Below are 71782 nucleotides of genomic sequence, written 5' to 3'. Positions count from 1 at the left end.
TATTCCCCAGAATCACAGACCTGTTTATATTTGGCTGCTATCCTCTCTAAACTTAACTCCTCCTTCCTGTGCAGTGTCCAGTATCTGATCATGTGGAACAGCGTAGATAATATTTCCTGAAAGAATTCATGATTTTGACCATATACAGTATTTTAAATGAGCAATCAATGAAATACCACATCTTGATATTCTTCACTCAAGTTCATAATTTTAATGGTCCAATGTCATTGTTATCAATGTCTATTTCCCTCCTGACTTACAGTATCAGATTATTTGTGTCTTGATAGTCATTTCTATGTGACCCAGGGTTAGGCCTAGTACTAATGTCAGCATAACCACAAATGTTCATATAGTTACACTTAAAAAACAACTATATCAGAATGTTTAATTTTAATTTAAGATTAATTATCAAAACGAATGAGTGATTGTTATAGTTTTCATCTCCTACATTAGTACTTTACTCATTTCTCTTACAAATCTTTAATCTTAAACAAAAACCTCCAGAATTGTTCAAACGTCACATATTTATCCTTTAACCTTATTTTATTATGAAAAGAGATGAGGTTGCATACTATGCGTAGTATGATCTTTAAATGATGTACTTGAAATGAGCCTGTAATGTTTTTAATCCAACAATCGTATTACTCTGAGTATGACGGCTGATGGAGAATAGCCACGTGCCGACCCAAACCCAACTCTGTCCAAATATGTAGAAGTGAGTGTGGGGAGGTCAGCAGGGCTGCAGGAATGCAGAGGCCGAGCCCAGACTCGTGGTTGGAATGGGAAACAGGCAATTTAGAAAAGCCTTGAAACCATTATAACAGTTGCAGAAATATCAACACCAATCATGCTAGTGTAATTGAGAACAGCATTGGGGCAGATGTGGATCATGTGGCCAGTGTTGTTTCTCTGTGTCGGACAATCATTTGCTGTACTCTTCTGTATCGTACAATTTGCCATTTGTTGATATATTTTTTTAAACACATTTGTTCGATGCATTCCAGTCCATGTTGTTTATTATTCACAGTTCTGATTATTCATGAGTTACTGAAGATTACCCTGATCAAAATGTCGGCTTATTAACTCTTGGTTTATGTACTGTATCATTGTGATTCCAGAGCAGAATCCCATGACATCCAACCCTTGTGTAGGCATGCAGATGACTCATCTCCTGCTCTATCATTTGGCTTAATAGCATCAACATGTAAGGGCCTGTGACAGTTCTGTCCCCTGGGAGTTCTCCCAGCACTGTGTGACTGGCACAGGTGTGGACTGGCACTGGTTCTGCTTGGCATTACAGTACTTCCATTATTCAGGCCACACATTCTTCCCTTCCATGCAGTTCAAATTCATTGGTGTATTTCAAGTGGTTGGATAATTTTGGAGTTTTAATGACTTGTGAGTAAATGTGTGATAATGATAAAAAATATATTACTCCACTCAGAAGACTGGGCTCCCATTACTGTATGTACGGTGTTTGATCACAATCATTTGTGTACATAGGTAAACCTTTACCCCACTTCCATTAAATTTGGCAACCTTCCATTTAGCAGTTATAGTATATCTTCTGCTCAGAGAGATGTTCTGATATGAGCATACACCTGCTAGATATATGACTTCCTGCAGTACTTCCTGTATCATTATGGCTGGTGGTGCACTGGGGAGACACAGGCTCTTCACTGATTTCATTTCATCTCTAGATTGAATTTTAACTTCACCATCAATCTTTTCATCCAGATGCCCACCTTCAAATGATACCTTATCAACAGACATGCTAATCAGGAGATATACAGTGTGTGTGTGTGTGTGTGTGTGTGTGTGTGTGTGTGTGTGTGTGTGTGTGTGTGTGTGTGTGTGTGTGTGTGTGTCATATCCCACTTTCATATAGTTTATTCATCTTAACCCACATCTTGCAATAGGGGGGTGATTAAACTTCCACTGGTGTAAGTCTAGAATTGTGTGCAGGTATGCTAATTGCCATCAGTTTTTCATATAGTATTGTGGGCTATAGAACAGTCCGTTTAGCCTAGATACACAAGTAGTCAAGATGAAAAGTGAATTTCTTGCTGTATAGAAAGGCTGCTGTCCTCTAATGCTCCAGCATTAGCACAGTGCTCTCTAGCAATGCATTTTGATGTGTTACTTATTGACAGCGGTGTAGCCTTTGGCCATACACAGCCCTGACACTAGCTTCCTCAATAAAGGATAGTAGCGATGGAATGGGGATCTACGCATGCAGCTAACTCTCTCCCCCCTCCTTGGATCCCTCTCGCTGTCTTCCGGCAGGGAGAGGGTGGGTGACTTCCCCAGTGGTGGCAGCGTTGAGAGGTTTCTGCTCCCTGCACACGCTAATTGTGCCTGTCTCCTCAGTGGCTGAGCAACTGACAAGAGGGGAAGGATCTGATTTTTCCAGAAGTACTTAACCTTTTACCATGGCATCAGAAATGTGTCTTTCTGGTTCTGCTTGGCATTACAGTACTTCCATTATTCAGGCCACACATTCTTCCCTTGCATGCAGTTCAAATTCATTGGTGTATTTCAAGTGGTTGCATAATTTTGGAGTTTTAATGACTTGTGAGTAAATGTGTGATAATGAGAGCTAGAGGTTTTGGAAGATTATGGGTGTTTGCTTTGCAGTTACTATAAGTGGAAAGCGAACCTGACAACAAAAGACTCATTGTTTTCATAAAAGACACATCGGAAGCTTTTGGCATTCAGGACTTTAGTTCAGTTGTAAACTCCTCTCCAGACAGATCATGCCAAAGATGATAACAAACATATTTCTCCACTCAGAAGACTGGGCTCCCATTACTGTATGCATGGTGTTTGATCACAATCATTTGTGTACATAGGTAAATCTTTACCCCACTTCCATTAAATTTGGCAACCTTCCATTTAGCAGTTATAGTATATGTTCTGCTCAGAGAGATGTTCTGATATGAGCATACACCTGCTAGATATATGACTTCCTGCACTACTTCCTATATCATTATGGCTGGTGGTGCACTGGGGAGACACAGGCTCTTCACTGATTTCATTTCATCTCTAGATTGAATTTTAACTTCACCATCAATCTTTTCATCCAGATGGCCACCTTCAAATGATACAGTGTGTATGATGGGAATCCATGGAGAAGTGCGGGCTATGGCTAATGTCTTGTAAATGATGGCTTTGTGTGATATTTCACGAATGAAAGGCTCAGCCGCCCACACTGAGACAGGCATCCCTGGTCTCTGTGGAAACCAAGCAGAGACTCGCCATGAATAGGCCTTATTTGGGAGTGCAGATGGACTAATTAACGCTTGTAGTGGTCAGGTCAGCCTGTTTATCCTACCAAAGTCAAAACAGTTTATGCAACATCTCAGAAAAAGTTAATTTGTTTTTACTTTTGCTTAGAAATATGGTATGGAAAGAAAGGCCTTTTGATGTTAGATTAATTCTATTTTCAACCGACAATAAAATTAATTGGGATTCAAATGTGTCATATTTTCTTGTAGTACATAAAAGGATTTATCCGTTTGTGAGATGGCTAATATGGCTACTACAGCCAACATCATCTGTTGATACATGCTACCAGACTACGACTGATAAGGTGTTGGATAACGTACAGTGGATGTATTGGTCTGTTCGGGTCAGACAAAATCAAGGGATGATGCAAGATGGAGAAAGTGGATCCTATACGAATATGAGCAGATACAAGAGCAATATCTTAAATGTGTTCTCTGATAGCTAGGGGGTGTGCTTGAGGGATTCTTGTGTCTGGCTGTGAAATCATGAACGTTTATGTAGACACTGTTATGGTTGTAGAGGCATGGGGATGAATATTGGAAGTGGTATTTGCCAAGACTGGGGCTGGTGTAAAGTTGTTAGATTGGAGAGAATCATGTATCAGAAATTAGAGTGAAACTGATAGCCTAAAACGGTAGAAGTTTGTTAAGAAAGGCCCACGGTTTTCAAAATGTATTGAATTAGCTCCAAAAAGAAGAGATATATTATTGAAAATATGTGAATGTAAAAATGTACTTGTGGACATCATGAGTCCCATGTGCTATTACTGTATATTTCTCTCATCTCTTGTCAGAGGAGATGAAACACATCTTTGTGTTTCCTGAAAATATTCAGATTATTCTGAAAGCAGGCAGCATTTAATTTGATAACAATTCAGCAGTTACACATTTTGATCATCATCTACATTACTGTGGTAGGGATATGTAATTGCTAAAGAAGAAAACAAACCTGTTCACTAACAGCTCAAAATGTCATGGTGGGAGAGTGAAAGCAATTACTACCTGTTGTTATTTATAGTGCCAGGAGAGCAGAGCGCCCTCTCAGTCTATTACAGCGGTAATCGAGTGTTGGCTGGGCTTTAGCCATGGATAGGGCCCAACAGATAGATAGTAGTCACTTCCCCCGCGTAATATATTCACTGCCACCAAGAGATTTAAATCAGGTTGTTTTCCATAAGCAGACAGAGCACCTGTATGATAAATATGGTGTGCATGCACTGATATAGATTTTGCTGCATCCAATGTTGTTATAGCCAAGTTTTCTTGCTCTAGCCTGAAGTGGATGTCAGTGTCAGACCACAGAAGGCAAACTTGTATCCAGTGAAATGTCTGCTGCGTCTTCTGATCATATTTTGATTCACTAATACTTTATGTCCATGTCATCCTTGGCTATAATGCGATGACAAACGTAAATATGCTATGTTTTCTAAAAGCGGCAAATATGTGCATATCCTTGTAAACAAGTGTAAAATAGGTACGTAAAGGCCAGTACTCAACCTCAACACCCGATTTTGAAAAGTGCTTTGTTTGAAACATGCCGATCAATGCCGATTTATGATGGCCATTTAGCACTAGTTTAAAGCCATTTCAAATCTACATACTGGACCTTTAAAAGAGCAGGGTGTTAGTTTGTTGGAAATCTGCCATCTCTGGCCACCACAGCGAATTTCAGTTCAAATTTCCAAGCAACAACATCCTCCTTCATATATTACACCCCCGAAATGGACATGAAATGTTGACATTAGCTGTTGTGTTTCTGCATACACACACGATTCTAAGAGGCAGCCACCAGAGACAGAAAGGCGAAAATTGGTGACTCCATTCCCCTAGAACACCCCTGGCAGTAACAACATGTTTAACCTTTAAGGACTCTAAAATCTTTAAAATAACCCAATATGTTTTAAAAATCATAATGAACAACTTGCGCAAGGAGTCCTCTTCTAGTCTCTACAGGCCTGAACCAGGTGGTGGGGGAGATTGTACCCAGGGGGTACTCCTGGCCTTATGGCCACACTCACCCACCAACTCTAACTTGCCCTCCATCTCACTAAGCGACATGGCCATTAATATGGCAATGTCAGTTTTGGAGAAGACTCGAGGGACCTGGTCCCTAAGGTCCTCTTCTCATGGCCCTGGTGAAGTGCATCCTCAGAGAGATAAAGGGGATGTACCCCCCTGGACTGCAGAGGAGTGCCCTGAATAAGAAGATTCACAATTTCATCTATGCAATCACATTTATCGTGGCAAATGAGGTGTTAAAGGTCTTTGAGGCCTTCACTGGCCAAGCTTAAAGAGAACCTCGCTTTGGGACAGTTTAATCAAAAGTGGTTTTAGCATTTTTGTTTGCTGATTCCTGTTGCCAATTTAACTTAATGCTCATGTTGACTAATGGTTTCCCCAGACAATTTACCGTTAAATTACAGTTAAATTAGCATTATGTTTGTTTCTGATGCACATTTGCTAGGAGACTGTTGGTTGAGACTGTTAATTGTATGTGTGATATATTCCATTCCTTCCTCTGAGCTTCCAGCTACACAGACATTTATACACTGTTAGCTGTGATGTTGCCACAAAGACCATGCTCTTTGAACACATTTGAAAGAGTATCTATTTATTTCATATACAGAAACAAAAACAAAATCAAATTGACACATTGCCCTCATTCTTTCAAAACCATTGCTCTTGACTAAAGTTGCTTTAACTTTGACAGAATGCATAAATACTGGATCTGCATACGGATCTCTTTGCTGCATTTCTGAGGCTTCTCTTGTGAGTGGTAACATCTGTTGAGCTGTAAAGTTTTAAAGGTTGCTGGTAAACTGCCTAAACATTGCAGATTCACTGCTTTTACAGTCTTATTACATTATTACTACATACATTCACTGAGATTACACCAAAGAATCTCTTTCTAGAAGGGCTATAATTACAACATTCCTGCTGTTTTCTGATTTTGGATGTTTTAATATCTGACCACTTTTTCTATACCTCACAGCAGTTATCTCCTGACAATAAACCCTCCCCCCCTCATATGAGAAGCTGTCAGGTCAGAGAGTACTCCATTCAAACTATCCTTCTCCATTAAGATATTACCTGGATTAATGACATCCATCCTGTTATCTTCCCTAAGCTATCAAGAGAACTAGGAGAGTGACCTCTGATACACACTTTAACGGATTAAAGCTAGACTCACAGGGTGTTGAGACGTATATGCATTATATGTTTTACATTTAAGTCATTTAGCAGGCGCTTTTATCTAAAGCGAGTTACAATAAGTACATTTGTCTAAGTAAGTGAATCAACTATACATCAGTCATCGTAAGTAAAACCTTCTATAAGAACAAGTGTCATTGGCAGTCACAGTGCTAGAGAAAAGAAGAAAGGTTAGTTGGTGTTTTTTTCTATTTTATTTCTGCAATAGGGTTTTAAGGGGTGGAGAGGTCTGAGGAGGAGGAGCCCAGGTGTAGCCTAACAGCTACAGTTACTATAGTTCTATGGTACGGACAGCTACTATAACTGTATGTTGCATGGTGGAGGAAAGATAGAGACTGATATGTGATCATCTGGCACTTGTATAATAGAAAACACACGTGCATGCACACACTCATACAAACACACACACACACACACACACACACACACACACACACACACACACACACACACACACACACACACACACACACACACACACACACACACACACACACACGGGCCCTCTGGGCAGTAGATGTCAGGCTGTGTCAAGCTAGGATGTGAAGGTGACATTGAAACCATTATCCACAGTCTCCATACTACATTGACAATATGTCATGAAGTTTAGCAGGGTGAGGTAATCAAATATCATCTATCATCTATAAAAAATATGTATGTAATCCAAACGTCTTCTAAAACACTGTATTTTACAGCTGTTCTAAAGATTTCCAATGTTGAATGTTTGGACAAAGAAAATAGATTTTCTATGTTATTTCAAATGAAGTGTAAAGTTGTCTGTTTTTCTCTCTCTGTTAGGCCTACAGTGGTTGAGTCCTGCCAATGGGTGCTGTGGATTTATTCATATGTTTGTTTATGCAAGGATAGATGTGTATTCTCACTATGCTATAATTGCTGATTCTAACAGTGATATGAGAGTCATGATATAATGAGTGCAGGTCATTTTGCAAAGTTCCTAATGGAATAATTTAACTTTCCATCAGCCCAGAAAATGGCTGGAATTAAACAAAAAAAAAAGAAAAAAAAAAATCTCTTTTGAAAACACAAGCCTGCCTATTGTGTGCCTATATACGATAGTAAGCGTTCCCAAATTGCGTGTTAGCCAAAACCAGCAAAAAAGAAGAGTTAAGCAATCAAAGGCAGCAGAAACACACATCATTATCATATTTGAAAATGTGCATTGATTTCACCATAATGTATAACTGCCATGATTTTCTCTGTGAATGTTATATTTTTAAATGATATATTGTATATATATGGTTATTACTGCTTTTATGATATGGTTATATATATATATAATATATATATAACAATATAACCAGTAATAACCATATATATACAATATATCATTTAAAAAAAAAATATATATATATATCAGCCCATATAACCATATCATAAAAGCAGTAATCAAAGTCTAGGAGGAAGGGTAGGCCAGCCGATAAAGCTGTGGTGCGTGGGAGGAAAAGGCACAGTCCCCTGGGGAGCCTGGTTCTGGGTGCATGAAGCAGTTTGGCATGGCTTGACCATAGGGTGCGTGGAGGTTCATAGGGGGAGAGTAGGTCTGACAAGTAGGCAGGTCCAATGCCATTTAGGGCTTTGTAGAACAGGAAGAGAATTTTCAAGTCAATTCGGTGAGGGACAGGTAGCCAATGTAGGTCACCAAGGATGGGGGTGATGGGGGGCAGACTTTTTGGTTTGTGTCAGAATCCTTGCAGCACTGTTTTGAATGAGCTGCAATTGATTAATTGAATTTGCAGCTAGTCCCCCAAGTACTACATTCCCATCATCTATTCTGGAGAAAACTAAAGCATGGCTAAGCATTTCCGCATCAGAATTGTTGAGAGGGTCTTAATTACACATCAAGGGCTCCAATTTGCTTCCACTAAATTTGCAACACTAAGTTGTAATGGGCATGGCCGCTAAGTTGGCAATGTGCTTCTAATGCTTTGGTTCCAATATTTTAAAATGATCAGCTATTTGTATTTCGTCCTACTGGTGATGATGTGCTGTCACACACATTTAGGCATTAACAACCTAAGAAAAGAAGGGCGCAGTTACCATGGTTAAATTTAACTGCTTTAACTCAAACTTTAACTGCTTTAACATGCGTGATTGATTTGACAGAGAAATCATGATTCAGGTTCAGCATAAACCAGCAAACTGTTTTTGTAGAATGCAAGGCTCAACTAAAGTGGAAATGCTAGGTGACAGAGCAATAGCCCCTGTTAGTCTGGCCTGATTGTCTCATTATAACACCATAGAATACCAACCAGAACATCAAAGAGAACCCAGATGGGACTCATTAAAATTGGATCAGGTGCGATGGCGCTAATATCACTTTAGGCTAGGCTGTGGCACTAGTACTGCCATTATCTGCTTATTATACACTCTCTCTTACCTGGAACGCTGCTTCAGCTAAGACCCAGATCCAGACTGTTGGGACCTCAAACATGCAGAATCACAACATGTTTTGGTACAAAACATCAAGTGAATCCATTCAGCCTTAAATGATGCCATGAAAGACAAGCCTCATATCCTGCATCCCTACAATAACAAACAACTCAAACTCCTCATTCTTTTCATCCTTTTCAGTGCAAACGGAAACTCTGTAGCAGGGCTTCAGATTGATGGGTTTGCTTGTGACCAACCACCAGACCTAGGTTGTTCTCTTTCACTTTAGACTTGTCTAGCACAGTAATACCAATGGAATAGTGAAAAAAGTGAAAACCATGCCCATCTGGCACTCCAGACAGGCTCAATCAAACGCTGACAGTACTGTACTGGAAAGAAAACAAGTACTATTTGAACAAACCCAGGTCTGTTTCCTTGTGACCGTGTATAAGGAGTGATTTACAGTTTGTGAAGTTTACAGGGGTGTAGAGGGTTCACTGTGTCCCCAAACTGAAACACCATCAATGGAAATTACCCCACAAACCCCCACATAATAACATGTATTATTACCTCTTGCACCCCAAGATAAAAAGTCAAACTTTTAGTTTTATGTTCATATCTGTATTGGAGTTCCAAAAATATAAGTACAAAGGGGAACAGACCTGGAATGAGCCATCACACGTTCCCAGTCTCAGATTACCGACAATTCAACAGGATGTCTGTTTATGTCTCCTTTAATTGGGAGAGCTTTTTTCTCAGACTAAAAAGTGTAGGTGTCACTGCCAAGGTTGGAGAAACCTTCCCTTGATCTTCCGTTTGCCGACTATTTCAGCACTTTTTAAGGAGGGCATCAAGTGACAGATGAATAGCCCTTGAGTGGAGAGCTCCTCACACATTGTACATCACCAGCCGAGCATGTCTGCTCTCCACAATGGATGACAGAGGAAATGACCTCTCAGACAGAGCAGAGCATCTCTGAAGGGTACAGGTCCGGATGAGATGCTTAATTACCAGTGAAAAAAAGAAGGGCTGTAGGAGTGGACAGCAGCTCTACACTGTACTGTACCTCTCATCTGAAAGAAGAAAGAAAGACCATATTTGCCATGCAATCAATTCTCATCAATTGTTGGAATGTGGTACTTTTTAACCCCCTCTAGGCACAGGGTCACCAATATTCGGCGCCACTGGAGTAGTTAGGGGTTAAATACCTTGCTCAAGGGCAGAGTGGCAGTCATAGGCACCTACCGATTGCTGGCCGACCTCTCTAACCTCTAGGCTATCTGCCGCCCCCGTGATAGTCTAAAGTTAACATTCATGCATTTATTTATTCCATTTTGTTTATCTTAATGTTTGTATTTTCTTTTTTTACATATCTTTATTTGTAATTCTTATTTTCGCATGCAGTAATAGTACAAAGTCTTTCCAGCACCTAACCTCAAATCCTGTTGAAATGGTCAAATAAAACCAATACAACTTTTTTCATACTGTACATCTCATCTACATGTAGGTTTAGTCATTATTGATCTTGGTTGATCTTGTGTTCAACTCGATCAATACCTGCTGATTTTCCAGCATGAGGTTAATCATATTATTGAGCACTTTTATAAATTCCTTCAATTATCAATGAGCTGCTCGGTGGAATCTATAAATGATTTATAAACAGCACACACATGGAACGAACTGAACTGCAGACTATACTTTACAAAATTATTGTAACAGCAATGAGCAAACAGATCAGTATCTCTAGCCTTAGTGCTTAGATATTTGACTAAATTTCTGCAGTACAATATTAACCATTAACTGTCAATAATACTTTTGTCCATAGACAATGATCTAAGATGCTTTTGGAAAACACAAGTTAATTGAGTTATTAAGTTATTATAAAAAAAGTTATTTTACCAGACCATACACAGTCATACATTTATACATAATTTTCTGTCTATGTAATATCATCATCCCATTTGGAGGCATTTGATCCATCCCCATTCTGTTCATGTGTTAATTGTGTAGGTAGGAAAGTTTCTTTAAAGAAAGTATCTTTAATTCCATAATCACATATCATTTTCATAGTAATATGCTCTCTTGGGGCTTCTGTAATAGACTTGATTGAGGATGCTGTGGAACTTCAACAATGATGTTCATAATATCAGATATCACACAGTAACAGATGGTTCCTGAACTAAAAGGATCAGACCACAATGGTTATGGGGGATGCCTGGTAAACTGCATATCATTGGTGCAGTTATCTTTTAGCAATTAGCAAGCTAATCTATTTGAATGTATTGTTGCTATTCAAATCAGGCCCAAGATGAATAGCATCTTGAATAATGGAAATGACACAATGGCATAGTTGTGCTTTTCTTTTCCTATACCTACCATTTGGTATGTGTGTGTGTGTGTGTGTGTGTGTGTGTGTGTGTGTGTGTGTGTGTGTGTGTGTGTGTGTGTGTGTGTGTGTGTGTGTGTGTGTGTGTGTGTGTGTTGAGAGGGTTAATGCAGTCAGTCCCCTTGACATATGTAACCGAGTTGAGATGGTAAACTAACTCCTCAAGTTCAAATACCCTAATATAATAGCTACTTTTCAATAGCGTAGCTGGTTTACATCGGGTATTTGAGGAGACAGTCACGTGTGTTGGCAAGAGGTCGTAAGTTTCAGGCTCAGTTGGAGCAAACCGAATTGCAGGGCTGCTGTTTGCAACAACTTGATGTCTGTTTCACATATTTCAACAAACACAAAACAAATGATGTTGCCCTTGTATGGTCAAAAGTACTCTGAAATAATTCTTCTCCTCCACAGAACAACTCAGTCAATCCCAGTGTTTATTAAATATGTTTGTGGAGCCATGGTTCTAGCCAATGTATCAGAACTACAGTATAACACAGACACCTAAATAAGTAAATAAGTTGCACCAAAATACTGTAGAGCCAGTCTTTCCTGTGCCTGAGGCAATTCATCTTTCAACATCATCCAGATGCTGATCTTCTCTCTACTTCACTGTCAACTAGAGGCTAACATACTGAATTGTGTGTGAATGAGAAGGCTGAATCCAATATGTCATGTCTACAGCGGGGAAATCTTAATTCATTTTCTTTTCCAGTGTAATGCATTTTTTCCTCAAATACTTTATATCCATCCTGCATCATGGCATGCTATACAGGTAATTTTTCATTACTGTGATAACAGATAAACAGATAAAGTGATAACAGATATTCATAATAGATTAATAAGGAATGTGGAGGCTACACTTGAAATATGCCAATCATCATCAGAGCTGCTTGACTGAAACACAACATGCCGACCTGACGGATACCCAAGTCGGACTTGGCCAATTGTGTGCAATAAAAAAAGACGATTAATTTTAATCAGATGGCCTTGGCACTTTTTTCCTTTCACATCCCAAAGGGAACAGAGAGAGGATCTCATTATAGGCTAATTTGTTAATTCTATTCTTTGGCCCAAGCTTTATATCTCCTCCCACACTCGGAATAATCATCTGTCACCCAAAAACATGCTCTGTTAATTAGATTATTCAGGATGGGTTGATTTGCAATCTTGTTCCCCATAGTTCATTTCCATGGGAACAGATATTCAGAAATGGCATGCTCATGTTAAATGAAAAATAAGTCTTAATTGCTTGGTGAACGCTGTCAATCTCTTACCCAGTCAGCAGACAATTATGGGCCAGACCTGGTTCAAATGTGTGGGGCCAGTCCTGGCTGAGAGTTGGCAATTTGCTGTGGGCCAGCTCTGGTTTGAGGAATGTGGCCCTGACACATTCCTGTAGCTATTGGGCCATCTGTGATCTGAGTGTGGTTGGGACTTGTGCCACATCCACATGCTGGCCAAAGTCTGGCATTTTCATGGCCAGAGGTTGGCCCAACTCTGGCCTGGGGAATAAAGTTGTACTTGTCCGTGTCAACACCTGCTCCCAAGTCCTTGGCCTCTGAGATGTTGCCAGGTAGACCAACAGAACCACTTTATAGTTCTAAAACGGAACCTATTTGTGCCACAACCAGTCTCCAGTGTGAACCTTTGGTAGGGTGTAAATGACAGGTCTGATAGAATAGCAACAGTTCAAGAATTCAATTCAAAACAATTGCGAGCACACAAGCTAGCTATCGACCTTCTTGTGTTAGTCTGCTATCTCAGAGAGTAGTAGGTGTGTACAAGGTGAAGACAGTCAAACTTGGCTTACCAAGTTTGTCAATATTCTTCTATGAAAGTCGAGCTGAACCACAGAAGTAGAGAACCTAACTATTCTACTGAGAATCCTAAGATTCTCCTGGAGCGTTAAGTTGTAGCTATGTCATAGTGAGGGGTTGAATCAAGTCGACTGAAAGAACACAATTTATGAAGTGGTTTGTTTGTTTGTATCCATTGGCCTGGATATCTTTTGTTAACCTTTGACATTATGTGAATACAGTGGATGTCTCCTGTCCCCGTCAGGTATCAAGGTCCTGTGTGCTCCTGCCTCCAACTGAGTTTCCAAAAAATACTTCTAAAAGACACACACACACACACACACACACACACACACACACACACACACACACACACACACACACACACACACACCTTTCACTTCAAATGTCTGGGTAAACTGGAAAGCATGAACTTAAATGACATTGCAGATTTCACATGCAATTTGATGACAAACGATTAATTATCTCTCTCTTTCCAATCCCATATAAGCTTATCCATCTGCAGAAATTAGATGAAATTTTGTTTGATTAATGACTCTCATGTCAAGGTTTGTTATGGTAGAGTTGTAGGATAAATAATCAGACCTAAGATGTTGTTTGGTGTCCAATATGAACAGTAACTTCTGAGGTCCATGTGGAGTTTATTCTGGGGGCATAATGGTGTTTGCTCAGCTAGGATGCAGTTCAACAAATTTCATGCAGCAAATGGTTTGTGAAAAGTAAACACTAGACGCAGGACTGACTTGGGAGAGCTATGGCATTCAGGACTACTGTGTCTCAGGATATCAGTAGGATTAGGAACCAGTGTGCTGTGTATACTGTATGTAACCGGTGTATATGTCAATGAATGTAGAGCTCCACACCATGCTGGAAATGAATTCCACCAACCTAACCTTGGTCAATAAAAGGATCTTGTATTAAACATATAGTAGTAACATAAACCATCCTTGCTCACCATCATTGGCTCTCGATCCGGAGAGACATCAGATTTGAAATGTATTGAAATTATTGGATATCTACAGAGCGCAATGCTTTTATTTATAACTTTGGAAAGGTGTTTGTAACTGATTTTATTCACACATTGTGATGTTTGATTGCTGATGTTTGCTGAAGTTTGATTGATAAATCTTTATCCATATCTACAAATCATTTTGCATTTATTGAAATGAGGGAGTTCAAGGGGTGTTTGTGTGCGGATAGTAAATTATTTGTGCTTTGTGTTTTGTTTTTTTTACAGATATTGGAATACATTTGTGAGTTGTACTCTATATTTACGATAATAAAGGCACTCATCTATCTCCATACATGTGGCACAGCTATGGGGTGAGAGCATGCCTCTATATGGGTTTTTTCAAATGTCGCTGCTAGCTTTGCTACATTTTAGTCTTTGCTTCAAGTCAGGAGATCAGTTGTATCTTAGAGATATTGTCACATGTGTCTGACTAGTGTAACACAATAATGATTTAAGAATGTCAGAGCTTGTAACTCAAAGTTTTATTTACAAGGTTCTCAGTTCAAACCTCTGCCATGTTTTCAAAAGTTGTGCATCTGTTAAACTCCCACTCCCCAAACTGCGCATTGACTTTATAGCAAAGTTGACTCAGTGCCAAGAAATCTATCAGTATCCAATAACAAATTCCCAATGGCAACTACAGATTTGGCCATTGCGCCCAATGCCACCATTCTGTGAAGACCAATTATTTTCGCTGCCCTCTAACAGGACAAGAATACCATATTAAGGATGTTATCACATGCAATTCCACCAATGTGCTGTAATCTATATAATACCATGTCCATGTGGTCTCGCCTATATTGGCAAAACAACCGAGGATTCAACCGAGGACTCAAACAACAGGTATAAAAGCAGTATTATGAAAAAAAATCGCAACTACCACATAGTGCATTTTAATGACAAAGACCATTTCCGCTTCAACATTTTGCAGCATTGAGAAAATAAAACTTTCACCACAGGGTGTTAACATTGATGCACTCTTCAAGAAGAAGAGACACATTCAAAATGTTGGCACCACATGGTCTGAATGATGAACTGTTGCTCAACGTCATGTTATGAGTCTATATGAGAAATGTATTGCTTTACCATTGTTTTATTTATGAGAAATGTATTTATTTGCTGATGGTCTGTTGACTGAAACGTTGGTGTCTTTCCACATAAATGTGAAGTAGCAAGAAAGACAGTGTGTTTGAGCTTTTTCTTTATATAATTTGGGTAACACTTAACATGTAATTGCTCTTACATCTTTGTACCATAGTAACGTATGATTTGGTCATATAGGGGTGGTTTCCTGGACATAGATTACGCCTAATCCTAGACTAAATTGCACTTTGAAACTGGGCTAACTGAAATTTCTCAGACATGGTTTACCACTCGAAACCCTGGGCTGTCATTACTAACCGAAGTACCCAAAGTGAGGTCCGGAGATGTCCATTTGTTGACTTTAGTGTAACAGTGTAATCATTGAATTAGATCAATACCATGCAAAAAATAATGCACTGGTTGTGTTTAGTCAGGAATTATTAGAATACCATTTTTTTTATTTTAAAGAGCTACTTATTGAATATAACATATTAACAGCCGTATTTCAACCCGCGGTCAAATGTGGAGAGCATTACAGATTGAGAGTCGCTTCACTCTCTATGGCCTGCACTCCCTGTGCTGATATTTTGACAAAAAGAGGTGGAAAGCTCCCGGTTCCGTTTTTCAACTTGTGCAATCAACTTGTTTCCCAGATAAATTGATGTGAAGAAGTTGTCCATTGCTGTTGTCATAAACTCGCTAGACACACACACACACACACACACACACACACACACACACACACACACACACACACACACACACACACACACACACACACAGCAGGCCAAATTGTTTGCCTCATAAATTATCCACATCATTACGCACTGCCCACTGCCCACTTTTGGTATTGTTATCAACATCACTGACCATATGAATAGACCCACATACTGTAGCCTACATACACACACAGGAGGAGATATCATAGGATGCTAATTGAAAACAAGGTCAAAATAGACTCAGAGAAAAACTATATATGACATACGGGTGTGATGAAGGATACATGTGTCTTCTGAGGCTGGGTGCGTGCTGGCTTCTATTCACTGTAATCGCATATTGATTATGCAAATAACTGTGATTGTCTTTCTGTCTATGTGTGCGACCCATTACAGTTGAAATGGGAATGCTATTCATAACTGTAAGGTCACCATGATGAGGGTAAAGCTATGGTAAGGCTACCGTAAATAGACCTGCCGCTCTTGGTAGCAAGGGTTAATCGCACCTCAAGACGTCACTTGGAGATGTTTGCTATCAAAAAAGTGGTGTGGTAGTCATGAAAATGCTTCCGGATTTTTTTCTGTGTGATTTTAAAATTGTGACAACGTTATTATGTTAAAAACAGACATTTAGGAAAAGTCAGGGAAGGAGGTAGACATGGGTTTCACAACGGCAGAGTTATTTCATTTAAAAGTGCATTGCATGTGTGCTGTCTCGGGGGGTAGGGGTGCAGAAATTACTACATTCCAAACAGTTGATTGATGATTGATTGGCAAATAAAACATATATTTTTCATAAAGACGGCCTCAATTCTTCATTTACATTTTGGTGTGGTTGCGACCGCCGAATTCCTTAATTGCAATGAGAATTCGCAACTCAAGAAATCGCTTTAGGACTAGCAAAATTAGCCTTATCCATTTTCACCAACTGCCATCTTGTCGATAATGATAGATGATACACCGGTGAATGTCTATGGAAACTAAAAAGAGACACTACATTAGTCTGTTTAACATTGTGGCCATTGACGGATTCAACCATAGAAGTGCTCTTTTAACTAGATTGTCATAATAAAAAGGGTCTAAAATGACCACCATAGGAAATGAATGGGTAAGACTACACTCACTGGCCACTTTATTAGGTACACCTTGCTAGTACCGGGTTGGACCCCCTTTTGCCTTCAGAACTGCCTTAATTCTTTGTGGCATAGATTCAACAAGGTGCTGGAAACCTTTCTCAGAGATTTTGTCCATATTGACATGATAGCATCATTGCTGCAGATTTGTCGGCTGCACATCCATGATGCGAATCTCCTGTTCCACCACATCCCAAAGGTGCTCTATTGGATTGAGATGTGGTAACTGTGGAGGCCATTGGAGTACAGTGAACGCATTGTCATGTCCAAGAAACCAGTTTGAGATGATGTGAGCTTTGTGACATGGCGCGTTATCCTGCTGGAAGTAGCTATCAGAAGATGGGTACATTGTGGTCATAAAGGGATGGACATGGTCAGCAACAATACTCAGGTAGGCTGTGGCGTTTAAACAATGCTCAATTGGTACTAAGGGGCCCAAAGTCTGCCAAGAAAATATCCCTCACATAATTAGATATTTGCGTTAACAAGCAGTTGAACAGGTGTACCTAATAAAGTGGCCGGTGAGTGTATATTATGTTCATCCAGCAGATGGAAAACATCTCCATACACACACCCACTCACCCACACATCCACAACCACAAACCCCTCACCCCTCACACCTTCTAGACAAAACAATTTGGTGTTAGTTACGGGATCTCTTTCTCGTGCTTATGTGCCCATCCCCCACGTGAACCACACCTTCCAGACTAAACAATGTATCATATCATCTCACAGACCCCTTTTTTTTTACAATGAATGTTCATTTGGAAATAAATTTCCAGTGTCTGTTCTTTGTATATTCACTGCAGTTACTCAAGTTAACCACTAGCTGAAGACATTGTTTCACAGCTTAAAAAGGTGTTGACATAATGATTTATGGTTTTTGTGTTAATATAAGAGCAGTTAAAACAGACCCCTGTAATAAGGGGGGGAGCAACGAACACAGGAGAAAGGTTAATAAAATCACACCAATATAATGTTCAGAGAGGATACCATGGCAAAGGTTTCAGAATGAATGGAGCCCGATGATCATACTGTCAATACTAAATACGGCTACTAAATATCCAAGTAAGGGAAATGTGTACCTAAACATTGTCGGGTTAAATCAACTACAGCCAGGGCCGGTTTTAGCCTGCTATATTAGGGTAGGCTGGTAGAAATAATAGGTGGGCAACTTGGCCGGTAGTTAGCCCAGAGAAGTGGACAAGTAGCCTGAAGGTATATGTACAGTATATCAGTCATATATCATTTTTTTTTTTTTTTAAATTTCTAATAACATCAGTCTCCTGTTTCCCTTCGCAAAAATTCTAACAAACTCATCCATGTCTAAGTTATTTGTTATTGATTTTTCATGGGCCAAGATCATCAAATTCCTCTTTCTTTCATGTCACATGGTGCGACGATAGGGGGTTAGGACTTGTGACAGTGTGGAGAAGGAACTCTCACATGATGCTGAAGGCACACCAATTACCAGGGCTGTTACATACAACTTATGCAACACAGGAAAAGCTTCCTTATACTCCTGCAGGTGTTTACACACAGTGGACAGGTCTGTTTCATTTGGACATTTCTTGACCAACATTGGTTTTGCAACAAGAATTTCATTTTTCGGATTCATTCAGGGCCAGCAAGCACATGCAGAGGGTGCAACAAGGTGGAATCTAGAAATGCACTAGATTTGGGTACAAGACTGGATATGGCTGTCATTAGATTTACATTCTTCTTGGAAAATCTGTTTTCCATTTTTGAAATGGCCCTGTCAAGGATGTTGAGCAGGGATCTTTTCAGAGTCTGACAGGGGGTGATGGTGGGATCATCATAATCTGTATGACCCACAGCTGAGAGCACAACACTTTCACCAAAGTGTTTACTCAATGTTCTCCTTCTCTTTGGAGGATGTGAATCATCCCCAGCAGGTGCCCGAGAAAGCTCTGTCCAGCAATCATCTTTACAGATGTCTTTTAAGGACTCCAGTGATGCACCAACAACCTCACAAGCAGTGCACATATCCACAGATTGAGACTGTAGAATTGGTTCGCTGGTTCCAAGACACCAAGCACCTGCACTAGAAATTTGCCAATCTCAAAGAAATTAAGCTATGGTACATTTCTATAGAAATTAAAGATTCCTAATTCCACAGAGGAAAGGTTGAGGTAGAGAGGGAATAACACCAAGAAGGCCAGAGGTTGATTTGTGAGGGGACTGGAGTGAAGAGGTTCTTAGAGGTTACATGGGGGGAGCGAAGCTTGGAGAAAGCAGATGACCAGGGCATGAGAAAACAAGATATAGTAAATAAAGAGAGCAGGGGGATGTAAATAATAGTTGATTGTGAACATTCCAAGTGGACAGGACAAAGAAGCTAAGAGCAGATTATGGAAACCAGAAACACTTCTTTCGTGAGAAAACAGGATAAGGGAGAGAGGGATTTATTAAAACTCTAATAAACACTGCAGCTGGGTTTACAGTACCAGGCACTAGAATCACAGTGATAAATATATGAGCTCATCACCAATGTCAAGTAATGCGAGAACTATCTTTAGGAATGGGAGGGGAAACCAGGCCGTGACAAGGTATAGGAGCCGAATTATATTGGTGGATGCAGCCAGGAAGTATGAATGATTTCCATATGAGGGAGGAAACCTAAATTTGAAAGTATAAAATGGTGGACTGAAATATCAACGGAAACTCCTTTGCAAACTGGTTTCGGCTTTTATTACTTGTGAATAAAAGTCTCTGAAATAAAAAAAATGTCAAAGACTAGAGCTGATGGTTTATTCAAAGTATTTTAACTTGGAATTCCACCACATAATCTCTTAATTTGAATTAACAGGCCTGATGCCTCAGTGCACAAATCAACTGTGGCATCATCATCCTCTGAGATCTCTGACAGTATAGTGAGAAGACGTTCTTCATTTTCAACAATGTACCTTGTCACATTATTATGGCTTGTCCAGCGAATTTCAAGAAGTCTTTTGAGAGCATCAAACTTTTCTGACACATAGTAGTGACGGAAGAAGTTATACAGGGAACTAGAGAGGTCGAAAAGACTTTTGGCACATGGCTCACCCTGCATGGCATGCACAACCACTAAGTGTAACTGGTGGTTATAACAATGAATATATGGAATATATCTACCAAGCTTCTTTTGAAGCAATGCTTGCACACCACCTCGAACTCCTCTCATCACTGATGCACCATCATAACACTGGCTAACTATGTTGTCAGCACTGTAGCCAGCATCAGAAAGATGTCTCAATATTTCAGTGGACTCAGCATCAAGTTGATGCAAGTCAAGCAACCCAATCAGATGCTCCTCTGGCATGGAATTACATACAAACCGAATCATTATTGACAAATTATCAACATTACACCTGTCCCTAGTCCCATCACTTTTCATGCAAAACCCTGCAGAGTCAGCATGTGCGTACCTTTTCCTGACCTCTCCATGTTTACCAGTATTTCAATTATCTCATTTTGAATATCCTTAGATATTTGCATTTTTAGGTATACCCTAAGCAATAACAGCTAGCTTGTCGTCCTTCTCTAAGGTATATTGAAACAATTTCAAAAAAAGATCTGCAGCAATGTCATCAGCATGTGGTCAGCAGTGGTCACGCTTTAAGGTTTCTGTTGTTCCACAGAGCCCTAACTCGTTCACACAATGAACCATAATATTGGTTCTTTTCAAGCTGTGTTTTACCTACCACCATACATTCAATGGTTTCCCCTGTTGCCTCTCTGCATTTGTGCTCAGACTAGGTGGCTTCAGCATGTACATGACTGTGGCTGGATGCATGCTTCTGTAACCCCCTGTCATGCTCGAGTGCCGCTTTCCAGTTGTTAAAACCACACAAGGTAAAAACAACATCCCTCTCATTAGCAGTGACATATTTCCGACAGGGGAAACAGAAGCATGCATCCTGCAGAACAGAGTACTCCAGCCATGGTCATGTGCGGTACCAGGCAGAATTGAATGATCGTAATATAGCACCGAATGCACGCTTTGGGTAGCTAGCTAATATTGGCTGGGATGGTGCATCGCCATTCAAGTCGCTAACCGCGTGAGGTGGGGCTAAGGCGGCCGAGAGAGGGAACTGCTTTGGAGCAGTGCTTGTGGAGGGTACAGGGGCAGTGCTTGTGGAGGGTACAGGGGCAGTGCTTGTGGAGGGTACAGGGGCAGTGCTTGTGGTGGGTACAGGGGCAGTGCTTGTGGAGGGTACAGGAGCAGTAGCCGGAGCCTCTGATGTGCTAGCAGCAGCATCGCTCGAGGCAGAAGCAGCACTAGGCTTGCTTATAGGCTTAAAAAAACTATACATTGCACAGCAAGTGTTGGAAGTCGCTTTGGATAAAGTAAATGAATGGAATGAAATGAAATGGAATGTAGGTCAAACTATGAGCTTTCGCTAGCAGCATAGCATTCACAAACTGAGAGAATGGGTAAAGTTTCTAGAAAAGTCATATCTTTAAAAAGGTAGTAGTGTGGTATCTGTTAGTGTGTGGAACAATAGTAATCACTGATTGGTGCGGAACTATTCTCTGCTGCTGGGGGCGGGACTGGGTAGGGGTCTGGCAGACACAGATCATTCTCCTCAGTCTGTCCTTCTCCCTTCATCGAATAAATTTGAGTTGATGCAAATGGCCTGCTGATGGAAATTCGCTAGTTGCTTAATCTGGTGCAAAGCATCTCCTCTCTTTGAGATTACTGTTTTTGTACATGATCCCTGACAAAAATAAGCGTAATAAACAAAAACGTAACTAAAGTTAAACTAACATTTAGAACACTAATTTGTTCCTATCCGTACACGAGTTAGAGCAAGTTATGCAGTTGAGTGTGCGATTTCACAAGCAGTTGGACCGTGTGTGCTTTTATTTGCTTTGCCGTGCCCTGTGTGTGAGTTCATAGTTGTCATAGCAACACCCCTCCCCCTCGGCATGCTCCGCTGATGGGTCTGCTTCCGAGCTCTGTGTGTTTGTGCCTGAACACGAGGAGAAGAGGGGGTGGGCAGTGGGCGACTTTGGAGGTGGGCTGTAGGCTGCCCACCCAACCAGAAGTTAGAAACGGTACTGGTATTTTCTGTGCTTTGTCTTAACTTTTGATTGGGTGGGCAAAACGCACGTTTGGCACGTACAGCCATGGTAAGTGGAAAAATGGGAAAACAAAACAAGACATAGGGGGGGAGACCACTGCTGCATCCTGGCAGTGGTATACATTAATAGATTGCATCCTTGGCCATCATGCATCAATCAGACTAGGATGCATGGTTGGGGCAGCTTATCAGGGTGCAGTGGTGGTCTCCCTTCCCTCTAACCCTGAGCCAGAGACCAGCCTCTGCACTGATCTAAACTCGTCCCCAAGCTATTGCGCAAAGGCTCATTATTTGATTTCAATGAATCACACGGCTCTGAGGTGTCACTACGAATACGAACGTGTGGTGTGCAAACACTGGGGGGAAGTGCTGTGGGAGATGATTACCCAATAGCCTGGGTACCAGGTTACCTTGAAACTAACAAAGGACTTTGTTGTTTGAAAGTGCAGCCATTATTTCGTTTGGAAATGTCCAAGAAATACATAAATACATACATACAGTTGCTGAGCAAGTCACATTTCACATGAAACGAAACAAGTGCTTGACCCGCAGCTGTGCAAACTTAACAGTGCATAAACATTATTCTAGAAGTGACTTCAAACAGCAGTAACTAACGATGTAATGAGTTTTCATGGTTTTGTGAAATAAGTAGCAGTCCCAAGTCGCATGTTTTATTCTGTTCTTCTGCCCTGGATAGTTGCCTATATCCAGTCCCAATCCCACTATAACCTAACATCCTGACTCCTGTCTCAATGACATTTCCTCACTTTATTCTGTAACGCATAGGGGGCGTTATTCTTGTGCCTATTCATTCATGTCATTTCTCCTCGATTTCTCCTGCTGCTATTTCGCACTCTGTCCTGTGTAGCTATGAAAAGCTGCTTATTTTACAGATGAGAGCTAACGTTTAAATGTTGTCATAGTGTGTCTCATATTCATGATAAATGTATGAATTGAACTGTTGGCACACAATCTGCACATGTTACAAGGAGAGAAGCATACTATAGGTGGGAGATGACAGGAGGCAGACAGTTGAGTAACCTTTACCTTATACGGAATGGAGTTTGCTCAGCTGAAATAATGGGGGAGTGCAAACAATGCATATAAAATAGGACTGGGCAATATTTGGGGGCATTGGACAATATTTTTCTCAGGGTGTGTGGCATGAATCAGCAACAGGTTTTCAAAGGCCTTGGCAGTTAGCCCAGATGTGACATATTGAAAATTAGAGGTGTATATTTGGAGCGCAAGATTCAGCCTTGCGCAGTAGGTTCACATAGGCAACATTATGCCCCACTCTCTCTCTTCTCCTATGCAGCAGACCTGGGTTCAAGTAAAAATAGAAAAATACATTTCAGATACTTAGCTGTGCTTGATTAAGTTTGCCTGGCACAGTAGAATCAATGGAACGGTCTGAAAAGTGCAAACCCCGCCCCATTTGGCACTCCAAGCAGGCTCAAGCAAACACTGATTATTATAAATGCTTTTCAACCAAGGTCTGCTATAAAGTGCAGTGCCCTGCGTAAGTAATGGGAAGTTCAAAGGATTGTTGACCAAATACTAAACGTGTGCTTAATTTGGATATGTATGAAGATTTGAATCTTTCCCATTACTTTTGGTGCCCTGAAATAGGAGGACTATGTATAAAGTGTAATTTGTGATAGGTGAAACCAATGCTTCACTGTCCCATTACTTACAACACTCCTATTTACTGCTCTGCCTATATTGGTGCAATTTTTTTTATCAAAACAGTCTTTGCACATGGTTTTATTGATGTGCAGTGCTCTTTTGCGGAAGCAAATTGGGGTCTTCAGTTTGTGATTAGAGTGAACTTGTTGATTAAGCTAGGTTTAGTAGTTAGCTCAGCTCAGCTGAATTGAGCCCCAACCACCTATGAAGTCAAAAACAAATATTTTCAGGTATGCATTCTTTCCCCACTGTAATTGCTGTATGAAATGATAAGATTCAGATGACTTGATCACATAAGAAGTTATAAAAATGAAATAGTTTGGCTGTGAATGAAAACACACATTTATTGTCATACACAGTCCAATTGCTTAAATTGTTTGATACATCCACATGATATATTTAAACATGCAACAGAATGTAAAGAAAGTGAGACAAAGAAAACATTTGGACAACAGCTTCCATAAAGCAAGGTTCAAACTAAAGGCAGTAATAGCCATTCCAGTGGATTTTGTCACAGTGGCACAATTCCTTAGGGAAAACTCTGTCCTGTGTAGCTATGAAAAGCTGCTTATTTTACAGATGAGATCTAATGTTTAAATGTTTTCGTAGTTTGTCTCATATTCATGTTAAATGTATGAATTTAACTGTTAGCACACAATCTGCACATGTTACAAGGAGAGAAGCATACTGTAGGTGGGAGATGACAGGAGGCAGACAGGCCCCCAGAGCTCGTAGGCCCCCTGCGTTGTGGGGGCGTGTCGTATGGATTCTCTGGAACCATGGTTGAATCGATCATAACATCTCACAGGACATACCTGGTGGGAAAAGGTGTGACTTTTGTTCTCTGGAATCAGTTGAGTAAACTGTTGAGTTCTCAGAAATCTTTGGAACATTGCCTGGAATCTCAACCAATAGACCTGTCAGGGAGCTACAGTATAAAATCAGTGCTCTGCTCTACACTCCTCACCAGCGCACCCAGCACCCAGCACTCAGCACCCAGCACCCAGCACCCAGCCAGCCTACACTGCACCACAGAGGAACAACACCAATCCAGGTAAAGACACAGTACAGTACCTGTGCAATAAAAAACCACCAACATTTTCATATGTTCTGTTTTTATAAGAGTGTCTACCTTTTAGAGTGTTGTAGTACTTGGTTTTCTATTTGCATTTGTAGCATTTCTCTCTCCCAACCTTGTTAACTCCATCTCTCTCATTGCAGCAGACATGGGAGCAGCTGATTCACACAATTGGTCAACCACTGACAGTCATGATAGTATTGGCGTTGGTTCAGGTAGCATGGTCGGGGGCAACATTTCTATAACCAAAGGTGAGTAGAACGCTCCTACTCCAGAACGTGTTTAGCAGGAGAGAGACAGATATAGATATAGATATAGATATAGATATAGATATAGATATAGATATAGATATAGATATCAGATATAGATACACAGTGCATAACTAACTGTATATCAACCAAATGCAAACCTAGATAGGCTATTATTCTGAAAACAATTTACTATGAGGTCTTTTAGCTCTCTGAAGGTCTTAGGATTAGTAAGTATTAGGCTTTTGAAAAAAGCAAACAACATGCTTAGTGCTGAGTGTTGCCTATGTTGTCTGAAGTACAGTAGCCCAACAAAGCTATTGTAGCAGGACTCAAAACTGAGTGTGCTGGAAAACCCTGCCAGTGGTAGGTCAGATTTAGAGTTATGGTGCTCAGTGGAATTTCCTGTTTTTTTTTTGCTTTTGACAACTCTAAAGATCTGAATTTATATGTATATATATATATATATATATATATATATATATATATATATATATATATATATATATATATATATATATTTACAGACTAAGCCTTAATGTCAATAGCTTTCTGTGCTGTTACCCTGTCTGAGCCTGCCCCCATCTGAGATATTACCCATGTCTGTAATTGTATATTACTGCTTACCTGTAGGCCTACCCTTGTTGAATATGTACTGATGTGTCCCCTGTTTTCAATGCAGTGTTTTTAAACCTAAAGCGAATTTGTCTTCCGTCAAACAATAAACCCCCCCCCCCTGTAAAAAAAATTAAAAAGTCACTCCACTACAACAGCGTCTGCCTCATGCATGTTGTCAGTTCAATACTTTCTTTAGAGAAGATCATATTGACCAGTTTTCTCTCAGCACTGTGCAATGACTCTCATTTCCTCTTGTGTGCTTTCTTTCTTTCTTTCAGCTGCACCGGTGCGCTGTGCTGCACCTGCACCTGCACCCAATGTCCATGTGGCCAACGCCACATGCAGCATAGTGCATCTCTTCTACAAGGGAGAGAAGATGGCTGTCTGTCACCTCATCCAGGGGACAGCCCTCAAACATGGCGAGGCAGCAGGCTCCATCCTCATCCAGCCCGGCGACTACATCGAATGCCCCATCTTTGAGGACCTGTACGTCACAGGTTTCAATGTGAGTGCCCACCAACCGTTCTGCTGCCCTGACCAGTGCCCTCTGTTCGACAACTTCCTGGCAGAGAATGCTCAGGGTGTGCACAAGTCTTGCATCATCACCGCCTGCGGGGGGGTGAAGTTCGCCAAGACCGGAGAGATCTGGGTGGATGAGGCAGGGGAAGACTACGCCCCCCAACAGTGATGCCACCAGAGGACCCTCCTATAGGCTAACACACCTCTTATGTCACAGACTAAACCTGATCCTTTAAATCACAGTTCAATAAAAAGTGCTCCTCTTGCCGTCTGTAGTATGAAAGATGTTTCTCAGGGTGTATGGCATAAATCAGCAATGTAATCAAACTGCTTATTTCTTGAATAATAAATATATATATATATATATATACATGTTTTGTGTGTGTATGTGTGTGTGTGTGTGTGTGTGTGTGTGTGTTTGAGCAAACTGATTTCACACAAAATGTTTCAATTTGTTCTAAATCTAAGCAACCTGCCCTACAGTGAGTAGGCTGGCCTACAGACATCAGTTTTTCAAAGGCCTTGAGCAGTTAGCCCAGATGTGACATACTGAAAATTAGAAATGTATATTTGGAGTGCAAGATTCAGCCTTGCGCAGAAGGTTCACATAGGCTACATTATGCCCCACTCTCTCTCTTCTCCTATGCAGCAGACCTGGGTTCAAGTAAAATTAGAAAAATACATTTCAGATACTTAGCTGTGCTTGATTAAGTTTGCCTGGCACAGTAGAATTAATGGAACAGTCTTAAAAGTGCAAACCCCGCCCCATTTGGCACTCCAGGAAGGCTCAAGCAAACGCTGAAAGTATTTGAGATTATTTAAAATACTTTTCAACCGAGGTCTTCAATGAAGTGCAGTGCCCTGCGTAAATAATGGGAAGTTCAAAAGATTGTTGACCAAATACTAAACATGAGTGCTTAATTTGGACATTATATGAATCTTTCCCATTACTTTTGGTGCCCTGAAATAGGAGGACTATGTATAAAAAGTGTAAATTCTGATTGGTGAAACCTATACTTAACTGTCTTACTTACACAGGCCATTGTAGCTTCATTGTAACACACGTGGGGCTCTATTTTCAGCTGGCACTGATAAAAAACGTACCGTCCAACAAAACACAAAGATTTTAATGTTTTTTTTGTCAAGCTCAGTTGAATTGAGTCCTGACTACCTATGAAGCCAGAGACAAACACCTTCGTAGCAGAATGCGTTCATTCCTGTGCTTTTTCCAACGTATGGAATGATATGGTTTAAAGGACTGCTTGGTAAAATTGCCAGGCTACAGAATTTCATAATGCAAGGATATACACTAGGTCAACTTCCATATATTTTGTAGAGGATACACTGGTGGTATGCAGGATTATCCCTGACAACTGCTGTGGCCTTTATGATCAAATAAGTGTATGTTTTCGCTTAGTGGTAATGATTGAACAATGGATAATTGCCAACCGTCTGAACACTCCCATTTACTGCTCCGCCTATATTGGTGCAAAGTTTGTGTTGATTATGGCAGACGCACTTTGCGGTGGCACCAAATTATCAAAATGGTATTTGCACATGGTTTTTGTGAAAGCAAATTGGGGTCTTCAGTTTGTGATTAGAGTGAACTTGTTGATTAAGCCAGGTTTAGTTAGCTCAGCTCAGTTGAATTGAGCCCCAACCACCTATGAAGTCAAAGACAAATATTTTCAAGTATGCATTCTTTCCCCACTGTAATTACTGTATGAAATGATAAGGACTTGATCACATAAGAAGTTATAAACATGGAAATAGTTTGGCTGTGAATGAAAACACACATTTATTGTCATACACAGTCCAATTGCTTAAATCGTTTGATACATCCACATGATATATTTAAACATGCAACAGAATGTAAAGAAAGTCAGACAAAGAAAACATTTGGACAACAGCTTCCCTAAAGCAAGGTTCAAACTAAAGGCAGTCATAGCCATTCCGGTGGATTTTGTCATAGTGGCACAATTCCTTAGAGAAAACTCTGTCCTGTGTAGCTATGAAAAGCTGGTTATTTTACAGATGAGAGCTAATGTTTAAATGTTTTCGTAGTGTGTCTCATATTCACGTTAAATGTATAAATTGAACTGTTGGCACACAATCTGCACATGTTACAAGGAGAGAAGCATACTGTAGGTGGGAGATGACAGGAGGCAGACAGGCCCCCAGAGCTCGTAGGCCCCCTGCGTTGTGGGGGCGTGTCGTATGGATTCTCTGGAACCATGGTTGAATCGATCATAACATCTCACAGGACATACCTGGTGGGAAAAGGTGTGACTTTTGTTCTCTGGAATCAGTTGAGTAAACTGTTGAGTTCTCAGAAATCTTTGGAACATTGCCTGGAATCTCAACCAATAGACCTGTCAGGGAGCTACAGTATAAAATCAGTGCTCTGCTCTACACTCCTCACCAGCGCACCCAGCACCCAGCACTCAGCACCCAGCACCCAGCACCCAGCCAGCCTACACTGCACCACAGAGGAACAACACCAATCCAGGTAAAGACACAGTACAGTACCTGTGCAATAAAAAACCACCAACATTTTCATATGTTCTGTTTTTATAAGAGTGTCTACCTTTTAGTGTGTTGTAGTACTTGGTTTTCTATTTGCATTTGTAGCATTTCTCTCTCCCAACCTTGTTAACTCCATCTCTCTCATTGCAGCAGACATGGGAGCAGCTGATTCACACAATTGGTCAACCACTGACAGTCATGATAGTATTGGCGTTGGTTCAGGTAGCATGGTCGGGGGCAACATTTCTATAACCAAAGGTGAGTAGAACGCTCCTACTCCAGAACGTGTTTAGCAGGAGAGAGACAGATATAGATATAGATATAGATATAGATATAGATATAGATATAGATATCAGATATAGATACACAGTGCATAACTAACTGTATATCAACCAAATGCAAACCTAGATAGGCTATTATTCTGAAAACAATTTACTATGAGGTCTTTTAGCTCTCTGAAGGTCTTAGGATTAGTAAGTATTAGGCTTTTGAAAAAAGCAAACAACATGCTTAGTGCTGAGTGTTGCCTATGTTGTCTGAAGTACAGTAGCCCAACAAAGCTATTGTAGCAGGACTCAAAACTGAGTGTGCTGGAAAACCCTGCCAGTGGTAGGTCAGATTTAGAGTTATGGTGCTCAGTGGAATTTCCTGTTTTTTTTTTGCTTTTGACAACTCTAAAGATCTGAATTTATATGTATATATATATATATATATATATATATATATATATATATATATTTACAGACTAAGCCTTAATGTCAATAGCTTTCTGTGCTGTTACCCTGTCTGAGCCTGCCCCCATCTGAGATATTACCCATGTCTGTAATTGTATATTACTGCTTACCTGTAGGCCTACCCTTGTTGAATATGTACTGATGTGTCCCCTGTTTTCAATGCAGTGTTTTTAAACCTAAAGCGAATTTGTCTTCCGTCAAACAATAAACCCCCCCCCCCTGTAAAAAAAATTAAAAAGTCACTCCACTACAACAGCGTCTGCCTCATGCATGTTGTCAGTTCAATACTTTCTTTAGAGAAGATCATATTGACCAGTTTTCTCTCAGCACTGTGCAATGACTCTCATTTCCTCTTGTGTGCTTTCTTTCTTTCTTTCAGCTGCACCGGTGCGCTGTGCTGCACCTGCACCTGCACCCAATGTCCATGTGGCCAACGCCACATGCAGCATAGTGCATCTCTTCTACAAGGGAGAGAAGATGGCTGTCTGTCACCTCATCCAGGGGACAGCCCTCAAACATGGCGAGGCAGCAGGCTCCATCCTCATCCAGCCCGGCGACTACATCGAATGCCCCATCTTTGAGGACCTGTACGTCACAGGTTTCAATGTGAGTGCCCACCAACCGTTCTGCTGCCCTGACCAGTGCCCTCTGTTCGACAACTTCCTGGCAGAGAATGCTCAGGGTGTGCACAAGTCTTGCATCATCACCGCCTGCGGGGGGGTGAAGTTCGCCAAGACCGGAGAGATCTGGGTGGATGAGGCAGGGGAAGACTACGCCCCCCAACAGTGATGCCACCAGAGGACCCTCCTATAGGCTAACACACCTCTTATGTCACAGACTAAACCTGATCCTTTAAATCACAGTTCAATAAAAAGTGCTCCTCTTGCCGTCTGTAGTATGAAAGATGTTTCTCAGGGTGTATGGCATAAATCAGCAATGTAATCAAACTGCTTATTTCTTGAATAATAAATATATATATATATATATATACATGTTTTGTGTGTGTATGTGTGTGTGTGTGTGTGTGTGTGTGTGTGTTTGAGCAAACTGATTTCACACAAAATGTTTCAATTTGTTCTAAATCTAAGCAACCTGCCCTACAGTGAGTAGGCTGGCCTACAGACATCAGTTTTTCAAAGGCCTTGAGCAGTTAGCCCAGATGTGACATACTGAAAATTAGAAATGTATATTTGGAGTGCAAGATTCAGCCTTGCGCAGAAGGTTCACATAGGCTACATTATGCCCCACTCTCTCTCTTCTCCTATGCAGCAGACCTGGGTTCAAGTAAAATTAGAAAAATACATTTCAGATACTTAGCTGTGCTTGATTAAGTTTGCCTGGCACAGTAGAATTAATGGAACAGTCTTAAAAGTGCAAACCCCGCCCCATTTGGCACTCCAGGAAGGCTCAAGCAAACGCTGAAAGTATTTGAGATTATTTAAAATACTTTTCAACCGAGGTCTTCAATGAAGTGCAGTGCCCTGCGTAAATAATGGGAAGTTCAAAAGATTGTTGACCAAATACTAAACATGAGTGCTTAATTTGGACATTATATGAATCTTTCCCATTACTTTTGGTGCCCTGAAATAGGAGGACTATGTATAAAAAGTGTAAATTCTGATTGGTGAAACCTATACTTCACTGTCTTACTTACACAGGCCATTGTAGCTTCATTGTAACACACGTGGGGCTCTATTTTCAGCTGGCACTGATAAAAAACGTACCGTCCAACAAAACACAAAGATTTTAATGTTTTTTTTGTCAAGCTCAGTTGAATTGAGTCCTGACTACCTATGAAGCCAGAGACAAACACCTTCGTAGCAGAATGCGTTCATTCCTGTGCTTTTTCCAACGTATGGAATGATATGGTTTAAAGGACTGCTTGGTAAAATTGCCAGGCTACAGAATTTCATAATGCAAGGATATACACTAGGCCAACTTCCATATATTTTGTAGAGGATACACTGGTGGTATGCAGGATTATCCCTGACAACTGCTGTGGCCTTTATGATCAAATAAGTGTATGTTTTCGCTTAGTGGTAATGATTGAACAATGGATAATTGCCAACCGTCTGAACACTCCCATTTACTGCTCCGCCTATATTGGTGCAAAGTTTGTGTTGATTATGGCAGACGCACTTTGCGGTGGCACCAAATTATCAAAATGGTATTTGCACATGGTTTTTGTGAAAGCAAATTGGGGTCTTCAGTTTGTGATTAGAGTGAACTTGTTGATTAAGCCAGGTTTAGTTAGCTCAGCTCAGTTGAATTGAGCCCCAACCACCTATGAAGTCAAAGACAAATATTTTCAAGTATGCATTCTTTCCCCACTGTAATTACTGTATGAAATGATAAGGACTTGATCACATAAGAAGTTATAAACATGGAAATAGTTTGGCTGTGAATGAAAACACACATTTATTGTCATACACAGTCCAATTGCTTAAATCGTTTGATACATCCACATGATATATTTAAACATGCAACAGAATGTAAAGAAAGTCAGACAAAGAAAACATTTGGACAACAGCTTCCCTAAAGCAAGGTTCAAACTAAAGGCAGTCATAGCCATTCCGGTGGATTTTGTCATAGTGGCACAATTCCTTAGAGAAAACTCTGTCCTGTGTAGCTATGAAAAGCTGGTTATTTTACAGATGAGAGCTAATGTTTAAATGTTTTCGTAGTGTGTCTCATATTCACGTTAAATGTATAAATTGAACTGTTGGCACACAATCTGCACATGTTACAAGGAGAGAAGCATACTGTAGGTGGGAGATGACAGGAGGCAGACAGGCCCCCAGAGCTCGTAGGCCCCCTGCGTTGTGGGGGCGTGTCGTATGGATTCTCTGGAACCATGGTTGAATCGATCATAACATCTCACAGGACATACCTGGTGGGAAAAGGTGTGACTTTTGTTCTCTGGAATCAGTTGAGTAAACTGTTGAGTTCTCAGAAATCTTTGGAACATTGCCTGGAATCTCAACCAATAGACCTGTCAGGGAGCTACAGTATAAAATCAGTGCTCTGCTCTACACTCCTCACCAGCGCACCCAGCACCCAGCACCCAGCACCCAGCACCCAGCACCCAGCACCCAGCACCCAGCACCCAGCACCCAGCACCCAGCACCCAGCACCCAGCCAGCCTACACTGCACCACAGAGGAACAACACCAATCCAGGTAAAGACACAGTACAGTACCTGTGCAATAAAAAACCACCAACATTTTCATATGTTCTGTTTTTATAAGTGTGTCTACCTTTTAGAGTGTTGTAGTACTTGGTTTTCTATTTGCATTTGTAGCATTTCTCTCTCCCAACCTTGTTAACTCCATCTCTCTCATTGCAGCAGACATGGGAGCAAGTGATTCACACAATATTTCAACCACTGACAGTCATGATAGTATTGGCGTTGGTCCATGTAGCATGATCGGGGGCAACATTTCTATAAACAAAGGTGAGTAGAACGCTCCTACTCCAGAACGTGTTCAGCAGGAGAGGGACTTGTATCAGATATAGATATAGATTCAGATATCAGATATAGATACACAGTGCATAACTAACTGTATATCAACCAAATGCAAACCTAGATAGGCTATTATTCTGAAAACAATTCACTATAAGGTCTTTTAGCTGTCTGAAGGTCTTAGGATTAGTAAGTATTAGACGAAAAAAGCAAACAACATGCCCAGTGCTGAGTGTTGCCTATGTTGTCTGAAGTACAGTAGCCCAACAAAGTTATTGTAGCAGGACTCAAAACAGAGTGTGCTGGAAAACCCTGCCAGTGGTAGGTCAGATTTAAAGTTATGGTGCTCAGTGGAATTTCCTGTTTTTTTTTAGCTTTAGACAACTCTAAAGATCTGACTTTATATGTATATATATATATATATATATATATATATATATTTACAGACTATAGCAATAGCTTTCTGTGCTGTTACCCTGTCTGAGCCTGCCCCCATCTGAGATATTACCCTTGTCTGTAATTGTATATTACTGCTTACCTGTAGGCCTACCCTTGTTGAATATGTACTGATGTGTCCCCTGTTTTCAATGCAGTGTTTTTGAACCTAAAGCGAATTTGTCTTCCGTCAAACAATAAGAACCACCCCCCCCCCCCCCCCCCGTAAAAAAGTCACTCCACTACAACAGCGTCTGCCTCATTCATGTTGTCAGTTCAATACTTTCTTTAGAGAAGATCATATTGACCAGGTTTCTCTCAGCACTGTGCAATGACTCTCATTTCCTCTTGTGTGCTTTCTTTCTTTCTTTCTTTCTTTCAGCTTTACAGGTGTGCAGCTCTGCACCTGCACCTGCACCCAATGTCCATGTGGCCAACGCCACATGCAGCATAGTGCATCTCTTCTACAAGGGAGAGAAGATGGCTGTCTGTCACCTCATCCAGGGGACAGCCCTCAAACATGGCGAGGCAGCAGGCTCCATCCTCATCCAGCCCGGTGACTACATCGAATGCCCCATCTTTGAGGACCTGTACGTCACAGGTTTCAATGTGAGTGCCCACCAACCGTTCTGCTGCCCTGACCAGTGCCCTCTGTTCGACAACTTCCTGGCAGAGAATGCTCAGGGTGTGCACAAGTCTTGCATCATCACCGCCTGCGGGGGGGTGAAGTTCGCCAAGACCGGAGAGATCTGGGTGGATGAGGCAGGGGAAGACCACGCCCCCCAACAGTGATGCCACCAAAGGACCCTCCTATAGGCTAACACACCTCTTATGTCACAGACTAAACCTGATCAATTAAATCACAGTTCAATAAAAAGTGCTCCTCTTGCCTTCTGTAGTATGACAGATTCTTCTCAGGGTGTGTGGCATAAATCAGCAATGTAATCAAGCTTATTTCTTGACTAATAAATGTATATATATATATATATATATATATATATATATATATATATATATATACATGTTTTTTGTGTGTGTCTGTGTGTGTGTGTGTGTGTGTGTGTATGTGTGTGTGTTTGTGTGTGCGTGTGTGTGTGTTTGAGTAAACTGATTTCACAAAAAAATATTTCAATTTGTTTTAATCCTAAGCACCTTGCCCTACAGTGAGTAGGCTGGCCTACAGACATCAGGTTTTCAATGGCCTTGAATAGTTAGCTCAGACATAACATATTGAAAATTAGAGGTGTATATTTGGAGTGCAAGATTCAACCTTGCACAGTAGGTTCACATAGGCTACATTATGCCCCACTCTCTCTCTTCTCCTATGCAGCAGACCTGGGTTCAAATAAAATTAGAAAAATACTTTTCAGATACTTAGCTGTGCTTGATTAAGTTTGCCTGGCACAGTAGAATCAATGGAACGGTCTTAAAAGTGCAAACCCCGCCCCATTTGGCACTCCAGGAATGCTCAAGCAAACGCTGAAAGTATTTGAGATTATTTAAAATACTTTTCAACCAAGGTCTGCAATGAAGTGCCGTGCCCTCCGTAAGAAATGGGAAGTTCAAAGAATCGTTGACCAAATACTAAACATGAGTGCTTAATTTGGACATTATATGAATCTTTCCCATTACTTTTGGTGCCCTGAAATAGGAGGACTATGTATAAAAAGTGTAATTTCTGATTGGTGAAACCTATGCTTCACTGTCTTACTTACACAGGCCACTGTAGCTTCAGTGTAACACACGTAGAACTCTATTTTCAGCCGGCGCTGATAAAAAACGTACTGTCCGACAAAACACAAAGATTTTAATGGTTTTTTTGCCAAGCTCAGTTTAATTGAGTCCTGACTACCTATGAAGCCAGAAACAAACACCTTCGTAGCAGAATGCGTTCATTCCTGTGCTTTTTCCAACGTATGGAATGATATGGTTTAAAGGACTGCTTGGTAAAATTGCCAGGCTACAGAATTTCATAATGCAAAGATATACACTAGGCCTACTTCCGTATATTTTGTAGAGGATGCACTGGTGGTATGCAGGATTATCCCTGACAACTGCTGTGCCCTTTATGATCAAATAAGTGTATGTTTTCGCCTATTGGTAATGATTGAACAATGGATAATTGTCCCTATCCCCTTGCCAACCGTCTGAACACTCCCATTTACTGCCCTGCCTATATTGGTGCAAATTTTGTGTTGATTATGGCAGACGCACTTTGCGGTGGCACCAAATTATCAAAATGGTATTTGCACATGGTTTTTGTGAAAGCAAATTGGGGTCTTCAGTTTGTGATTAGAGTGAACTTGTTGATTAAGCCAGGTTTAGTTAGCTCAGCTCAGTTGAATTGAGCCCCAACCACCTATGAAGTCAAAGACAAATATTTTCAAGTATGCATTCTTTCCCCACTGTAATTACTGTATGAAATGATAAGGACTTGATCACATAAGAAGTTATAAACATGGAAATAGTTTGGCTGTGAATGAAAACACACATTTATTGTCATACACAGTCCAATTGCTTAAATCGTTTGATACATCCACATGATATATTTAAACATGCAACAGAATGTAAAGAAAGTCAGACAAAGAAAACATTTGGACAACAGCTTCCCTAAAGCAAGGTTCAAACTAAAGGCAGTCATAGCCATTCCGGTGGATTTTGTCATAGTGGCACAATTCCTTAGAGAAAACTCTGTCCTGTGTAGCTATGAAAAGCTGGTTATTTTACAGATGAGAGCTAATGTTTAAATGTTTTCGTAGTGTGTCTCATATTCACGTTAAATGTATAAATTGAACTGTTGGCACACAATCTGCACATGTTACAAGGAGAGAAGCATACTGTAGGTGGGAGATGACAGGAGGCAGACAGGCCCCCAGAGCTCGTAGGCCCCCTGCGTTGTGGGGGCGTGTCGTATGGATTCTCTGGAACCATGGTTGAATCGATCATAACATCTCACAGGACATACCTGGTGGGAAAAGGTGTGACTTTTGTTCTCTGGAATCAGTTGAGTAAACTGTTGAGTTCTCAGAAATCTTTGGAACATTGCCTGGAATCTCAACCAATAGACCTGTCAGGGAGCTACAGTATAAAATCAGTGCTCTGCTCTACACTCCTCACCAGCGCACCCAGCACCCAGCACCCAGCACCCAGCACCCAGCACCCAGCACCCAGCCAGCCTACACTGCACCACAGAGGAACAACACCAATCCAGGTAAAGACACAGTACAGTACCTGTGCAATAAAAAACCACCAACATTTTCATATGTTCTGTTTTTATAAGTGTGTCTACCTTTTAGAGTGTTGTAGTACTTGGTTTTCTATTTGCATTTGTAGCATTTCTCTCTCCCAACCTTGTTAACTCCATCTCTCTCATTGCAGCAGACATGGGAGCAAGTGATTCACACAATATTTCAACCACTGACAGTCATGATAGTATTGGCGTTGGTCCATGTAGCATGATCGGGGGCAACATTTCTATAAACAAAGGTGAGTAGAACGCTCCTACTCCAGAACGTGTTCAGCAGGAGAGGGACTTGTATCAGATATAGATATAGATTCAGATATCAGATATAGATACACAGTGCATAACTAACTGTATATCAACCAAATGCAAACCTAGATAGGCTATTATTCTGAAAACAATTCACTATAAGGTCTTTTAGCTGTCTGAAGGTCTTAGGATTAGTAAGTATTAGACGAAAAAAGCAAACAACATGCCCAGTGCTGAGTGTTGCCTATGTTGTCTGAAGTACAGTAGCCCAACAAAGTTATTGTAGCAGGACTCAAAACAGAGTGTGCTGGAAAACCCTGCCAGTGGTAGGTCAGATTTAAAGTTATGGTGCTCAGTGGAATTTCCTGTTTTTTTTTAGCTTTAGACAACTCTAAAGATCTGACTTTATATGTATATATATATATATATATATATATATATATATTTACAGACTATAGCAATAGCTTTCTGTGCTGTTACCCTGTCTGAGCCTGCCCCCATCTGAGATATTACCCTTGTCTGTAATTGTATATTACTGCTTACCTGTAGGCCTACCCTTGTTGAATATGTACTGATGTGTCCCCTGTTTTCAATGCAGTGTTTTTGAACCTAAAGCGAATTTGTCTTCCGTCAAACAATAAGAACCACCCCCCCCCCCCCCCCCCCCGTAAAAAAGTCACTCCACTACAACAGCGTCTGCCTCATTCATGTTGTCAGTTCAATACTTTCTTTAGAGAAGATCATATTGACCAGGTTTCTCTCAGCACTGTGCAATGACTCTCATTTCCTCTTGTGTGCTTTCTTTCTTTCTTTCTTTCTTTCAGCTTTACAGGTGTGCAGCTCTGCACCTGCACCTGCACCCAATGTCCATGTGGCCAACGCCACATGCAGCATAGTGCATCTCTTCTACAAGGGAGAGAAGATGGCTGTCTGTCACCTCATCCAGGGGACAGCCCTCAAACATGGCGAGGCAGCAGGCTCCATCCTCATCCAGCCCGGTGACTACATCGAATGCCCCATCTTTGAGGACCTGTACGTCACAGGTTTCAATGTGAGTGCCCACCAACCGTTCTGCTGCCCTGACCAGTGCCCTCTGTTCGACAACTTCCTGGCAGAGAATGCTCAGGGTGTGCACAAGTCTTGCATCATCACCGCCTGCGGGGGGGTGAAGTTCGCCAAGACCGGAGAGATCTGGGTGGATGAGGCAGGGGAAGACCACGCCCCCCAACAGTGATGCCACCAAAGGACCCTCCTATAGGCTAACACACCTCTTATGTCACAGACTAAACCTGATCAATTAAATCACAGTTCAATAAAAAGTGCTCCTCTTGCCTTCTGTAGTATGACAGATTCTTCTCAGGGTGTGTGGCATAAATCAGCAATGTAATCAAGCTTATTTCTTGACTAATAAATGTATATATATATATATATATATATATATATATATATATATATATATATATACATGTTTTTTGTGTGTGTCTGTGTGTGTGTGTGTGTGTGTGTGTGTATGTGTGTGTGTTTGTGTGTGCGTGTGTGTGTGTTTGAGTAAACTGATTTCACAAAAAAATATTTCAATTTGTTTTAATCCTAAGCACCTTGCCCTACAGTGAGTAGGCTGGCCTACAGACATCAGGTTTTCAATGGCCTTGAATAGTTAGCTCAGACATAACATATTGAAAATTAGAGGTGTATATTTGGAGTGCAAGATTCAACCTTGCACAGTAGGTTCACATAGGCTACATTATGCCCCACTCTCTCTCTTCTCCTATGCAGCAGACCTGGGTTCAAATAAAATTAGAAAAATACTTTTCAGATACTTAGCTGTGCTTGATTAAGTTTGCCTGGCACAGTAGAATCAATGGAACGGTCTTAAAAGTGCAAACCCCGCCCCATTTGGCACTCCAGGAATGCTCAAGCAAACGCTGAAAGTATTTGAGATTATTTAAAATACTTTTCAACCAAGGTCTGCAATGAAGTGCCGTGCCCTCCGTAAGAAATGGGAAGTTCAAAGAATCGTTGACCAAATACTAAACATGAGTGCTTAATTTGGACATTATATGAATCTTTCCCATTACTTTTGGTGCCCTGAAATAGGAGGACTATGTATAAAAAGTGTAATTTCTGATTGGTGAAACCTATGCTTCACTGTCTTACTTACACAGGCCACTGTAGCTTCAGTGTAACACACGTAGAACTCTATTTTCAGCCGGCGCTGATAAAAAACGTACTGTCCGACAAAACACAAAGATTTTAATGGTTTTTTTGCCAAGCTCAGTTTAATTGAGTCCTGACTACCTATGAAGCCAGAAACAAACACCTTCGTAGCAGAATGCGTTCATTCCTGTGCTTTTTCCAACGTATGGAATGATATGGTTTAAAGGACTGCTTGGTAAAATTGCCAGGCTACAGAATTTCATAATGCAAAGATATACACTAGGCCTACTTCCATATATTTTGTAGAGGATGCACTGGTGGTATGCAGGATTATCCCTGACAACTGCTGTGCCCTTTATGATCAAATAAGTGTATGTTTTCGCCTATTGGTAATGATTGAACAATGGATAATTGTCCCTATCCCCTTGCCAACCGTCTGAACACTCCCATTTACTGCCCTGCCTATATTGGTGCAAATTTTGTGTTGATTATGGCAGACGCACTTTGCGGTGGCACCAAATTATCAAAATGGTATTTGCACATGGTTTTTGTGAAAGCAAATTGGGGTCTTCAGTTTGTGATTAGAGTGAACTTGTTGATTAAGCCAGGTTTAGTTAGCTCAGCTCAGTTGAATTGAGCCCCAACCACCTATGAAGTCAAAGACAAATATTTTCAAGTATGCATTCTTTCCCCACTGTAATTACTGTATGAAATGATAAGGACTTGATCACATAAGAAGTTATAAACATGGATATATAATTAATTTGGCTGTAAATGAAAACACACATTTATTGTCATACACAGTACTATTGCTTAAATTGTTTGGTACATCCACATGATATATTTAAGCATGCAACAGAATGTAACGAAAATGAGACAAAGAAAACGTTTGCACAACACCTTCCCTAAAGCAAGGTTCAAACTAGAGGCAGTCATAGCCATTCCGGTGGATTTCGTCACAGTGGCACAATTCCTTAGAGAAAACAGTTTCAGTAGATGTTTCATGAGTTTTGAAGAATTGGAATAAAAACACTGAAGGATGGAGAATCGACTGGGCAGGTTAAGAATAAAGACATACATTTATTCCCCTGCACAACTTGAAATGGTTATGGACATGATAAAGCGGACTCTTCACAAGTGGTCACATGACCAACTAACACATGTTATAATTATGTTATATCTGACTCCAAAGTATATTTTATGGTTAATAAAGATTGATAATGATTTGCTTATCCCTGTGTCAGAGACACCTGATCATATTGGATCCTAGATTCCATTAAGAATACCCAATATGTTACCACCATGCTCTCAAGTTACAACGGATCGTGAGAGTTTACGTTTGGTCCAATAACTACAGCCCATGATTTGACTCTACGTGTTGTGTGGTGGATGTCTAGGATTTACCACTCTATACTTCAGCTCTTTGGAGGTGAGATTCAAGAAACAAAGTCCCGAGTAGCCACAATATTTGAGTCTGGTATTTATTATTGCTTGCAAACAAGAGAAAAGAGCCTAACAGCAGCCCAGCATAAAATCCGGGGGTCTGTCTTGCGCAAGTCTGAAGAGGCGGTTATCAGGGTTGTTTTACATCTACATTTACATTCATGGCATTTAGCAGACACCTTTATCCAAAGCGACGTACAACAAATGCATTTGTTTAAATAAGTGAGTCAACTATCCAACAGTCATCATAAGACAAAATAAACAATGCTCACACCAGGGGCCGTTGGCAGCCGTAATGCCAGTAGGCTAGTTTTCTTTTCTTTTTTTTTAAATATATATATATATTTTATTAGCAGGAGAGAACTAGTACAAGGGGGTAACAGGGGAGAAGAGGTCTCGGGGTTAAGCTTAGTTTAGGGTGGGTAGTGAGGGTGAAGCGGTCTTTTGGAGGGACTGTTTAGATGTAGCTTGAAGAAATGGGTTTTCAATCTACGGCGGAAGATCGTAAGTGACTCTGCAGTCCTGACCGTTTTGGGAAGCTCATTCCACCAGCGGGGCGCCAGGACAGTGAAAAGCCGTGACCGAGTAGCGCGGCGGTGTCAGGCGGGCAGCCGAGGTGGAGGAGCGGAGTGATCTTGTAAGGGTTTGGGGGCTAACCATTGCTTGCAAGTAGGGAGGGGCTGTTCCCTTTGCCGCCCGGTAGGCAAGCACCAGGGTCTTGAATTTGATGCGAGCTGCTACCGGGAGCCAGTGGAGGGTGCGGAGGAGGGGCGTGACATGGGAGAATTTGGGGAGATTGAACACCAGACGAGCGGCAGCGTTCTGGATGAGCTGCAGAGGCCTGATGGAGGAGGCGGGGAGTCCAGCCAAGAGTGCATTGCAGTTGTCAAGGCGAGAGATTACAAGTGCTTGGACCAAAATTTGTGCTGCTTCTCTGGTGAGGAATGGACGTATCCTTCTGATGTTGTAGAGGAAAAATCTACAGGAGCGTGCTGTCACTGTGATGTTCTCCACACAGGATAAGCGGTTGTCGAGGATCACCCCAAGGTTCTTGGCTGTATGGGAGGAGGTCACAGTAGAGTTTTCTACTGTGATGGAGAAGTCTTGGAGAGGGCAGGCTTTCCCTGGGAGGAAGAGCACCTCAGTCTTGTCAAGGTTGAGCTTTAGGTGGTGGGCTGACATCCAAGCAGAAATGTCTGCAAGACATGCCGAGACACGTGTTGCCATCTGTGAGTAAGAAGGGGGGAAGGAGAGAAAACGTTGAGTGTCATCTGCGTAGATGTGGTAGGAGAAACCATGAGAAGAAATTACAGAGCAGAGAGATTTGGTATAGAGAGAGAACAGTAAAGGCCCAAGGACAGAGCCCTGGGGGACATCAGTGGTGAGGTGTCAATGCCACCAAATCTGTCTTCAGCTTCATGAGTCATGTTCAGTCATGTCAAGTCGTGGCTGGAATTGGAGATACATATCTTTTGTTTAGTTTAATTATGAGTATCAGGAAATTCCAGCCAGGACTTGTAACCCTTATGGTAAATTTAAAGACAATATCAGGGTTAGCAATCCCACACCCAGCGAAGAGATCAAATGACAACAGATGGTCCTAGATATTTGGGGAAGGCAATAAAAGGGGGTAAGGTCAGATTGTGGGGTTGGCTAGAGGTGAAGAGAACAAAGGATTAAAGCTGCAGAAACCAGGATAGAGTAATTAAAAGTTAGGGTAAATAAGTAATAAACACAGTTGTAAACAGCCAGGACAAAAGGCGTTTGGAAACTGCCTGGGCCAATCAAGATTTGGGTAGACAAACTGGTGCCTGGGCAGGTGGGAGTATCCCACCTTGATGACAAAATGTAATTCTTGAATGTCATTGGTGTATGTAGACAGGAACTAGAAGTTTGTTGAATGGAGGGTGTTGACCTGGTTAAAGTCTATAAAGACAGGTGACAGACGAAAACTCAGGGTCAACTTTGCAAATTTGAACGGCTTTGTATTCTCTGTGAATAAAGTCTTTGAATGAATCAACAGCTCCGGTTAACGGTATTTTATTTCAAAATATTATTATTTAAATTCTATGACACCCTAACCCTAAACCAACACAGAGAATAGTTGGACATGGTTGAACATTTGTAAGAAGAAAAGGTATTCTTGTTGTAATAGCCTTTTCAGCATGGTCTAAACTTTATCCTCTTTTACTACTTTTACTACTATTTCTTCTGAAATAAATATTAACTATGGTTTAATGTTTTCTTTCTAGTTCTGTTGTTAACCTCATGTGCATAGAGTGTCTAGTATCATTACATTACCCCATTATTGATTTAGGCTTACAACATGTATCATGTTCATTTTGTAAACTTCTTAAAATGTATGGACTCTGAAATGAAAAAGAAAATTGGGACTTATTGTACAGTAATATGAGTTTATTATAGAAACGTAAAAAAAAAATATATATATATTTATTTATTTATAACTTTATCTATATATATTTATATATATATATATATATATATATATATATATATATATATATATATACACAAATATACATTTTAGTCATGGGAGAGTAACATTAATATGGTTAAATAATGCATACTCATATTTTTTTTTATCACACTTTGAGGATTGAGAAATCCTCAGTATGTAAAAAAACAGAACTATACCCCACCAACATTAGACCAGTGTGTAGAAAACACTAAAGGTGTTGAAATATACATGTATCTGTAGAAGTCAATTAAATCAATGGTTAGAGTGTAATTTAACTGAAACACTAGATAACAGTCTTCAGGCCAATTTATAGCAAAGTGCAGATGTGTGAAAAATATGATCTAATAAACATGTGACTAACCAACAAACATCAAATAACAATGTCAATCCAACATAGCAAAAGCTACAGAGCTTCTTTTAATCTCACAAATTAGGATCTATTTTATCACGGATGCTTTCTAATCTTAAAATCTTCAGACTTGTTCCACGTCCCCTAGGGTCAGAGTGTCGTGTATGAAAGATATTTTAAAAAGATCCTTTAGCTATGCTGTTGCTTCAAAACATTGAGGTGAACTCCTTTTACAATCTGCAACGTTTGAATCTCCGACTTGATTTGAGGAAAACCCTGGCCATGCACTGCGTCGCCTTGGATTTCTGCAAATGTTTTAACCCCCCCCTGTTTTCCCTTCAGAGTAGAGGGCAGGAATAAGATGTTCTTCTGCCCTGGATAGTTGCCTATAGCCAGTCCCAATCCCACTATGACCTAACATCCTGACTCCTGTCTCAATGATATTTCCTCACTTTATTCTATAACGCATAGGGGGCGTTATTCTTGTGCCTATTCATTCATGTAAATTCTCTATTTCGTATCTTGCCGAATCTCTGCTATTTCGCACTCTGTCCTATATAGCTATGAAAAACTGATTATTTTACAGATGAGAGCTGACGTTTTAAATGTTGTCATAGTGTGTCTCATATTGATGTTAAATGTATGAATTGAACTGTTGGCACACAATCTGCACGTGTTACAAGGAGAGAAGCCATACCTGGTGGGAAAAGGTGTGACTTTTGTGGAGTTCTCTGGAATCAGTTGAGTAAACTGTTGAGTTCTCAGAAATCTTTGGAACATTACCTGGAATCTCAACCAATAGACCTGTCAGGGAGCTACAGTATAAAATCAGTGCTCTGCTCTACACTCCTCACCAGCGCACCCAGCACCCAGCACCCAGCACCCAGCCAGCCTACACTGCACCACAGAGGAACAACACCAATCCAGGTAAAGACACAGTACAGTACCTGTGCAATAAAAAACCACCAACATTTTCATATGTTCTGTTTTTATAAGTGTGTCTACCTTTTAGTGTGTTGTAGTACTTGGTTTTCTATTTGCATTTGTAGCATTTCTCTCTCCCAACCTTGTTAACTCCATCTCTCTCATTGCAGCAGACATGGGAGCAGATCAATCATGCAATTTTTCAGGCTCTGACAGTCATGATAGTATTGACGTTGGTTCAGGTAGCATGGTCGGGGGCAACATTTCTATAACCAAAGGTGAGTAGAACGCTCCTACTCCAGAACGTGGTCAGCAGGAGAGAGACAGATATAGATATAGATATAGATATAGATATAGATATAGATACGGATACAGATACAGATACAGATATCAGATATAGATACACAATGCATAACTAACTGTATATCAACCAAATGCAAACCTAGATAGGCTATTATTCTGAAAACAATTTACTATGAGGTCTTTTAGCTCTCTGAAGGTCTTAGTAAGTATTAGGCGTTTGAAAAAAACAAAAAAAACATGCCCAGTGCTGAGTGTTGCCCATGTTGTCTGAAGTCCAGTAGCCCAAACAAAGCTATTGTAGCAAGACTCAAAACTGAGTGTGCTGGAAAACCCTGCCAGTGGTAGGTCAGATTTAGAGTTATGGTGCTCAGTGGAATTTCCTTTTTTTTTTTTGCTTTTGACAACTCTAAAGATCTGAATTTATATGTATATATATATATATATATATATATATATATATATATATATATATATATATATATATATTTACAGACTAAGCCTTAATGTCAATAGCTTTCTGTGCTGTTACCCTGTCTCAGCATGCCCCCATCTGAGATATTACCCCTGTCTGTAATTGTATATTACTGCTTACCTGTAGGCCTACCCTTGTTGAATATGTACTGATGTGTCCCCTGTTTTCAATGCAGTGTTTTTAAACCTAAATCGAATTTGTCTTCCGTCAAACAATAACCCCCCCCTGTAAAAAAAAAAACAGCTTCTGCCTCATTCATGTTGTCAGTTCAATACTTTCTTTAGAGAAGATCATATTGACCAGGTTTCTCTCAGCACTGTTCAATGACTCTCATTTCCTCTTGTGTGCTTTCTTTCTTTCTTTCAGCTACACCGGTGCGCTGTGCTGCACCTGCACCTGCACCCAATGTCCATGTAGCCAACGCCACATGCAGCATAGTGCATCTCTTCTACAAGGGAGAGAAGATGGCTGTCTGTCACCTCATCCAGGGGACAGCCCTCAAACATGGCGAGGCAGCAGGCTCCATCCTCATCCAGCCCGGCGACTACATCGAATGCCCCATCTTTGAGGACCTGTACGTCACAGGTTTCAATGTGAGTGCCCACCAACCGTTCTGCTGCCCTGACCAGTGCCCTCTGTTCGACAACTTCCTGGCAGAGAATGCTCAGGGTGTGCACAAGTCTTGCATCATCACCGCCTGCGGGGGGGTGAAGTTCGCCAAGACCGGAGAGATCTGGGTGGATGAGGCAGGGGAAGACTACGCCCCCCAACAGTGATGCCACCAGAGGACCCTCCTATAGGCTAACACACCTCTTATGTCACAGACTAAACCTGATCCATTAAATCACAGTTCAATAAAAAGGGCTCCTCTTGCCATCTGTAGTATGAAAGATGTTTCTCAGGGTGTATGGCATAAATCAGCAATGTAATCAAACTGCTTATTTCTTGAATAATATATATATATATATACACATGTTTTGTGTGTGTATGTGTGTGTGTGTGTGTGTGTGTGTGTGTGTGTGTGTGTTTGAGCAAACTGATTTCACACAAAATTTTTCAATTTGTTCTAAATCTAAGCAACCTGCCCTACAGTGAGTAGTCTGGCCTACACACATCAGTTTTTCAAAGGCCTTGGGCAGTTAGCCCAGATGTGACATACTGAAAATTAGAAATGTATATTTGGAGCGCAAGATTCAGCATTGCACAGTAGGTTCACATAGGCTACATTATGCCCCACTCTCTCTCTTCTCCTATGCAGCAGACCTGGGTTCAAATAAAATTAGAAAAATACTTTTCAGATACTTAGCTGTGCTTGATTAAGTTTGCCTGGCACAGTAGAATCAATGGAACGGTCTGAAAAGTGCAAACCCCGCCCCATTTGGCACTCCAGGCAGGCTCAAGCAAACACTGATTATTTCAAATGCTCTTCAACCAAGGTCTGCTATAAAGTGCAGTGCCCTGCGTAAGTAATGGAAAGTTCAAAGGATTGTTGACCAAATACTAAACGTGTGCTTAATTTGGATATGTATGAAGATTTGAATCTTTCCCATTACTTTTGGTGCCCTGAAATAGGAGGACTATGTATAAAGTGTAATTTGTGATAGGTGAAACCAATGCTTCACTGTCCCATTACTTACAACACTCCTATTTACTGCTCTGCCTATATTGGTGCAAAACATTATCAAAACGGTCTTTGCACATGGTTTTATTGATGTGCAGTGCTCTTTTGCGGAAGCAAATTGGGGTCTTCAGTTTGTGATTAGAGTGAACTTGTTGATTAAGCTTGGTTTAGTAGTTAGCTCAGGTCAGTTGAATTGAGGCCCAACCACCTATGAAGTCAAAAACTAATATTTTCAGGTATGCATTCTTTCCCCACTGTAATTACTGTATGAAATGATAAGATTCAAATGAGTTGATCACATAAGAAGTTATAAACATGGAAATAGTTTGGCTGTGAATGAAAACACACATTTATTGTCATACACAGTCCAATTGCTTAAATTGTTTGATACATCCACATGATATCAAAGTCAAAGTCAAAGTGGCTTTAATGTCAATTCTTCACATGTCAAGACATACAAAAGAATCGAGAGGACGTTTCTCACTCTCCCATGGTGAGACAGATAAAGTGCCCAGGCACAACAGATAAGACAAGACATACTAAAAGTAAAACATTCAAAAAAAATAATTTAAACAGTGCAAAAAGAACAGTCAGTAGAGAGAGTAATTAGCAGCCAAATACTGTGTATTCTGTGTACAAATAATAATGCAATAGTAGATTATAACAATAGAATAGTAGATTGTCCAGAGTCCGTAGTGTTTTTAGGGGGGGGGGGGGGGGGGGGCGCTGAGGGGTTGGGAGGGGGGGGGGGGGGGGGGGTTTCAGCTTGCTGACAGCCTGGAGGATGTGGCTGGGGGGAGTGATGGGAGAGAATTTAGCTTCCTGACAGCTTGGGGTATGAAGCTTTTCGTGAGTCTGGTGGTGTGGGCACGGAGGCTCCTATACCTTCTTCCAGAAGGCAGGAGGCTGAACAGACTGTGTGCGGGGTGGCTTGCGTCGCTCACAATCGAGGTACCTTTTTGGGTGAGGCGGGTGGAGTAAGTCTCTTGCAGGGAAGGGAGTGGGGCACCAATATTTAAACATGCAACAGAATGTAAAGAAAGTGAGACAAAGAAAACATTTGGACAACAGCTTCCCTAAAGCAAGGTTCAAACTAAAAGCAGTCATAGCCATTCCAGTGGATTTTGTCACAGTGGCACAATTCCTTAGAGAAAACTCTGTCCTGTGTAGCTATGAAAAGCTGCTTATTTTACAGATGAGATCTAATGTTTCAATGTTTTCGTAGTTTGTCTCATATTCATGTTAAATGTATGAATTTAACTGTTGGCACACAATCTGCACATGTTACAAGGAGAGAAGCATACTGTAGGTGTCAGATGACAGGAGGCAGACAGGGCCCAGAGCTCGTAGGCTCCCCTGCGTTGTGGGGGCGTGTCGTATGGATTCTCTGGAACCATGGTTGAATCGATCATAACATCTCACAGGACATACCTGGTGGGAAAAGGTGTGACTTTTGTTCTCTGGAATCAGATAAGGAAACTGTTGATTTCCTCAGAAATCTTTGAAACATTGCCTGGAAACTCAAACAATAGACCTGTCTGGGAGCTACAGTATAAAATCAGTGCTCTGCTCTACACTCCTCGCCAGCGCACCCAGCACCCAGCACCCAGCACCCAGCACCCAGCACCCAGCCAGCCTACACTGCACCACAGAGGAACAACACCAATCCAGGTAAAGACACAGTACAGTACCTGTGCAATAAAAAACCACCAACATTTTCATATGTTCTGTTTTTATAAGAGTGTCTACCTTTTAGAGTGTTGTAGCACTTGGTTTTCTATTTGCATTTGTAGCATTTCTCTCTCCCAACCTTGTTAACTCCATCTCTCTCATTGCAGCAGACATGGGAGCAGCTGATTCACACAATATTTCAACCACTGACAGTCATGATAGTATTGGCGTTGGTTCAAGTAGCATCGTCGCGGGCAACATTTCTATAACCAAAGGTGAGTAGAACGCTCCTACTCCAGAACGTGTTCAGCAGGAGAGAGACAGATATAGATATAGATATAGATATAGATATAGATATAGATACAGATACAGATACAGATATCAGATATAGATACACAATGCATAACTAACTGTATATCAACCAAATGCAAACCTAGATAGGCTATTATTCTGAAAACAATTTACTATGAGGTCTTTTAGCTCTCTGAAGGTCTTAGGATTAGTAAGTATTAGGCTTTTGAAAAAAGCAAACAACATGCTTAGTGCTGAGTGTTGCCTATGTTGTCTGAAGTACAGTAGCCCAACAAAGCTATTGTACCAGGACTCAAAACTGAGTGTGCTGGAAAACCCTGCCAGTGGTAGGTCAGATTTAGAGTTATGGTGCTCAGTGGAATTTCCTGTTTGTTTTTTTTAACTCTAAAGATCTAACTTTTTATATATATATATATATATATATATATATATATATATATATATATATATATTTACAGACTAAGCCTTAATGTCAATAGCTTTCTGTGCTGTTACCCTGTCTGAGCCTGCCCCCATCTGAGATATTACCCATGTCTGTATTTGTATATTACTGCTTACCTGTAGGCCTACCCTTGTTGAATATGTACTGATGTGTCCCCTGTTTTCAATGCAGTGTTTTTAAACCTAAAGCGAATTTGTCTCTGTGCAGTGACTCTCATTTCCTCTTGTGTGCTTTCTTTCTTTCTTTCAGCTGCACCGGTGCGCTGTGCTGCACCTGCACCTGCACCCAATGTCCATGTGGCCAACGCCACATGCAGCATAGTGCATCTCTTCTACAAGGGAGAGAAGATGGCTGTCTGTCACCTCATCCAGGGGACAGCCCTCAAACATGGCGAGGCAGCAGGCTCCATCCTCATCCAGCCCGGCGACTACATCGAATGCCCCATCTTTGAGGACCTGTACGTCACAGGTTTCAATGTGAGTGCCCACCAACCGTTCTGCTGCCCTGACCAGTGCCCTCTGTTCGACAACTTCCTGGCAGAGAATGCTCAGGGTGTGCACAAGTCTTGCATCATCACCGCCTGCGGGGGGGTGAAGTTCGCCAAGACCGGAGAGATCTGGGTGGATGAGGCAGGGGAAGACTACGCCCCCCAACAGTGATGCCACCAGAGGACCCTCCTATAGGCTAACACACCTCTTATGTCACAGACTAAACCTGATCCATTAAATCACAGTTCAATAAAAAGGGCTCCTCTTGCCGTCTGTAGTATGAAAGATGTTTCTCAGGGTGTATGGCATAAATCAGCAATGTAATCAAACTGCTTATTTCTTGAATAATATATATATATATATATATATATATATATATATATATATATATATATATATATATATATATATACACATGTTTTGTGTGTGTGTGTGTGTGTGTGTGTGTGTGTGTGTGTGTTTGAGCAAACTGATTTCACACAAAATTTTTCAATTTGTTCTAAATCTAAGCAACCTGCCCTACAGTGAGTAGTCTGGCCTACACACATCAGTTTTTCAAAGGCCTTGGGCAGTTAGCCCAGATGTGACATACTGAAAATTAGAAATGTATATTTGGAGCGCAAGATTCAGCCTTGCACAGTAGGTTCACATAGGCTACATTATGCCCCACTCTCTCTCTTCTCCTATGCAGCAGACCTGGGTTCAAATAAAATTAGAAAAATACTTTTCAGATACTTAGCTGTGCTTGATTAAGTTTGCCTGGCACAGTAGAATCAATGGAACGGTCTGAAAAGTGCAACCCCCCCCCATTTGGCACTCCAGGCAGGCTCAAGCAAACACTGATTATTTCAAATGCTCTTCAACCAAGGTCTGCTATAAAGTGCAGTGCCCTGCGTAAGTAATGGGAAGTTCAAAGGATTGTTGACCAAATACTAAACGTGTGCTTAATTTGGATATGTATGAAGATTTGAATCTTTCCCATTACTTTTGGTGCCCTGAAATAGGAGGACTATGTATAAAGTGTAATTTGTGATAGGTGAAACCAATGCTTCACTGTCCCATTACTTACAACACTCCTATTTACTGCTCTGCCTATATTGGTGCAAAATATTATCAAAACGGTCTTTGCACATGGTTTTATTGATGTGCAGTGCTCTTTTGCGGAAGCAAATTGGGGTCTTCAGTTTGTGATTAGAGTGAACTTGTTGATTAAGCTTGGTTTAGTAGTTAGCTCAGGTCAGTTGAATTGAGGCCCAACCACCTATGAAGTCAAAAACTAATATTTTCAGGTATGCATTCTTTCCCCACTGTAATTACTGTATGAAATGATAAGATTCAAATGAGTTGATCACATAAGAAGTTATAAACATGGAAATAGTTTGGCTGTGAATGAAAACACACATTTATTGTCATACACAGTCCAATTGCTTAAATTGTTTGATACATCCACATGATATCAAAGTCAAAGTCAAAGTGGCTTTAATGTGAATTCTTCACATGTCAAGACATACATAAGAATCGAGAGGACGTTTCTCACTCTCCCATGGTGAGACAGATAAAGTGCCCAGGCACAACAGATAAGACAAGACATACTAAAAGTAAAACATTCAATAAAAATAATTCAAACAGTGCAAAAAGAACAGTCAGTAGAGACAGTAAATAGCAGCCAAATACTGTGTATTCTGTGTACAAATAATAATGCAATAGTAGATTATAACAATAGAATAGTAGATTGTCCAGAGTCCGTAGTGTTTTTAGGGGGGGGGGGGGGGGGGGCTGAGGGGTTGGGAGGGGGGGGGGGGGGGTTCAGCTTGCTGACAGCCTGGAGGATGTGGCTGGGGGGAGTGAGGGGAGAGAATTTAGCTTCCTGACAGCTTGGGGTATGAATCTTTTCGTGAGTCTGGTGGTGTGGGCACGGAGGCTCCTATACCTTCTTCCAGAAGGCAGGAGGCTGAACAGACTGTGTGCGGGGTGGCTTGTGTCGCTCACAATCGAGGTACCTTTTTGGGTGAGGCGGGTGGAGTAAGTCTCTTGCAGGGAAGGGAGTGGGGCACCAATATTTAAACATGCAACAGAATGTAAAGAAAGTGAGACAAAGAAAACATTTGGACAACAGCTTCCATAAAGCAAGGTTCAAACTAAAGGCAGTCATAGCCATTCCGGTGGATTTTGACACAGTGGCACAATTCCTTAGAGAAAACTCTGTCCTGTGTAGCTATGAAAAGCTGGTTATTTTACAGATGAGAGCTAATGTTTAAATGTTTTCGTAGTGTGTCTCATATTCATGTTAAATGTATAAATTGAACTGTTGGCACACAATCTGCACATGTTACAAGGAGAGAAACATACTGTAGGTGGGAGATGACAGGAGGCAGACAGGCCCCCAGAGCTCGTAGGCCCCCTGCGTTGTGGGGGCGTGTCGTATGGATTCTCTGGAACCCTGGTTGAATAGATCATAACATCTCACAGGACATACCTGGTGGGAAAAGGTGTGACTTTTGTTCTCTGGAATCAGTTGAGTAAACTGTTGAGTTCTCAGAAATCTTTGGAACATTGCCTGGAATCTCAACCAATAGACCTGTCAGGGAGCTACAGTATAAAATCAGTGCTCTGCTCTACACTCCTCACCAGCGCACCCAGCACCCAGCACCCAGCACCCAGCCAGCCTACACTGCACCACAGAGGAACAACACCAATCCAGGTAAAGACACAGTACAGTACCTGTGCAATAAAAAACCACCAACATTTTCATATGTTCTGTTTTTAAAGTGTGTCTACCTTTTAGAGTGTTGTAGTACTTGGTTTTCTATTTGCATTTGTAGCATTTCTCTCTCCCAACCTTGTTAACTCCATCTCTCTCATTGCAGCAGACATGGGAGCAGAACATTCACACAATCGGTCAACCACTGACAGTCATGATAGTATTGGCGTTGGTTCAGGTAGCATGGTCGGGGGCAGCATTTCTATTACCAAAGGTGAGTAGAACGCTCCTACTCCAGAACGTGTTTAGCAGGAGAGAGACAGATATAGATATAGATATAGATATAGATATAGATATCAGATATAGATACACAGTGCATAACTAACTGTATATCAACCAAATGCAAACCTAGATAGGCTATTATTCTGAAAACAATTTACTATGAGGTCTTTTAGCTCTCTGAAGGTCTTAGGATTAGTAAGTATTAGGCTTTTGAAAAAAGCAAACAACATGCTTCGTGCTGAGTGTTGCCTATGTTGTCTGAAGTACAGTAGCCCAACAAAGCTATTGTAGCAGGACTCAAAACTGAGTGTGCTGGAAAACCCTGCCAGTGGTAGGTCAGATTTAGAGTTATGGTGCTCAGTGGAATTTCCTGTTTTTTTTTTGCTTTTGACAACTCTAAAGATCTGACTTTATATGTATATATATATATATATATATATATATATATATATATATTTACAGACTAAGCCTTAATGTCAATAGCTTTCTGTGCTGTTACCCTGTCTGAGCCTGCCCCCATCTGAGATATTACCCTTATCTGTAATTGTATATTACTGCTTACCTGTAGGCCTACCCTTGTTGAATATGTACTGATGTGTCCCCTGTTTTCAATGCAGTGTTTTTAAACCTAAATCGAATTTGTCTTCCGTCAAACAATAACCCCCCCCTGTAAAAAAAAAACAGCTTCTGCCTCATTCATGTTGTCAGTTCAATACTTTCTTCAGAAAAGATCATATTGACCAGGTTTCTCTCAGCACTGTTCAATGACTCTCATTTCCTCTTGTGTGCTTTCTTTCTTTCTTTCAGCTACACCGGTGCGCTGTGCTGCACCTGCACCTGCACCCAATGTCCATGTAGCCAACGCCACATGCAGCATAGTGCATCTCTTCTACAAGGGAGAGAAGATGGCTGTCTGTCACCTCATCCAGGGGACAGCCCTCAAACATGGCGAGGCAGCAGGCTCCATCCTCATCCAGCCCGGCGACTACATCGAATGCCCCATCTTTGAGGACCTGTACGTCACAGGTTTCAATGTGAGTGCCCACCAACCGTTCTGCTGCCCTGACCAGTGCCCTCTGTTCGACAACTTCCTGGCAGAGAATGCTCAGGGTGTGCACAAGTCTTGCATCATCACCGCCTGCGGGGGGGTGAAGTTCGCCAAGACCGGAGAGATCTGGGTGGATGAGGCAGGGGAAGACTACGCCCCCCAACAGTGATGCCACCAGAGGACCCTCCTATAGGCTACCACATCTCTTATGTCACAGACTAAACCTGATCCATTAAATCACAGTTCAATAAAAAGGGCTCCTCTTGCCGTCTGTAGTATGAAAGATGTTTCTCAGGGTGTATGGCATAAATCAGCAATGTAATCAAACTGCTTATTTCTTGAATAATAAATATATATATATATATATATATATATATATATATATACATGTTTTGTGTGTGTATGTGTGTGTGTGTGTGTGTGTGTGTGTGTGTGTGTGTGTGTGTGTGTGTTTGAGCAAACTGATTTCACACAAAATTTTTCAATTTGTTCTAAATCTAAGCAACCTGCCCTACAATGAGTAGGCTGGCCTACAGACATCAGTTTTTCAAAGGCCTTGAGCAGTTAGCCCAGATGTGACATACTGAAAATTAGAAATGTATATTTGGAGCGCAAGATTCAGCCTTGCGCAGTAGGTTCACATAGGCAACATTATGCCCCACTCTCTCTTCTCCTATGCAGCAGACCTGGGTTCAAGTAAAATTAGAAAAATACATTTCAGATACTTAGCTGTGCTTGATTAAGTTTGCCTGGCACAGTAGAATTAATGGAACAGTCTTAAAAGTGCAAACCCCGCCCCATTTGGCACTCCAGGAAGGCTCAAGCAAACGCTGAAAGTATTTGAGATTATTTAAAATACTTTTCAACCAAGGTCTTCAATGAAGTGCAGTGCCCTGCGTAAGTAATGGGAAGTTCAAAAGATTGTTGACCAAATACTAAACATGAGTGCTTAATTTGGACATTATATGAATCTTTCCCATTACTTTTGGTGCCCTGAAATAGGAGGACTATGTATAAAAAGTGTAAATTCTGATTGGTGAAACCTATACTTCACTGTCTTACTTACACAGGCCATTGTAGCTTCATTGTAACACACGTGGGGCTCTATTTTCAGCTGGCACTGATAAAAAACGTACCGTCCAACAAAACACAAAGATTTTAATGTTTTTTTTGTCAAGCTCAGTTGAATTGAGTCCTGACTACCTATGAAGCCAGAGACAAACACCTTCGTAGCAGAATGCGTTCATTCCTGTGCTTTTTCCAACGTATGGAATGATATGGTTTAAAGGACTGCTTGGTAAAATTGCCAGGCTACAGAATTTCATAATGCAAGGATATACACTAGGCCAACTTCCATATATTTTGTAGAGGATACACTGGTGGTATGCAGGATTATCCCTGACAACTGCTGTGGCCTTTATGATCAAATAAGTGTATGTTTTCGCTTAGTGGTAATGATTGAACAATGGATAATTGCCAACCGTCTGAACACTCCCATTTACTGCTCCGCCTATATTGGTGCAAAGTTTGTGTTGATTATGGCAGACGCACTTTGCGGTGGCACCAAATTATCAAAATGGTATTTGCACATGGTTTTTGTGAAAGCAAATTGGGGTCTTCAGTTTGTGATTAGAGTGAACTTGTTGATTAAGCCAGGTTTAGTTAGCTCAGCTCAGTTGAATTGAGCCCCAACCACCTATGAAGTCAAAGACAAATATTTTCAAGTATGCATTCTTTCCCCACTGTAATTACTGTATGAAATGATAAGGACTTGATCACATAAGAAGTTATAAACATGGAAATAGTTTGGCTGTGAATGAAAACACACATTTATTGTCATACACAGTCCAATTGCTTAAATTGTTTGATACATCCACATGATATATTTAAACATGCAACAGAATGTAAAGAAAGTCAGACAAAGAAAACATTTGGACAACAGCTTCCATAAAGCAAGGTTCAAACTAAAGGCAGTCATAGCCATTCTGGTGGATTTTGTCATAGTGGCACAATTCCTTAGAGAAAACTCTGTCCTGGGTAGCTATGAAAAGCTGCTTATTTTACAGATGAGAGCTAATGTTTAAATGTTTTCGTAGTGTGTCTCATATTCACGTTAAATGTATGAATTGAACTGTTGGCACACAATCTGCACATGTTACAAGGAGAGAAGCATACTGTAGGTGGGAGATGACAGGAGGCAGACAGGCCCCAGAGCTCGTAGGCTCCCCCGCGTTGTGGGGGCGTGTCGTATGGATTCTCTGGAACCATGGTTGAATCGATCATAACATCTCACAGGACATACCTGGTGGGAAAAGGTGTGACTTTTGTGGAGTTCTCTGGAATCAGTTGAGTAACCTTTACCTTATACGGAATGGAGTTTGCTCAGCTGAAATAATGGGGGAGTGCACACAATGTATATAAAATAGGACTGGGCAATATTTGGGCAATATTTGGACAATATTTTTCTCAGGATGTGTGGCATAAATCAGCAACATGTTTTCAAAGGCCTTGGCAGTTAGCCCAGATGTGACATACTGAAAATTAGAGGTGTATATTTGGAGCGCAAGATTTAGCCTTGCGCAGTAGGTTCACATAGGCTACATTATGCCCCACTCTCTCTCTTCTCCTATGCAGCAGACCTGGGTTCAAGTCAAATTAGAAAAATACATTTCAGATACTTAGCTGTGCTTGATTAAGTTTGCCTGGCACAGTAGAATCAATGGAACGGTCTGAAAAGTGCAAACCCCCCCCATTTGGCCCTCCAGGCAGGCTCAAGCAAACACTGATTATTTCAAATGCTTTTCAACCAAGGTCTGCTATAAAGTGCAGTGCCCTGCGTAAGTAATGGGAAGTTCAAAGGATTGTTGACCAAATACTAAACGTGTGCTTAATTTGGATATGTATGAAGATTTGAATCTTTCCCATTACTTTTGGTGCCCTGAAATAGGAGGACAATGTATAAAGTGTAATTTGTGATAGGTAAATCCAATGCTTCACTGTCCCATTACTTACAACACTCCTATTTACTGCTCTGCCTATATTGGTGCAAAATATTATCAAAACGGTCTTTGCACATGGTTTTATTGATGTGCAGTGCTCTTTTGCGGAAATTGGGGTCTTCAGTTTGTGATTAGAGTGAACTTGTTGATTAAGCTAGGTTTAGTAGTTAGCTCAGCTCAGTTGAATTTAGCCCCAACCACCTATGAAGTCAAAAACAAATATTTTCAGGTATGCATTCTTTCCCCACTGTAATTACTGTATGAAATGATAAGATTCAAATGACTTGATCACATAAGAAGTTATAAACATGGAAATAGTTTGGCTGTGAATGAAAACACACATTTATTGTCATACACAGTCCAATTGCTTAAATTGTTTGATACATCCACATGATATCAAAGTCAAAGTCAAAGTGGCTTTAATGTCAATTCTTCACATGTCAAGACATACAAAAGAATCGAGAGGACCTTTCTCACTCTCCCACGGTGAGACAGATAAAGTGCCCAGGCACAACAGATAAGACAAGACATACTAAAAGTAAAACATTCAATAAAAATAATTCAAACAGTGCAAAAAGAACAGTCAGTAGAGACAGTAAATAGCAGCCAAATACTGTGTATTCTGTGTACAAATAATAATGCAATAGTAGATTATAACAATAGAATAGTAGATTGTCCAGAGTCCGTAGTGTTTTTAGGGGGGGGGGGGGGGCTGAGGGGTTGGGAGGGGGGGGGGGGGGGGTTTCAGCTTGCTGACAGCCTGGAGGATGTGGCTGGGGGGAGTGAGGGGAGAGAATTTAGCTTCCTGACAGCTTGGGGTATGAAGCTTTTCGTGAGTCTGGTGGTGTGGGCACGGAGGCTCCTATACCTTCTTCCAGAAGGCAGGAGGCTGAACAGACTGTGTGCGGGGTGGCTTGCGTCGCTCACAATCGAGGTACCTTTTTGGGTGAGGCGGGTGGAGTAAGTCTCTTGCAGGGAAGGGAGTGGGGCACCAATATTTAAACATGCAACAGAATGTAAAGAAAGTGAGACAAAGAAAACATTTGGACAACAGCTTCCATAAAGCAAGGTTCAAACTAAAGGCAGTCATAGCCATTCCGGTGGATTTTGACACAGTGGCACAATTCCTTAGAGAAAACTCTGTCCTGTGTAGCTATGAAAAGCTGGTTATTTTACAGATGAGAGCTAATGTTTAAATGTTTTCGTAGTGTGTCTCATATTCATGTTAAATGTATAAATTGAACTGTTGGCACACAATCTGCACATGTTACAAGGAGAGAAACATACTGTAGGTGGGAGATGACAGGAGGCAGACAGGCCCCAGAGCTCGTAGGCCCCCTGCGTCGTGGGGGCGTGTCGTATGGATTCTCTGGAACCATGGTTGAATAGATCATAACATCTCACAGGACATACCTGGTGGGAAAAGGTGTGACTTTTGTGGAGTTCTCTGGAATCAGTTGAGTAAACTCTTGAGTTCTCAGATATCTTTGGAACATTGCCTGGAATCTCAAACAATAGACCTGTCAGGGAGCTACAGTATAAAATCAGTGCTCTGCTCTACACTCCTCACCAGCGCACCCAGCACCCAGCACCCAGCACCCAGCACCCAGCCAGCCTACACTGCACCACAGAGGAACAACACCAATCCAGGTAAAGACACAGTACAGTACCTGTGCAATAAAAAACCACCAACATTTTCATATGTTCTGTTTTTATAAGTGTGTCTACCTTTTAGTGTGTTGTAGTACTTGGTTTTCTATTTGCATTTGTAGCATTTCTCTCTCCCAACCTTGTTAACTCCATCTCTCTCATTGCAGCAGACATGGGAGCAGATCAATCATGCAATTTTTCAGGCACTGACAGTCATGATAGTATTGACGTTGGTTCAGGTAGCATGGTCGGGGGCAACATTTCTATAACCAAAGGTGAGTAGAACGCTCCTACTCCAGAACGTGGTCAGCAGGAGAGAGACAGATATAGATATAGATATAGATATAGATATATATATATATATATATATATATATAGATATAGATATAGATACAGATACAGATACAGATATCAGATATAGATACACAATGCATAACTAACTGTATATCAACCAAATGCAAACCTAGATAGGCTATTATTCTGAAAACAATTTACTATGAGGTCTTTTAGCTCTCTGAAGGTCTTAGGATTAGTAAGTATTAGGCGTTTGAAAAAAAAAAAAAAACATGCCCAGTGCTGAGTGTTGCCCATGTTGTCTGAAGTCCAGTAGCCCAAACAAAGCTATTGTAGCAAGACTCAAAACTGAGTGTGCTGGAAAACCCTGCCAGTGGTAGGTCAGATTTAGAGTTATGGTGCTCAGTGGAATTTCCTTTTTTTTTTTTGCTTTTGACAACTCTAAAGATCTGAATTTATATGTATATATATATATATATATATATATATATATATATATATATATATATATATTTACAGACTAAGCCTTAATGTCAATAGCTTTCTGTGCTGTTACCCTGTCTCAGCATGCCCCCATCTGAGATATTACCCCTGTCTGTAATTGTATATTACTGCTTACCTGTAGGCCTACCCTTGTTGAATATGTACTGATGTGTCCCCTGTTTTCAATGCAGTGTTTTTAAACCTAAAGCGAATTTGTCTTCTGTCAAACAATAAGAACCCGCCCCCCCGTAAAAAAATAAAAGTCACTCCACTACAACAACCTCTGCCTCATTCATGTTGTCAGTTCAATACTTTCTTTAGAGAAGATCATATTGACCAGGTTTCTCTCAGCACTGTGCAGTGACTCTCATTTCCTCTTGTGTGCTTTCTTTCTTTCTTTCTTTCAGCTGCACCGGTGCGCTGTGCTGCACCTGCACCTGCACCCAATGTCCATGTGGCCAACGCCACATGCAGCATAGTGCATCTCTTCTACAAGGGAGAGAAGATGGCTGTCTGTCACCTCATCCAGGGGACAGCCCTCAAACATGGCGAGGCAGCAGGCTCCATCCTCATCCAGCCCGGCGACTACATCGAATGCCCCATCTTTGAGGACCTGTACGTCACAGGTTTCAATGTGAGTGCCCACCAACCGTTCTGCTGCCCTGACCAGCGCCCTCTGTTTGACAACTTCCTGGCAGAGAATGCTCAGGGTGTGCACAAGTCTTGCATCATCACCGCCTGCGGGGGGGTGAAGTTCGCCAAGACCGGAGAGATCTGGGTGGATGAGGCAGGGGAAGACTACGCCCCCCAACAGTGATGCCACCAGAGGACCCTCCTATAGGCTAACACACCTCTTATGTCACAGACTAAACCTGATCCTTTAAATCACAGTTCAATAAAAAGGGCTCCTCTTGCCGTCTGTAGTATGAAAGATTTTTCTCAGGGTGTATGGCATAAATCAGCAATGTAATCAAACTGCTTATTTCTTGAATAATAAATATATATATATATATATATATATATATATATATATATATATATATATATATATATATATATATATACATGTTTTGTGTGTGTATGTGTGTGTGTGTGTGTGTGTGTGTGTGTGTGTGTGTGTGTGTGTGTGTGTGTGTTTGAGCAAACTGATTTCACACAATTTGTTTCAATTTGTTCTAAATCTAGGCAACCTGCCCTACAATGAGTAGGCTGGCCTACAGACATCAGTTTTTCAAAGGCCTTGAGCAGTTAGCCCAGATGTGACATACTGAAAATTAGACGTGTATATTTGGAGCGCAAGATTCAGCCTTGCGCAGTAGGTTCACATAGGCTACATTATGCCCCACTCTCTCATTATGCCCCACTCTTTTCAAATAAAATTAGAAAAATACATTTCAGATACTTCGCTGTGCCTGGCACAGTAGAGTCAATGGAAGTTTGCCTGGCACAGTAGAATCAATGGAACGGTCTTAATAGTGCAAACCCCGCCTTATTTGGCATTCCAGGCAGGCTCAAGCAAACACTGAGATTATTTCAAATACTTTTCAACCAAGGTCTGCTATGAAGTGCAGTGTCCTGCATAAGGAATGGGAAGTTCAAAGGGTTGTTGACCAAATACCAAACATATGTGCTTAATTTGCACATGTATCAAGATTTGAATCTTTCCCATTACTTTTGGTACCCTGAAATAGGAGGAATATGTATAAAGTGTAATTTCTGATTGGTGAAACCAATGCTTTACTGTCCCATTACGTACTACAGTCCAATTTACTGCTCTGCCTATATTGGTGCAAAACATTATCAAGTATTTATTGCTGTGCAGCGGTCTTTGTGGAAGCAAATTGGGGTCTTCAGTTTGTGATTAGAGTGAATTTGTTGATTAAGCCAAGTTTAGTAGTTAGCTCAGCTCAGCTGAATTGAGCCCCAAGCAACTATGAAGTCAAAGACAAATATTTTCAAGTTTGCATTCTTTGCCCACTGTAATTACTGTATGAAATGATATGGTTCAAAGGACTTGATCACAAAAGAAGTTATAAACATGGATATAGAATAAAAACACACATTTATTGTCATACACAGTACTATTGCTTAAATTGTTTGGTACATCCACGCGATATATTTAAACATGCAACGGAATGTAAAGAAAGTGAGACAAAGAAAACATTTGCACAACAGCTTCCCTAAAGCAAGGTTCAAACTAGAGGCAGTCTTAGCCATTCCGGTGGTTTCTGCGTGTCTTGCAGACATTTCTGCTTGGATGTCAGCCCACCACCTCAAGCTCAACCTTAACAAGACTGAGCTGCTCTTCCTCCCTGGGAAAGCCTGCCCTCTCCAAGACTTCCCCTTCACAGTCGAGATATCCACTGTGACCTCCTCCCAGACAACCAAGAATCTTGGGGTGATCCTTGACTACCACTTGTCCTGTGCGGCGCACATCACACCGACAGCGCTCTCCTGTAGATTCTTCCTTTACAACATCTGAGCGATACATCCATTCCTCACGAGAGAAGCAGCACGACTCTTGGTCCAGCCACTTGTCATCTCCTATCTTGACTACTGCAACGCACTCTTGGCCGGGCTCCCTGCCTCCGCCGTCAGACCTTTGCAGCTCATCCAGAATGCTGCTGCCCGTCTGGTGTTCAATCTCCCCAAATTCTCCCATGTCACCCTGCTCCTCTGCACCCTTCACTGGCTCCCGGGAGCAGCTCCCATCAGATTCAATACCCTGGTGCTCGTCTACCGGACAGCTACTTGCAAGCAATGGTCAACCCACAAACCTCAGCCTGATCACTCCGTTCTTCCACCTCGGCTGGCCGCCTGGCACTGCTGCCTCTATGAGGATGCAGCAGTCACAGCGTTTCACTGTTTTGGCGCTCCAGTGGTGGAATGAGATGCTGTCAGGACTGCAGAGTCACTACCTATCTTCTGGAAGAGCTCAGGCAACTATCAGGAATAGTGTTACTCAGGACCCATGCCGTGCTGTAGGAAGGCGAGTCTGAACAGATGGGTCTTGAGCCTGGTTTTGAATGTATTGAAAGTATCAGAGCATCGGATGGCTGGTGAAAGGGTGTTCCACAGCCTGGGTGCAGCAGCAGAAAACGGGCTGGTCGCCAAGTGTGTGTCACCTGGTGCGGGGTATGATGAGGAGGTCAGTGTCGGGGGATCGGAGACCACGTGCAGTGGTATAGGGGTGGAGTAGGTCAGTTAGGTAGGCAGGAGCCAGGCCATGGAGTGCCTTAAAGGTGAGGAGGAGGACCTTGAAGGAGATTCTGTATTTTATGGGACATCAGTGAAATTGTTGCAGGGTGGGGGTGATGTGCTGCCAGGGTTTAGTCCGTGTGAGGATCATGGCAGCTGAGTTTTGGACATATTGTAGCCGATTCAGGGCCTTGCTGGAAATACCAATAAGGACTCTGTTACAATAATCCAGGCGGGAAGTGACAAATGTGTGTATTAATGTTTTAGCAGAGGTATCAGAGAGTGAAGGACAGAGACAGGAGAAAGTTTTGAGATTGAAGAAGGCAGACTTTGTAACTGACCATATGTGGGGTTCAAAGGAAAGTGTTGGTTCCAGCAAGACCCCCAGGTTCCTTACCTCAGAGGAGGGGCAAATCGAGCAGCCATCGATGGTGAGGACGAGGTTGCTGATTTTTTGAAGGAGGGTCTTGGGAGCCACCATGAGTTCTCTTTTATTGCTGTTGAGTTTGAGAAGATGGGTGGTCATCCATTTTTTGATTTCATAGAGGCAGGAGGTTAGGGAGGGGGGAGGAAGGGCGGTAGAGGGTTTTGTGTGAAGGTAGAGCTGGGTGTCATCAGCGTATGTGTGGAAATTGAGGCCATGTTTCCGAATTATCTGGCCAAGTGGGAGGAGGTAGATGGTGAACAATAGCGGGCCAAGGATGGAAACCTGGGGGACGCCTTGTTTCACTGGTGCTGGGGTGGATCTGGACCCCCCAAGGGGCACGTACTGCTACCTGTTGGACAGGTATGATTTGAACCAAGCTAGGGACTGGGACTGCCTTTACCTTAAAACAGACACGGCAAGATAACGGCGAGCCCCTCACCCCGACCCACAGCACGGGGCTGTTGTAGGTAGGTGTAGCCAGGTGGAATGGCCTGCTTGAGTGCCAAAAACTCATTACGTTAGAGCCAGGTTTCAGTGTGGCACATGAAATCGAATTCATTATCCAGAATGATGATCATTGATGCAATGTGAGTTGTTATTAAGGGAACGGGTATTGAGGAGAGCAAACCTAGCCATTTGAGGAGGGGGAGAGATGGAGAGACCACTACTAGTGTCAGCCATCAGGATTTGTTTGAGGTAACGTAACTTAGCGCCTGGACCACTGTATTTATAACGGCGTTGAGAGCTAGACCAAAGGGAGGGGACATAGCCAGCTGGGGGTTCACTGTAGAAGTGATGATGTGGGCCCCTGTGACAATAGCTTGCCCGGCATATGATTCCCAAGACGTGATGTAATAGGAGGACAGGGAGAGGCTTAGGGCTGACACAGTGCAGATGGAAGAAGTCTGAGTGGGAGTACATGAGATTCACCATGTTGCCATCCGTGATGAAGAGATAATGGAAAATCCCAGCAAGGCAGAGAGAGCGAATTCAGTAATGATAACACACACACACACACACACACACACACACACACAAAACCCCCGACATCCAGGTGGCAGTGACAGCACTGCACATTAGTACTGTTAAACAATGCCAGCAATGCAAGCAAACAACCAGGTTAGCTCCAAAACAAACAACGCTAGCACTGCTGGCAAACAGCTAGGTTAGGCTAGCTCTACAGCAAAATAAATCCCCCAGGTAGCACAGCCAGCAAGCTAGCAAGCTAGCTTCGGGGCACACAGACAGATCAAATTGAACAACATCAGTTCGATAGAATAAATCCAGGAAATCCAGATCCAAGCACAGCAGACAAGTAGGGAACAGAGAGTGGATACTCTAGAGTCGTAATGCAGTTCAGGAACGTCAGGTGGACAGTGAAGCATTTTTTCTACTTTTGGCTCTACACTCCAAAAGCAGTCAAGGTTCTCCGTTGCGGTTTAATGTCGTATTATAAACAAATCGTCATCGATCTTGGTCACACACACACACACACACACACACACACACACACACACACACACACACACACACGTATGGGACAACAGTAAATTAAGCTTTTCACTACCATGCTCTCAAGTTACAATGAATCGTGAGAGTTTACATTAGGTCCAATACCTGAAGCCGATGACTTGACTCTACGTGTTGTTAACAATGCATGTGAACATTAGCTATCATAGCAGGACTTAAAACTGAGTGTGCTGGAAAATCCTGTCAGTGCATAAGTCAGATTTAGAGTTATGGTGCTCAATGGAATTTTCTGTCTTTTTCGGCTTTTGAAAACTGTAAATATCTAACTTAAAACACACATATATATAAAGTGCAAACAGTCCATATAAACTAGCCACTGGGCAATATTTGGCAGCATGTACAATATAGCTTTCTGTGCTGTTACCCTGTCTGAGCCTGCCCCCATCTGAGATATTTCCCTTATCTATAACTATGTACTGATGTGTCCCCTGTTTTCAATGCAGTGTTTTTAACATAAAGCACATTTCTCTTCCGTCAAACAATAAAGACGTTCTAATCTAATACTACAGCTTCTGCTTCATTCATGTTGTCAGTTCTATACTTTCTTTAGAAGATTATGGTGACCAGGTTTCTCTCAGCACTGTGCAATGACTCTCTTGTTTCTTCTCTTGCATGCTCTCTTGCATGCTTTCTTTCTTTCTTTCTTTCTTTCTTTCTTTCTTTCTTTCTTTCTTTCTTTCTTTCAGCTGCACCAGAGTCACCTCCTATAGGCTAACACACTAAGGGTGTTTGGTAGAATCAGCAATGTAATTGCTTATTTCTTGTCTAATAAAATACTGAAATATATATCTGTGTGTGTGTGTGTGTGTGTGTGTTTGTGTTTTCCAATTCCAAGGAATCATGTTATTATACAAAGGGTATTTCAATTTGTTTCAAGCCTATGCAACCTGCCCTACAGTGAGAAGGCAGACCTATACTGTATGTTGTTTGAAATGTAGACTAATATATTGCAGCCTTTGGGCTCAGGGGTGTATATTTGGGGTACCAGATTCAACCTTGTGCAGTAGGCCCAGACGTTCATGCAGGCTACATTAGACACCACGTCTCTCTCCTCTCCTATGAAGCAGAGCTATCTTGAAATAATTTCAAACTGCTGTACTTGATTGAGTCAGTTAGGCTAGAGGTGAAGTACTGGAGATCAGGTGTGTATAGCTGGGGCCCACGATTCAGCCTGATGTAGCAGGTGCACACATGGAACTGTGTGAGTAAATAGATAAGGACATATATCGTCAAATAATACACCTTAATCGTAGACAACACCCTAATCTCAAATAACACACCTTTCTGGGAGCTATAGTATGAATCAGTGTTCTGCTCTACATTCCTCACCAGCGCACTCAGCACCCAGCAAGCCAACCGTGCACCACAGAGGAAAAACACCAATCCATCGACTGGTAAAGACATGACTTTATAACCACATAAAAATGTTTTCAGATTTTCTTCTGTTCTCATAACAGTATATACCTTCTAAAGTGTGTGTAGTACTCGGTTTTCAATTTGCATTTGTAGCATAACCCCCCCTCCCCTTCTTGTTATCTCCAGCTCAATCTCTAGCAATGGGTGTAAGTGTTTCAACAACTATTAACAGACGTTCTGCTACCTTTGGTTCAGGTAATGTCGTCATTGACAACACTTTTGCTGTAACCAGAGGTGAGTAGAACGCTCCCAATCCAGAACTTGTACAGCAGGAGAGGGACCTGTATCATATATTCATATATTCATATACACTCATCGAACACTTTATTAAGAACACTATACTAATACTGGGTAAGGCCTCCCTTTGCTCTCAAAACAGCCTCAATTCTTCGTGACATTGATTCCACAAGATGTTGGAAACATTCCTTTGAGATTCTGGTCCATGATAACATGATTGCATCATGCAAATCCTGCAGATTTTTCAGGTGCACTTTCAAGTTTCATGAAAGCAGTTTGAGACGACCTTTGCTTTGTGACATCGTACATTATCATGCTGGAAGTAGCCATTTGAAGATGGGTAAATTGTGGCCATGAAGGGATGCACATGGTCAGCAACAATACTTAAATAGGCTGTGGCATTGAAGCGATGATTGATTGGTATTAACGGGCCCAAACTGTGCCAAGAAAACATTCCCCACACCATTACACCACCTCTACCAAGAGAAGGTGTACAGGTGTTCCTAATAAAGTGTTTAATGAATGTATATATATATATATATATATGTATATATTGTCCAGTCCTAGTTTATATGCACTGTTTGGACTCCCCCATTATTTCCATTGAAATGATGAGGAATATAGACATATATATTTTCTCTCTCTCTCTCTCTCTCTCTCTCTCTCTCTCTCTCTCTCTCTCTCTCTCTCTCTCTCTCTCTCTCTCTCTCTCTCTCTCTCTCTCTCTCTCTCTCTCTCTCTATATATATATATATATATATATATATATATATATATATATATATATATATTGGACAATTACTGGATTTTAAATTACAATTACAATTACTGACAATTACAATTACTTGGATTTTAAATCAAACAATTGCTATGAGGCTAAAGTACAGATTCTCAGCTTTAATTTGATGATATTTGTGTACATATTGGTTTCACCCTTCAGAAATGACTTTTTTGCATACTGCCCCTATATTGTGGTACCCAAAAGCAATGGGACAATTGGCTTGACAGGTGTTTCTATTATGTCAGATGTTTTCCATCACATCATTTGTGCAGACATAAAAGAGCTGTCTAGTATTGATTCCAGGCTTCGCGTTTGCCTTTGGAGTCAACTATTGGCGTCTGTCAACATGAGGTGGTGTCAATGCAAGTCAAGGAAGCCTTTATTAGGCTTGCCAAAATCAACAGTTTGGAACAATATTAAAAAGAAACAACTGTCCCACTGATCAGGAATACTCCCCAGGAGGTAGGCGTTAGTGTCAGAGACTACTATCCGCAGAATATGTCACCAGCCAAACTACAGAGGCTTCACTGTAAGGTGCAAACCACAAGTTATCGTCAAAAAGGATGGCCATTTACAGTTTCCAAAAAAGTACCTAAAAAGCCTGCAGAGGTCTGGAAAAAGATATTGTGGACAGATAAGACAAATATTATCATCTGCCAGATTAATTGAAAGTGGAAATCATCTACCAGAGTGATTGCAAGTAGAAAGTTTGCAGAAAAAAAGGATCTGCCCAAGATTTACAACATCCCACCTCATCTGTGAAACATGGTGGAGGGGGTGTTAATGTCAGGTCACGTATAACTGCCACTACAACTAGATAACTTGTCTTAATTGATTATGTTACTGCTGACAGCAGCACCAGAATGTATACAGAAACATCATGTCTACTCAAGTACAAGCAAATGCCTCTGTATTCATTGGATGGCGCTTCATCATACAGGAAGACAATGACCCAAAACATACCCTAACTAGGGAGTTTTTCAGGGCCAAAAAGTATAATGTTCTTGACTGGCCAAGTCAATCTTCTTAAATGCAATTGAACATACATTTAATTTCCTGATGGTAAGATTTTAGGCTAAATACTTCAAAACAAACAACTGAAGATGGTTGCAGTACAGACCTGACAGAGAAGACACCCAGCGTCTGGTGGGGTCAATGACTTCAGGCAGTTATTGCATGCAAAGGATTGTCGACCAAATACTAAACATGAGTGCTTAATGTGGATATTTCATAAATCTGTCCCATCACTTTTGGGTGCCCTGGAACAGGAGGACTGTGCATAAAAAGTGCTTTAATTTCTGAATGGTGAAACCAATATGGACACAAATACCATCAAATAAAAATTGAGAATCTCCACATTAATCTCATAGTAGTTGTATAGTAGTAGATTTTAAATCCAAACTTTTGGAGTGTAGAGCCAAAAGAAGAAATAATTCTTCACGGTCTCATTACTTATGGAGTTTGCTCAGCTAAAATAAAGGGGGAGTGCTTATAAATTAGGACTGGGCAATATTTGGAGGCATGTACAATATAGCTTTCTGTGCCATTACCCTGTCTGAGCCTGCCCCCATCTGAGATATGATTATTTACCTGTAGGCCTACCCTTGTTGAATATGTGCCTGTTACGCCCAAACCCCCTGGTGGTAGGGGACCGCCGGCGCAACACAGGACAGTGAGAGCATGAACGAAGGAGACCAGCGACAACCAAATCTGTTCAATAATAATTTATTTGCAACAGCACGGGACACAGAGAACGAGACACAACATAGACCCAACCCCCTGAGCTATGCAGCGATGACTAAAGGAAAAACCCCAGGAAAAAACTAAATCTAAACTTATAACTCAAAAACAACCCCAAAACTAACCCCCTAAACAAATCCCCATGACCGGCGCCGAAGCACCTAAACAATACAAGGGTTAGCGTCGCCGCTCTCTGATGTACTAATACAAGGGGTACCCTACGTGTTGTGCAGGACAAGATGTAAACCTGCAGGTTTGTAACTAATTACCCTACCTCTCGAACTCTGTGCCCGGCTGAAAGAGAAAAAAACAAGGTTTACAAAAAGGTAAACAAACTGAACAATAAACCAAGTGAAAACTCAGGAACATAAACTACATCCTAAACAAAGTATCAAAAAACAAAAGGAGAGCTGCCACCTCTCTAACTTAGCCAAACCAAATGAGGACTGCCACTCCTCTTGAGGAACCAAACAAAATAACTTAAATAGGGTGTGGTAGGGGTTAATTGATGGACAAATGAGGACTTGATTGAAGGATCCCAGCTGCCAGGCATTCCCACTGATTCACCTGACAGGAGGGACCTACTGGAACACAAGAGAGAGAACACAAACAAACAAAACACCCCAGGTCTAACAGAAAAAGACCTCTCCACCCGTAACAGTGCCGATGTGTCCCCTGTTTTCAATCCAGTGTTTTTAAAATAAAGCAATTTCTGTTCCAACAAACAATAAAGACATTCTAATCAAATAAACATATTAGACTACTACAGCATCTGCTTCATTCAAGTTGTCAGTTCAATACTATTTAGAAGATTAAGGTGACCAGGTTTCTCTCAGCACTGTGCAATGACTCTCTTGTTTCCTCTCTTGCATGCTTTCTTTCTTTCTTTCTTTCTTTCTTTCTTTCTTTCTTTCTTTCTTTCAGCTGCTGACACTGCACCTGCACCCAATGTCCATGTGGCCAACGCCACAGGCAGCACAATGCATCTCTTCTACAAGGGAGAGAAGATGGCCATCAGTGACCTTATCCAAGGGACAGACCTCAAACATGGCGGGGCAGCAGGCTCCATCCTCATCCAGGCCTGTGACTTCATCCAATGCCCCATCTTTGAGGACCTGTACGTCACAGGTTTCAATGTGAGCGCCCGCCAACCGTTCTGCTGCCCTGACCAGCGCCCTCTGTTTGACAACTTCCTGGCGGAGAATGCTCAGGGTGTACACAAGGGCTTCATCATCACCACCTGTGGGGCGGTGAAGTTCGCCAAGACCGGAGAGATCTGGGTGGATGAGGCGGGGGTGAACCACGCCCCCAAACAGTGATGCCACCAGAGGACCCTCTTATGTCACAGACAAAACCTGATCCATTAAATCATAGTTCAATAAAAAGGGCTCCTCTCGCTTTCTATGATTTTGCTCAGGGTGTTTGGCAGAAATCAGCAATGTAATCAATCTGCTTATTTCTTGATTAATAAATAGATTAATAAATATGCATATGTGTGTGTGTTTTGCATGAGCAAACTGATTTCAAGGAATTCATGTTTACGACACAAGGTATTGTCGAATCAGAGAGTATCAGTTATCACAAGCGAGCACACCCATTTCTATGTGTAAAACTTCAAACAAGTTTCTTGTTTTAAGACCGGACATCTCCATTGCTAACTTCTAATTAACTAGCTTGGTTCCAAAAACAACACTAGGAAGAAAATGAAAGCGTTATGATGTTCCTCAGCGAATTCATCATTTTGGATGTATTTTTGCGCATTTTGACATGAATAAACGCAACTGGGGTTTTGATAATGCAATCCAGCACCACGCTGTTCAGAAATCATGGGGAGAACCCTGAATGTCTTTACGTGACTACTACAGCCTTGGCTTCATTTATGTTGTCAGTTCAATACTCTCTTTAGAAGACTATGGTGAGCAGATGATTTTCTTTCTTTCACCTGCTGCCCAAAGGCTCACTGAATTGCCCTTGCATCCAATGTCCTTGTAGCCAATGCCACAGGCAGCACTGTGCATCTTGTAAGATTTAGACTGATAGGAAACATGCTAATCAGGCCATATTGGAACTGGTTTTCACAACATCCTTCAATGGTGAGTGATCAAGTTAAGTGTGACAAGAACTATCAAACCAATTAACATACAGGTTGGTGAAGATGTTAATGCTTTGTATACTGCTTCAGACTGAGTGACAGATCAAAAGGTAACGCACTAGAAGAGCTGATGGAAAACTCAGTTCTTGGTTCAGACCATACAGCTGGACCAAGAGTATGGACTTGCTCTGTTGCCAGATCTATAGGTGAAAGATTCCTTAAACACAAAAGTTATTACTTTCCTTTTTTTTTCTTACAAATCACGAGACAACCAGTGAGGGAACTGCCAGAAGACGATCGTGGAATAACAAGATTTGATTCCGAAGCACTGGAATTGAAGAAGTGTAACTGGATTCTGGACATTGTTATCAAACACATGAATCATATGGATATCCCCCTCAGGAAAACAACCAAGGAATTAAAGGACACTTTTGGAACCTTTCAAGTAACTGGCAGATGAAATTGGAATTCTCAAGTACTCCAATCGAAGATTGATTCAATCGAAGAGAAGATTCAAAAGCAGCAGGATATTGGTCTACTGTGCCTAACAAACTGAGGCAGAGTTTGTAGTTCTGCAAAAGCATAGCAGCCTAAAGTCACTGGACCGGTGAGACCCACAATAGTAGACACATTTGGTTATTGGTCTATTTCTAAAGCAACAGGAACACAAGGAGCAGCCTTAATAGTACATGATATTTTGAGACTATTATGCCAAATAGTTTCCAATCCTAAAGTAAATGGATGTGTTATTGTTTTACCTTAAAGTAGTTGGGATAGGAGAGACAGTATGAATCCTAAAGTAACTAGATATAAATCTTTTTTTTAAGGTAACAGATGTAAAGTATTTGGTTCAGGACATTTGAGCCCAAGGGCAGGGGCAATAGATGTGTGTATTGTTCCGAAAGTAATTGGAATACGATTACAAGGAGTTGCTAACGTTGCTGGTTTGGTTTCCTAACGTAATTGGATAGACAGCCGTTGGGAATACTTTTATCGTTTTGTTTTATTTTTTGAGAAAGGGAGACAGTTTGAGTTTTTCATAGTGTTTTTCATTAGATTTGAGTCTCCCATTGGTATGAGTGGCTACGTCTGAGCTGAACAGTAACCCAAAGATGTTAAAAAATAGGAAAGAAAAAGTGGCCACAGCATTACAAGCACTTCTTGTTTCTCACAAAAAGTTCAAGGCAAGAATATCTACACTAGAAAAGGAGAATAGGGTACTACAGAATCGGGTTGAACAGCAAGCTTCTGCAATTAAAACATACAAATCCCAGACTAACCTTAGTGCAGAAGTTCAGTTACACCAAATGAAGGAAGTATAG

At 41.3% G+C, this 71782-nt stretch overlaps 8 protein-coding genes across 8 annotated transcripts; all 8 read left to right on the top strand.

The window, feature by feature from the left end:
* The first annotated feature begins 24776 nt into the window (after positions 1-24776).
* On the top strand, positions 24777-26622 carry LOC310816691 (uncharacterized protein). The gene is made up of 3 exons (XM_083686966.1): positions 24777-24865; positions 25033-25140; positions 26034-26622. Exons 2-3 carry the CDS (start codon positions 25038-25040, stop codon positions 26441-26443), a joined length of 513 nt encoding a protein of 170 aa, XP_083543092.1. The 5' UTR covers positions 24777-24865; positions 25033-25037; the 3' UTR covers positions 26444-26622.
* Positions 26623-28679: 2057 nt separating this feature from the next.
* LOC310817303 (uncharacterized protein) lies at positions 28680-30501 on the top strand. The gene is made up of 3 exons (XM_083687815.1): positions 28680-28783; positions 28951-29058; positions 29914-30501. The coding sequence occupies exons 2-3, from the start codon at positions 28956-28958 to the stop codon at positions 30321-30323; spliced, it is 513 nt and encodes a 170-aa protein (XP_083543941.1). The 5' UTR covers positions 28680-28783; positions 28951-28955; the 3' UTR covers positions 30324-30501.
* Positions 30502-32309: 1808 nt separating this feature from the next.
* Positions 32310-34403, top strand: LOC310817591 (uncharacterized protein; the record flags this gene model as incomplete). Its single annotated transcript, XM_083688229.1, has 4 exons — positions 32310-32369; positions 32580-32712; positions 32880-32987; positions 33814-34403. 4 exons carry the CDS (start codon positions 32310-32312, stop codon positions 34221-34223), a joined length of 711 nt encoding a protein of 236 aa, XP_083544355.1. The 3' UTR covers positions 34224-34403.
* Positions 34404-36281: 1878 nt separating this feature from the next.
* On the top strand, positions 36282-38335 carry LOC310817590 (uncharacterized protein; the record flags this gene model as incomplete). Its single annotated transcript, XM_083688228.1, has 4 exons — positions 36282-36341; positions 36552-36642; positions 36810-36917; positions 37746-38335. The coding sequence occupies 4 exons, from the start codon at positions 36282-36284 to the stop codon at positions 38153-38155; spliced, it is 669 nt and encodes a 222-aa protein (XP_083544354.1). The 3' UTR covers positions 38156-38335.
* Positions 38336-44220: 5885 nt separating this feature from the next.
* On the top strand, positions 44221-45909 carry LOC310816907 (uncharacterized protein). Its single transcript, XM_083687251.1, has 3 exons — positions 44221-44276; positions 44444-44551; positions 45415-45909. Exons 2-3 carry the CDS (start codon positions 44449-44451, stop codon positions 45822-45824), a joined length of 513 nt encoding a protein of 170 aa, XP_083543377.1. The 5' UTR covers positions 44221-44276; positions 44444-44448; the 3' UTR covers positions 45825-45909.
* A 2155-nt stretch (positions 45910-48064) lies between these two features.
* Positions 48065-49838, top strand: LOC310817589 (uncharacterized protein; the record flags this gene model as incomplete). The annotated part of the gene is made up of 4 exons (XM_083688227.1): positions 48065-48113; positions 48257-48340; positions 48508-48615; positions 49344-49838. The coding sequence occupies 4 exons, from the start codon at positions 48065-48067 to the stop codon at positions 49751-49753; spliced, it is 651 nt and encodes a 216-aa protein (XP_083544353.1). The 3' UTR covers positions 49754-49838.
* A 2105-nt stretch (positions 49839-51943) lies between these two features.
* Positions 51944-53824, top strand: LOC310817588 (uncharacterized protein; the record flags this gene model as incomplete). Its single annotated transcript, XM_083688226.1, has 4 exons — positions 51944-52003; positions 52214-52283; positions 52450-52557; positions 53373-53824. The coding sequence occupies 4 exons, from the start codon at positions 51944-51946 to the stop codon at positions 53780-53782; spliced, it is 648 nt and encodes a 215-aa protein (XP_083544352.1). The 3' UTR covers positions 53783-53824.
* A 4087-nt stretch (positions 53825-57911) lies between these two features.
* Positions 57912-60039, top strand: LOC310817587 (uncharacterized protein; the record flags this gene model as incomplete). The annotated part of the gene is made up of 4 exons (XM_083688225.1): positions 57912-57970; positions 58186-58262; positions 58430-58537; positions 59447-60039. 4 exons carry the CDS (start codon positions 57912-57914, stop codon positions 59854-59856), a joined length of 654 nt encoding a protein of 217 aa, XP_083544351.1. The 3' UTR covers positions 59857-60039.
* Positions 60040-71782: the final 11743 nt, after the last annotated feature.

Source organism: Argentina silus, assembly GCF_951799395.1.
Source record: "Argentina silus genome assembly, chromosome: 16".
NCBI lineage: Eukaryota > Metazoa > Chordata > Actinopteri > Argentiniformes > Argentinidae > Argentina > Argentina silus.
This window is presented reverse-complemented; position numbering and strand designations above follow the sequence as displayed.

Excerpts from the sequence above, each read along its gene's own strand:
- LOC310816691 (XM_083686966.1), top strand. The coding sequence starts at position 25,038 with ATGGGAGCAGCTGATTCACACAATTGGTCAACCACTGACAGTCATGAT. Across the intron at positions 25,141-26,033 it reads CAACATTTCTATAACCAAAG|CTGCACCGGTGCGCTGTGCT; the intron begins GTGAGTAGAACG and ends TCTTTCTTTCAG.
- LOC310817303 (XM_083687815.1), top strand. The coding sequence starts at position 28,956 with ATGGGAGCAGCTGATTCACACAATTGGTCAACCACTGACAGTCATGAT. Across the intron at positions 29,059-29,913 it reads CAACATTTCTATAACCAAAG|CTGCACCGGTGCGCTGTGCT; the intron begins GTGAGTAGAACG and ends TCTTTCTTTCAG.
- LOC310816907 (XM_083687251.1), top strand. The coding sequence starts at position 44,449 with ATGGGAGCAGATCAATCATGCAATTTTTCAGGCTCTGACAGTCATGAT. Across the intron at positions 44,552-45,414 it reads CAACATTTCTATAACCAAAG|CTACACCGGTGCGCTGTGCT; the intron begins GTGAGTAGAACG and ends TCTTTCTTTCAG.